General features: G+C 39.7%; 1 protein-coding gene across 8 annotated transcripts in view; it reads left to right on the forward strand.

The window, feature by feature from the left end:
* APP (amyloid beta (A4) precursor protein) overlaps positions 1-1,831 on the forward strand; it is a 361,031-nt gene extending 359,200 nt beyond the window's left edge. For all 8 annotated transcript variants that reach the window (XM_006896028.1, XM_006896029.1, XM_006896030.1 and 5 more), the window contains one exon: positions 587-1,831. In XM_006896028.1, coding sequence (XP_006896090.1) covers positions 587-688 — 102 coding nt within the window. In that variant the 3' untranslated portion in view covers positions 689-1,831. The remainder of the gene's footprint in view (positions 1-586) is intronic.
* Positions 1,832-72,089: the final 70,258 nt, after the last annotated feature.

The raw sequence follows: 72,089 nt of genomic DNA on the forward strand, positions 1-72,089 counted from the left end.
CTTTAACATATGAAACTAATTACAGTAAGCTATGGGAAATGTTGAGCAGTCCAGGAAACTGAATGTTTTTCCACACAGAGTATGGAGTATCACCCAGAATTTTAATCCCTTTTTGTGACACGTTACAAGATCCGCCCCCCAAAATTTACTGCTATACTTTCAAATAATACAGTCGCCCATTAACATAAAACTGCCTTCCTTTGTGGCTTCTGGTCCACTGCTCCCTTATTCTGCCAGTTGAGAAGGAAAAAGTAGATGTGATAGTAGACTTAACTCGTGGCAGAAGCAACCAGCGATGTTGTTCCAACAAGCCTGAGCCCGCATGTGTGAGTGCCACCTGGTGGCAAAAATGAAATAGAACTGATGGGCGTAAGTATTCTTGTGCTGCTCAGAGATACCAAAGGTGGAAGGAAAGGAAAAAGAATATGGTAGGTTTCTGCAGTCTTGGTAAAAGAGAGAGAGAAACTGGGCTCTTTCTCTTTTTTGCCGCTCACTCATGTACACTTGTCACTACTTAGATGTGGTTTTTTAGTGGTTTTTTTTTTTCCTTTGTAAACACTCCGTTCTGATCACCCTTGCTTTGCAGGTTGACGCGGCTGTGACCCCAGAGGAGCGCCACCTCTCCAAGATGCAGCAGAATGGCTATGAAAATCCAACTTACAAGTTCTTTGAGCAGATGCAGAACTAGACCACCGCCACAGCAGCCTCTGATGTTGGACAGCAAAACCATTGCTTCACAACCCATCGGTGTTCATTCTTAGAATAATGTGGAAAGAAACAAACCTGTTTTCTTATTTACTCATTATCGCCTTTTGACAGCTGTGCTGTAACACAAGTAGATGCCTGAACTTGAATTAATATACAAATCAGTAATGTATTCTCTTCTCTTTACATTTTGGTCTCTACACTACATTATTAATGGGTTTTGTGTCCTGTAAAGAACTTAGCTGTATCAAACTAGTGCATGAATAGATCTCTCCTGATTATTTATCACGCGTGGCCCCTTAGCCAGTTGTATATTATTCTTGTGGTTTGTGACCCAAATAAGTCCTAATTGAAATATGCTTTAAGACTCGATGGGGGATGCTTCATGTGAACGTGGGAGTTTAGCTGCTTCTCTTGCCTAAGTATTCTTTTCCTGATCACTATGCATTTTAAAGTTAAGCATTTTTTTTAAGTATAAAAGATGATTTTTGAGACTTTCTTTTCCACAGTTGCATTTTACTGTACAGACTTTGCTGCTTCTGCTCTCAATGTGATACAGGAATTCCGAGGATACACGTTTATGTCTTTGTGCCTGTTTTATGTGCACACGTTAGGCATTGAGAATTGGAACTTTTTTGTCCATGTATCTTTGGATCTTTGATAAAAAAAAAGAAAAAGGAAAAAATGAAGAAGAATCCCTGTTCATTATAAGCACTTTTACTGGTGGAGGGAGGGGGGAGGGAGGCTCTGCTGGTCTCAAATTACCAATTCTAAAAAAAAAAATTCTGCAGGATAACTGTACAGAAGCATTGCTTATGACATGATAGCTTTCTACACTGTATTACGTAAATAAATTAAATAAAATTACCCTGGGCTAGACTTTTCTTTGAAAGATGACTTACAGACGTTAAACATTCCAAGTAATTTTTGGTGGTGGAAAAGGGGTGGATTTTGTTTCTGTTAACCAATCTAAAGCCTTTTGATTATGATATCAGGGAAGATGGAAGAGAGAAAGAGTGAACCAAGGAATGAGGAAGACATGCATGGACAAACCTTTCTTAAAGATTTGTCTTCAATTTGTATAAACTGGTGTTTTCATGTAAATAAATACATTATTGGAGGAGCACTGTTGTGCTGGTGTGAATGATTCTATAGTGGCAGCTTTTGGATTATTTCGTGATTAGAGACTAGTGAGAAATCTCTTACCCACTATTGGAGATCCACCCCTCTTGCATCTATCTGAGTGGAAAGTTAAAACCTACACAGATATTCCATGCTAGCAAAATAAAACTAAATACTTAACAATAAAAGTAAAAATAAGCACTTTTTTACGTGGTCCAAAAAAATTATACTATAACTTGATCTTCTCATTTATTCTAAGTCAGAGATAAAGAGAAAAGGGGTTAGGAAAACAAAAGTTAAAACCAACAAGCACTTATTTGAGAATGCTGGTGTCATAATGCATAACGTAAAGGTCAGTAGTTTGAATCGAGTCCAAAGATGTGCAGTCTCCTCCCCTTAAGATTTACACCCTTAGAAACTCAATGAAGCCATGCTGTGAATTGGAATTCTGGTGGCCTAGAAGTAACAAACTACCCTGCAATCTCAGAGGCATGTGTTTCGAACCCACCAGATGTTCCACAGAAGAAGGATAGGCAGTGTCTTCCTGTGTGATTAACTGCCCTAGAAAACCCACTGGAGCGTCAGCTATGGATCAATTCTTACTCAACGATATGCAACACAATTCCTAATTAAGGAGCGCTGGTGAACAAATGGTGAGAAACCATGCTGCAGTCTGCTCTGCAGACGAAGGGCAGGCAGTCTCCTCGCATGCAGTCAAACTGCCTCTGAACACCTGCTGGATGATCAGCAATGGGTCGGTTCCAACTTGATGGTACACAGCAATGACAATTTCTAAATAGGGAGCATTGGTGGCCTAATGGTAAGGAGCTGTGCTGCCAACCCAAAGGCACATGGTTCAGATCCACCAGCTGTTCTGCAAGAGAAAGATGGGCACTTGCCTCTAGTATCATTTTCTGCCTTTAAAAATTCACTGCAGGATCAGTTATGGATCAGTCCTGACAGTGGTACATAACAATCTCTAATTGAGCTTGTAGTTGCTATGAGTTGTACTTCCAGCACCTAACAACAGTCTCTAGAGGAGCTTTTTTCCTCAGTACTATTAACATTTTGTTTCAGATTATTTTTTCTTAAGAGTGCATTGACCTGGTCACTTGTTCCGTCCTTTGTCTCATGGACATGAGAACCAGCCAACACGTATAGTTTGCATTGCAATCTTTTAAATTAAAAGCGCAGAAAATAAGTCAACTCTTTTATCAGACCATTATGCAATATAAAAAGACTGTTAAAACTCATCTGAATCTATTATCATAAGAATAAAATCATCAACCCATGCTCTGTTAAGGACAATGAGACTAAACAGTTCTATGAAGACATGAAATAACATGAACATGTAGGACCTATAGTTCAATTTTCTTGATTCAAGGAGAGGTAGTAAATAAGGGTAGGAAATGAATCCTGGTATATTTCTAATGGCATTAATGAGGGAAGTGCCACCCAACTTTACAGTGACACTAGGAGACAGTTCACAAAATAGGCTTGCTGTAACTGCAAGCTCAGTTACCAGTTCAGAGCCTGGAGATGAAATTTCAAAGCTAAAGAAAACTTGTGTACTCTTAGTTAATATTCTCAAATTGAGAATTTATTTTTGAAGTTCACCAGATGGTGTTGGGGTTAATCAGTAGCGCAATTTACACAAAACTAAGTGTCACCAAATACAGAATAATAGGAAGTAATTGCCCAAGCCAAAGATTAAAAAAATTTTGGAAGAGGTTGACTTGCTGAACTGGTGGGTAAGGAATAACTATGTTATTATGAGGAAGAAGTTGGTTGGACATACCTTCCTGTGTTGAAAGGGCATTTTATATCTGGATTCTGTTTGTTTTTGTCTTTAATTATACTTGCATTAGAACCAACCCATAGCTGACTCTCCAGAGGGTTTTCTGAGGCAGAAAATCGCATGGGGGGAGATTGCCTATCTTCCCATGGAGCAGCTGGTGGATTCAAACTGTGTGACTTTGAGATTGCAGTGCAGCTTCTTCCTACGAGGCCACGATTTTAGCAACTATACTGTTTCCATTGATCTAAAAAAAGTTTTTTCCGTTGCTTTGTTGTGGACTTGAATTGCTGTGTTTTGAGTGTTTCCTGTGTAAAGCCCAATTGCAACTTGAGCCAATTTGAAATCTTGTATATAGTAAATTCCATCCAGGTCTTTCATTGATATAACTGCTGTTTGCTTTCAGTCCTGTTGCATCTTTTGTTGTAATGACTATGTTAATATTTAATATTTACTACATCTTGTGAGTCATCTTACTGCCCCCTTCTGTCCTATATCATTATTGTTGTTAGGTGCCTTCAACTGTGACTCACAGCCCTATGAACAGGCCCCATCCTGTGTCACCTTTATCATCTCTGACATACAGGAGCCCATTGCTGCAGTCACAGTGACAATCCATTTTGTTGAGGTTCTTACTCTTTTTTTGCTGACTCTCCACCTTTCCAAGCATGATGTCCCTTTCCAAGGAATAGCCTCTCCTAGCAACATGCCCAAGGTATGTGAGACAAAGCTTTGCTATTGCTTCCTAGCAGCATTCTGGCTGCACTTTTCCCAAATCATGCACTCTTTTGGCAGTCCTTGGGATATTCCGTACTCTTAACCAGCACCGCGCCTCAAGAGCATCAATTCTGTCATCTTTTTTGCATTTATTGTCCAGCTCTCAGAGACATAGCAAGTGACTGAAAAGACCATTGCCTGGATCAGGTGTGCCTTAGTCTTTAAACTGACATCATTGAACCTCAGTGTTTTGGAGTGGTCCCTGACAGCAGACTTCCTGTTGCAACACATCTCCTGGTCTCCTAACTTCTGGTATCATGGGTGTTGATTGAGGATCCAAATAAGAGGAAATCTTTGACAATTTCATTCTTTTCTCCATCTATCAGGATGTTGCCTATTGGTCTAGTAGTGAGTTTTCTTCTTGATGTTGAGATGCATTATGTACTGACAGTTGTAGTCCTTGGTCTTCTGCAGCGGAGATTTCAAGTCCTCACTTTTCTGCAAGCAAGGTGTGTCAGCTGCATGGCTCAGATCGTTGATGAGCCTTTCTCTGATTCTGATACCACATTCTTCTTCATTGGGTCCAATTTCTCCAAAGATTTGCGCAGCATACAGATTAAATAGGTATGGAGAAAGAATACAACCCTATGAACACATTTTCTGATTTTAAATCATGTAGTGTTCCCTTGCTCTATTCACATAGAAGCTTCTTGACTTAGGTATAGGTTTTGTATGAGCACAATTAAGTAGTCTGCAATTCCCATTCTTCTCAATATTAGCCATCGTTTGTTAAAATATACACAGTCAAATGCATTTGCATAGACTCTTCTGGTATTCTCTACTTTCAGCCAGGATGCAGCGGACATCAGCAGTAATATTCCTGGTACCACAATGTTGTCTAAACTCTGCTTATATCTCTGACAGTTCTCTGTCTATATACTGTTCTAACTGGTTTTGGATGACCTTTAGCAAAATATTCCTTGTTATTGTTAAGAATCGTCAAGTCGCCTGCATAGTAACCTTATGTACTACAGCCTTGAAGCCTGCCCTATCCTGAACCAGTCTCACTGACTCTGACACACTTACGTCATTGCCCCAGTGATTGTTATCAATCCATCTCGTTCCGGGGCTTCCTCTCTTGCACGGTCCCTCCACCCTTCCGAGCCTGAGGTCCTTCCCCAAGGACAGCTTCCTGCTGGCCACATGCCTAAAGTATGTGAGACGGAGCTTCAAAATCCTAACCTCCAAGGAGAAACTAGGTTTCATCCTCTCTAAGACAGGCCTATTAGCAACCCATGTCTCAAGGCTCTTCTCTCACACCACAACTCAAAGACATTGATTGTTCTGTCATCCTTAGTCATTGTCCAGCTCTCTGATGAATAGCAAGTAATTGTAAAGACCATGGCGTGGATCAGGTTCACCTCAGTCTCTAACCTGAAATCATCACTTCTCATTACTCTGGAGAGGTACCTGACAGCACTTTTTCCCAGTGCAATTCATATTTTGATTTATTGACTGCTGGTGTTAAGCATATTGATTATGCATCCATCATCTTGTTGCCAATTGACCAGTGGTGAGAATCTGTCTTCTTGATACTGAGCTTCAATCCACACTGAAGACTACAGCCCTTGACCTTCTGCAGCAAGGACTTACGGTCTCCTCAGTTTCAGCAAACAAGGTTGTATCATGTGCTTAACATAGGTTATTGATGAGTCTTCCTCAAATCCTGATGCCACATTCTTCCTCATAGAGCGCAGCCTCTTGGATGATCTGTTCTGCATATAGAGTGGAAAGGTATGGAGATAGGATTCATCCCTGACACATGCTTTTCCTGATTTTGAACTATGTAATGTTTCCTTGTTCTGTTCTGAGAACAATACTTGCTTCCTAGTCCAAGTATGGGTTTCACATAAGCACTATCAAGTATTCTGGGATTCGCACTCTTTTCAAGGTTAACCATAGTTTTTTGTGATCCACACAATAAAATGCTTTTCCATAGTAAATGAAACACAGACATTCCTCAGGTACTCTTTGCTTTCTGCCAAGATCCATCTGACATTGGCGATAATGTCTCTAGAGCCATGACCTCTTCTAAACCCAGCTTGTCTTTCTGCAAGTTCTCTGTCGATATACTGTTCCAGCCATTCTTTTTTTATAATCTTTAGCAGGATTTTGCTTAAGTGTGATATTAGTGATGTTGTTCAATTATTTCCACACTCTGTCAAGTCACCCCTTTTTTTGGAATGGAAATAAATATGAATCTCTTCCAGTCAGTTGGCCAAGTCCTTGGCCTCCAGATTTCTTGGCACAGCCTGGTGAGCAAGTCCGGGCTAGCATCTGTTGAAATATGTCAATAGGTATTTCATCAGTTCCTGGGACTTATTTTTTGCCACATCCTTCAGAGAAGCCTGAACTTCCTCATTTATCACCTTTGCCTCTTGATTATATGTTGTTTCTTGAAATTCTTCTGTGTCATTCTTTTTTGGTATGTCACTACTTCGTATACTCCTTCCGTCTTCTTTGTATACTCCTTCCATCTTCTTTGTGTACTCCTTTCATCTTCTTTGTATACTCCTTCCATCTTCTTTTACTGCTTCCTAGATCATTCATTCTGCCCATAGCGTCCTTGAATTTGTTCTTTAGTTCCTTCAGCTTAAGAAATGCCAAGCCAGTTTGGCCCTTTTGATTTTCGGACTCCAGCTCCTTGGGCATTTCATTATAGTATTTTGCTTTGTCTTCCCGGCTGTCCTTTGAAATCTTCTATTCAGCTTCTTAACATCTTGATTTCTTCCCTTTGCTTTGGCTTCTCAGTGCTCTAAGTGCAATATTCTGAGTCTCTTCCAATGTCCATATTGTTCTTTTCTTCTTTCTTCTTTGTAACTACCTTTTGCATTCTTCATAGATGATATTCTTTATATCTTCCCATAGCTCATCTGGTCTTCGTCCATTAGTGTTGAAGACCTCAAACTTATTCCTAAGTTGGTTTTTAAATTCAAGGAGGATAAACTCAAGATCAAATTTTTATTCCTGTGGATATGATTTAACCTTCTTTAGCTTTAATTTGAATTTCCATATAAGTAGTTGATAGTCTATTCTACAGTCAGCACTTGACATAGTTTTCACTGCTGATATTCAACTTTTCCAAATATTCTTTCCACAGATGTAATTGATCTGACTGCTGTGCATACCATCAAGTGAAATCCATATGTGTAACGTGCATTTATGTTTCTTATAAAAGATATTTGCAATGAAGAAATCATTGATTGTGCAGAATTCTATCATTCTGTCTCCAGTCTCATTTCTGTCACCAAGTCCTTGTTTTCTGACTACTGATCCTTCTTTATGGTTCCCAGCTTTTGCATTCCAGTCACTCATTATTAATGCATCCTGTTTCCATTATCGATCAATTTCTGATGGCAAAAATCGGTAGAAATCATCTGTTTCCTCCTCTTTGGCTCTGGTTGTTGGTGCATAAATTTGAATCATATTGGTGTTAACAAGTCTTCCTTGTATGCATATGGATATGATCCTTTTGCTCACAATATTCTATTTCAAGATGGATCTAGAAATGGTCTTTTAAACTATGAAAGCAACCCTGTTTTTTCTCACCTTTTCATCTCCAGCATAGTAGGTCATATAATCATCTGATTAAAAATATCTCATGGCAATCCTTCGAATTTCTCCAATACCTAATTTGTTAATAATTGTGCTTTCCATTTCTTTCTTAACAGTGTCTACTTTGGCAGTATTTCCCTGGTCTGTCCCTCTGCCTGTTTCTCTCTCTGTAGACCAAGGAATCCCACCTGGGAGACCCCTTAATAAAGCTTCTTTAGCTTCCTTTAAAAAACAAAACAAACAAAAAAAAAACCCACCAAAACAAAACCAACAATGTCTAGTTTTCCTACATTCATGCTTCTCACATCCCATGTTCCAATCATTAGTTTCTGTTTATAAGTGTTCCTCCTCCTTTGTGTTGCCAAATTTGAGGGCTCAGCCTCAGTTGCCATATCTGCTAGTCTACTTTAAGTGTGCTCTAACGTACATAGGGTTTTCGAAGGCCTGTTATATTTTGGAAGTGGATGGCCAATCCTATTCCTAGTCTGTCTTAGTTTTAGAGTGCTGTCAGACAAGGATTATACCAAGATGAAACATTTCCCTTTTTTTGTCAACCAAAGGCATGTAGTGTAGTTCAGTTCCATGAGTTGCTCCATGGAAGAAAGATGGATGATTTTCTTCAAAGTGATTTATAGCCTCTGAGAACGTGCTGGAGGTGGCCATGTGCCAATTCCAAATGGACAGCACATGAGTGAGTGGGTGAGTGAGTGAGTGAGTGAGTTATATTTGATCAGAACATAGAGGTTTTCCGTATAACTCTTGGACGCATGATGCTGCCCTTGTTTTCATTTTAGCTCAAAACTGGCATTTTTGAAATGACCTCCATCTGTTTCTCTGTAACAGCTCCTAGACAACTTTCTGTGGGATAGAACTCACAATGCAGCTAATTCCCCAGGTCAGACACCTAGATACAGATGCAGCACATTCAAAGTAGATTTTCTCTGGCTTTGGAATTTGAAAGTTGTTGTTGTTATGTGCCATTGAGTCGCCTGCGACTCATAGCGACCCTATGTACAACAGCCCTAAACTCTGCTCTGTCCTGTGCCAATTGCACTGCCTCTGACACACCCATCCCGATTACCCCAGTCACTGAATCAATCCACCTCATAGAGGGTCTTCTCTTCCTGCGCTGTCCCTCCACCCTCCCAAGCATGATGTCCTTCTCTCTCCTTAAAACATGTCCAAAGTATGTCAGACGAAGCCTCAGAATCCTTGCCTCCAAGGAGCAGCTTGGTTGAACCCTCTCAAGGATGAATCTGTTTGTTTTCCTACCAGGCCATGGTACACTCAATACTCTTCTCCAGCACCAAAGCACAAAGGCATCAATTCTGCTTCTATCCTCCCTAGTCATTGTCCAACTCTGACGCATAACAAGTGATTGCAAAGACCGAGGCCTGTATTAAACTCACCTTAGTCTCCAGAGAGACTCTTCAGTACTTTGGGGTGGTCCCTAACAGCAGACTTTCCCATCATAATACATCTTTTAATTTCCTGGCTGCTGGTGCCAGTAGTATTGATTGTGAAGCCAAGCTGACTAAAGCTGTGAACAATCTCAATCTCTTCACCATCCATACTGATACTGCCAGTTGGTTCAGTGGTGAGAATCTTTGTCTTCTTGACATTGAGCCTCAATCCATATTGAAGGCTTCAGTCTTGACCCTCTGCAGCAAGTGCCTCAGGTTCTCCTCAGTTTCAGTAAGCAGGGTTGTGTCATCTGCGTAACACAGATTGCTGATAGACCTTCCACCAATCCTGATACCACATTTCTCCTCGTAGAGCCCAGCCTCCTGGATGATCTGTCCTGCATACAGGTTGAAAAGGTATGGAGACAGGACATATCCCTGGCATAAGCCCTTCCCCATTTTGAACCATGCATGCAGTGTTTCCTTGCTGTGTTCTGACGGCTGTCTCTTGGTCCAAGTATAGGTTTCACATAAGCACGATCAAGTGTTCTGGGATTCCCATTCTTCTCAGAGTCAGCCACAGTTTTTTATGATCCACACAGTCAAACACCTTTGTATATAATCAATGAAGCACAGATAGACATTCCTCTGGTACTCGTGCTTTCAGCCAAGATCCATCTGACATTAGCTACAATATCCCTAGTATTGAAAAAAATAAATTTTGGTTTTCCTTAAGTTGCTTTAAAAATCAACACATTCTCTGCTGGAGAAGAAGGAACAATCTCCTCCTGTATCAGATCTAATTTGACGGTACACACAAAAAATAATGAAATAAAATTTTAAAAAAAATTTTAAAGTATCAACACATTGGTATCTTGCCTTATATGTTGTATCTAAGAATCTGCTGGTGATCCAATTTCCTCACCTTTGTGAACTATTTCATCATTCTGCCCCAGAGGCTCAGAGGACCAACTCCCCCCCCCCCTTATTTGTAATAGTTTTACAAAGCAATGTCTTAGAACTGATGTTCTGGCTTAATTTTCCCAGATACGTTCAGAGTTATTTCAGTGTGGAGAATCAGGTCTTTTATTTCTGGAACTTGAATTAGAGTTTTAAATAGTCTGTTATTTTTAGTTTCTTCTTTGGGAACACCAATAATGCCAATAGTTGCCCTCCTTTATGTATCTTCCACTTCAACGTCTTCCTCTCTGAACTTTTTAAATTTTTTAATCTCATTTCCATTCTCTTGGCTGTTTTCCTTTCTTGGTTCCTTTCCTTTATTGCTCTTTATTACATTTTTACTTGAGCTGGTTAAACTTTGGGTATTTGATATAATTTTGTCATTTTCTTCAGAGACAGATAGTCTCTGACTTATGACAGGGCTCCATTGCAATGACTCTGTCATAAGTAGGTCCTGACAGAATTTAATTTTGTTTTGTTTTCATCACTGCTATCTTAAACAAGCAGTATGTGCTCTGGTAGCAGAGTCCTTTACTCCATTTTACTGCTAACCAGAAGCTCTTTCATCTCCACCAGTAATCTACTAGCAGCTACAAAGGAGAAATATGAGCAGTGACTTCCTTTTAATATTTACAGCCTAATCTTACCCTGTTGTTGTTGTTATTATTATTGTTGTTATGTGCTATCGAATTGCCTGTGACTAATAATGACCCTATGTCCAATAAATAGCTCTGAACCTTGCCCTATCCTGAGCTAGTCTCACTGTCTGAAAAACCTACCTCCACTACCCCAGTTACTGTGTCAATCCATCACACCTGGGGTCTTCCCCTCCTGCATTGTCCCTCCACCTTTCCAAGCGTGATATCCTTCTCCAGGGACTCGTCCCTCTGGCCCACATGTCCTTGCCTGCAAGAAGCAAACTGGTTTCACTCTCTCCAGGAAAAAACTTGTTTATTTTCCTGAGAGACTCCTGACAGTTTGTTCAACACTCTTCTCCAGCACCCCAGTTCAAAGGCATCAATTGTTCTTCTGTCATCTTTCGTCATTGTCAAGCTCTCTCTGATTCTTAGCAAGTAATTGCCTGTATCAGGCACACATTAGACTCTAGACTGACATCTTTGCTCTTTAGCACTTTGGAGAGGTCCCTGACAGCAGCTTTTCCAAGAACAATTTGTCTTTTGATTTCTTTGCTGCTGGTGCCTAAAGTGTTGATTGTGGATCCAAGCAAGCTGAAATTGTTAATGACCTCAGTCCCTTTTTCCATCTATCATGATGCTGCCAACTGGCTCAGTGGTGAGAATCTTGATGATAAGCTTTAACCCATATTGAAGACTATGGTCTTTGTCTGCAGTACACACTTCAGATCCTTCCCAGCTCCAGCGAGCAAGATTTTGTCATCTGCATAATGTAGGTTGTTGATGAGTCTTCATCCAATCCTGGTGCCATATTCTTTCACATGAAGTCAAGTCTCCTCAACTGTTCTGCATATATATATAGAGAGAGAGAGAATGTGTGGAGACAGGATGCATTCTTGATGGACTTCTTCTCTGATTTTGAGTCATGCAGTGTTTCCTTGCTCTGTTCTATTTCCTGGTCCAAGTATAGGTTTCACAGAGTCAAGTGTTCTAGGATTCCCACTCTTCTCAAGGTTAGCCGCAATTTGTTGTGATCCACACAGTCCAATGCCTTTGCATAGTCAATGAAACACAAGTAGACATTCCTCTGGTATTCTCTGTTTTCTACCAAGATCCATCTGGCATTGACAATAATGTCGCAGGTAACAGCCTCTTCTAAACCTGTTTGTATTTCTGATAGGTAGTTTGAAGTAGGTTTTTTATAATCTTGGTTTGTGTGCAATATCAATGATATTGTTCAGTACTTTCCACGCTCTGTCGGGTCACCCTTTTTTTGAATGGGAACAAATATCGATCTATTATTCCAGTCAGTTCTCCAGGTAGTCATCCTCCAGATTTCCTGGCACAACAGGGTGAGCACATCCAGGGCAGCACCTGTCTGTTGACTGTTGAAATATGTCAATTGGTATTCCATCAGCAACTCCTGAGGCCCTTTTTTTGTTTTTGGCAAGTCCTTCAGAGCACCTTGAACTTCCTCCTTCATCACCATTGCCTTTTAATCATAATTTGTTTTATTGCATTATTTTGTGTCAAAATTCTTTTTGGGGCAGTGACTCTGTATATTCCTTCCATCTTTTTTTAACGCCTCCTGGATCATCAAGATTCTGTCCATAGCATCCTTGAGTATTGCAACTCAAGACTTGAATTTGTTTTTCAGTTCTTTCAGCTTAAGGAATGCTGCGCGAGTTCAGCCCTTTTGGTTTTCTGACTCCATTTCTTTGCATGGTTCATTACAAAACCTTTCTTTGTCTTCCCAAGTTGCCCTTTGAAATCCTCCACTTAACTTCTTAACTTTCTGTTTACTTCCCTTTGTTTTGGTTTCTCAGTGCTCTGGTGCAATATTCAGAGTCTCTTCTGACATCCCTCTTGGTCTTTTCTTCTTCCTCTGTCTTTACAATGACTTTTACTTTTTTCACAAATTTATATTCTTGATACCCTTCCAAAGTTCATCTGTCCTTCATTTATTCATGTTTAAGGCCTCAAAGCTATTCCTGAGGTGATTTTTAAATTCAGATGGGATAGACTCAAGGTCAAATTTTGGTTTCTGTGGATTTGATGTCATTTTCTTTAGCTTTAGTTTGAACTTGCATATGAGTAGTCAATGCCTAGTTTTCACAGCTAATATTGAGCTTCTCTAGTGATTTCTCCCATGGATGTAGTCTATCTGATTCCTATATGTGCCATCAGGTGACATCCCTGTGTATAATTGCCATTTATGTTTCTTGTAAAAGGTGTTTGCTATGAAAAAATTATTGATTATATAAAATGCTATCATCCTATCTCAACCTCGTTTATGTCATCATGCCCATGCTTTCCAATGACTGATCTTTCTTCCTTGTTCCCAACAATTGCATTACAGTCATTCATTATTACTAATGTGTCTTAGTTGGATCAAATTCCAACTGCAAAATTTGGTAGAAATCATCCATTTCTTCACCCTCAGTATCTGACCTTCCACTGGGTTTCTGAGACTGTAAATCCATGGGAGGAGATGACCCATCTTTCTCCTGAGGGGCCACTGGTAGATTCAAGCCACCAGAAAAGTGCAGTTAGGAACACAGCTCTCTCCAGACTGTGGTACCAGAGCTCACTCAGAAACCCAGTGGAAGGTTGCTGCAAGTTGGAAATGACTATGACAGTGGATTTGATTTTGGTTTGGGCTTTATTACTGACAAATATGGCAGTGAACAGAAATAATAAAACTGAACGTCAGTGAATATCTGAGAATCATGGCATTATTACATTAGCCACTCTAATACTACTATGGTAATTTAATGGCAAGGAGTGGCACTGCCAACCCAAAGGTACACGGTTTGAATCCACCAGCTGCTCTGCAAAAGAAACATGAACAACCAACTCACATGCAATTTGCTGCCTATGAAAACCCACTGAAGGGTCTACATTTCAAACTCAGTGGTACTTAACAACAATACTGTATGTAGTACATGTTTCTAACAATAAGGATAGTCATTAACTGTGGTTCAACCTAAGCCAGAGACAATTTCTATTTGTTTCTTTAATTCAATCAATAGTAGTTTTATTACTGCTTTTCATATCCTTTTTTTCATGACTTTCATATCCCCAATTGGGTAGGAAGTTGCGCTAACAACTCAAAGGCAGGCAGTTCAAATCCACCAGGTCCTCCACTGGTGGACAGCTCTGACTCGACAGCACATCACAACAGCAATTCTCTAAAGTATTTCATCCCTTTTGGAATAGTGTTCTGGCTTTTTATCAGGTCTGTGATTACTCCATGGGAAATTTACCCATTTCTACCTATAGTGCATTCATTTTCCAAGTGGCTGCAGGCCTCTATGAAGGTGATTTGCTTACTGTTGTTCTCATTTATTTTATGTCTATTGTCCACAGCATTTTCTGTGACTTCTGGTTAACTCTGACATTTTGCAGTTGCAATAATAACCTAACTTTTTAAAAGTTCTGAATTATCTCTGGGAATGAGATAGTACTTTTAGTCAGAAAAGTATGAAATTGTGGGTCTTTTGTAGTTGTAGAGGGGCAACATGTACCAGTGTATTCCTCATTTTAGAAGGAATTCTTGACGAGCTCCACACCATTAGAAATTTCACTGAGGTGGAAGGTCCTGGATTTTTGTCAGATTCATTTCCTAGCCTCAAATATGCAACTGTTTTTTCCAATAAGTTGGTGGTGGTGGTGGTTGTCCAACTCTCCAATGCATAGCATGTAAAGTTCCTGCCAACTTAATTATGACAGGGTTGGAGAAATTATATACACCTTTGATGTAGAAAAGGGTGGCCTGGTGACATACCCTAGGGAGGTGCTGTGGTACTTTGAATCCACAAGGAGCTTCTTGAGAGAAAGATGAGCAATCTCCTTCCATGCAGTTTCTACCACCTAAGAACCTACTGGAGGGTCAGCGATGAGTCAGTTCCAACATGGCAGCAATGAGAGTTGAGTAGTCGTAAGAGAATGTTGGTGGCATTGCCAGGTAAAGGCAGACTGCTTCTGATGTTCCTTCGAAATAGTATATTTGGAGTGCCAGGAGATGTAAATTACATGCAGAACAGCAGCATTAACTGGAATCACAGCCTAATTGTTGTTTTGTACTATCGAGCCTGCAACTCAAAGCGACTATGTACAACAGCTCTGAAGCCTGCTCTGTCCTGAGCCAGTCTCACAGACTCAACACACCCACCCCATTGCCCTAGTTACTTTATCAATCCCTCTCATCTAGGTCCCTCCACCCTTCCATGCATGATGTTCTTCTCCAAGGACTGGTCCCGCCCGGCCACATACTCAAAGTATGTGAGACAGAGCATCAAAAATCTTAGCCTCCAAGGAGAAAATTGGTTTCACACACTCTCCAAGACAGATCTATTTGTTTTCCTGGCAGTCCATATGTTCAAGACTCTTCTCCAGCACCAAAATTCAAAGGCATCAATTCTTCTTCTGTTATCTTTAGTCATTGTCCAGCATGGCAAGTAATTGTGAAGATGATGGGCTGAATCAGGTGCATCTTAGCCTGTAGACTGACATTGTTGCTTTTCAGCTCTCTGGAGAGGTCCTTGATAGCAGATTTTGCCAATGCAATTCATCTTTTGATTTCCTGACTGCCGGTGTTGAGTGTTGATTGTGGAGCCAAGCAAGCTGTAACTGTTATCAATCTCAATCTCTTCTCCATCCATCATGGTGCTGCTAATTGGCCCAGTGATAAAAATCTTTGTCTTCTTGATGTTATTGTTGTTGTTATGTGCCATCGAGTCACTTGCGACTCATAGCGACCCTACGTACAACAGCCCTAAACCCTGCTCTATTCTGTGCCAATCGCACCGCCTCCAGTACACCCATTCCGATTACCCCAGTCACTGAATCAATCCACCTCATAGAGGGTCTTCCCCTCTTGTGCCGTCCCTCCACCTTAAATCCATATTGAAGACTACAGTCCTTGATCTTCTGCAGCAAGCACTTCAGGTCTTACTCAGTTTCAGCAAGCAAGGCTGGTTGTGTCATTTGCAAAACGTAGGCTGTTGATGAGCCTTCCTCCAATCCTGATGCCACATTCCTCTTCATAAAGCCCAGCCTCCCGAATGATCTCTTCTGCATATAGATTGAAAAGGTATGGAGACAGGACACATCCGTGTCGCACTCCCTGATTTTGAATCCTGCAATGTTTCCCTGCTCTGTTTTGAGGATTGCTTCCTGCACCAAGTATAGGTTTCACATAAGCACAATCAAATGTTCAGGAATTGTTGGAATACATTTCAACAAACATATACTGTACTGGATGTCCTCACTAGTTTGTGCCAAGAAATCTGGAGGACAACTACTTGGCCAACTGACTGGAAGAGATCCATATTTATTTATTCCCATTAAAAAAAAAAAGGTTGCCCAACAGAATGTCTAAATTATCAAACAATTTCACTAATATCACACACAAGCAAAAGCCTTCTGAAGATTATCCAGAAGTGACGAACAGCACTTTGACAGAAAAATACCAGAAATACAAGCTGGGTTTAGAAGAGGTTGTTGCACTAGAGATGTTATCACCAACGTTAGATGGATCTTGGCAGAAAGTAAAGAGTACCAGAGGGATATCTATCTGTGTTTCATTGACTATGCAAAGGCATTTGACGGTGTGGATCACAACAAATTGTGGTCAAATTTGAGGAGAATGGGAATCCCAGAACACTTGATTGTGCTTATTCAAAACCTATACTTGGACCTAGGAGCAACGGTGTCTCTTTGGAGACAAAGGTGCGCCTGATACAGGCCATGGTCTTTGCAATCACTTGTTATGCATCAGAGAGCTGGACAATGACTAGGGAGGACAGAAGGAGAATTGACACCTTTGAACTGTGGTGCTGGAGAAGAGTATTGAATGTACCATGGACTGCCAAGAAAACAAACAGATTCATCCTAGGGAGGGTTAAACCAGGCTTCTCCTTGGAGGCAAAGATTCTGGGGCTTCGTCTGACATACTTTGAACATGTTGCAAGGAGAGACAGGTCTTTGGAGAGGGACATCATGCTGGGTAGAGTAGAGGGATGGCGCTGGAAGGGAAGATCCTCTATGAGGTGTATTGATTCAGTGACTGGGGTAATCGGGATGGGTGTGTCAGAGGCAATGAGATTGGCACAGGATAGAGCAGGGTTTAGGGCTGTTGTACATAGGGTCACTATGAGTTGCAAACAACTCGACAGCACATAACAAAAACAACAATACTTGGACCAGTAAGCAGTGCTCAGAACAGCCTAATTAGGTTTAATAGATTATATTATTCTCCAAGACACATCCAATTTTTGGGTTTTTCATTGGTCTAAAAAGTGAAATGAATGGGGATGTGGTAGGAGTCATAACTCATTCTTGCATCCATTAATCTGTACAAGCTCCCCAGAAATGCAGTATTGCTTTTCACCTACTGTATCCTGGGTAGAGGCCATTCTACTGATGTTCATTTGACTTTTTCTACCATGCTGTTGTTATATGCCGCCAAGTTGCTTGCAACTCATAGAGACTCTATATACAAGAGCCCTAAATCCTGCTCTATCCTGTGCCAACCTCATTGTCTCTGATACACCTACTACTCCTAATACCTCAATCTCTGAATCAATCCATCTCATAGAGGGTCTTCCTTTCTTGCGCTGTCCCTCCACCCTGCCAAACATGATGTCCCTCTCCAAGGACTGGTCCCTCCTTGCAACATGTCCAAACTATGTTAGACGAAGCTTCAGAATCCTTGCTGCCAAGAAAAAGCCCAGTTTCACCCTCTCCAGGATGAACCTGTTTGTTCTCCTAGCAGTCCAGCCCCACAGCTCAAAGGCATCAATTCTTTTTCTATCATCCCTAGTCACTGTCTAGCTCTCTAACTCATAGCAAGCAATTGTGAAGACAATGGCCTGGATCAGGCGCACCTTAGTCTCCGGACTGATGTCATTGCTCTTCAGTATTCTGAAGAGGTCCCTGTTAGCTGACTTTCCTAATGCATTTCGTCTACCCTAAAAGCCCTTAATCCGTTAGTCAGAGATTTAATGTGGGGATATTACCAGTTGCTGAGTATGACTGTTTCAATTATACATTCTGGTACTAAAGAAATCCACAGGATGGGCTCGGGAATTTCACTGTATATTGAGGTTTGTGAGGATGATACAAGATAGGGCAAGGTTTCAATCTGTTGCTTATAGGGTTGCTATGAGTGGTATTTGAAATGAAGACATCTAACAAAACATAATCATCATGATGGTCCAGTTATGAGAATACACTATTCTGGTTAAGTGTCTTAATTCAATTAGGACAGGTCCCACTGTCAAAGCTTATATAAAATGGCAATCACAACAGTCTTCTGGAGTGCCAGAGTCCCTTCACAAATCTATTACTGCTGTGGTACAACATGTATCCTCTGGGCATTCCATGTGTGAAGCTATACGCACAACCTGAGAAATCCACTCTAATATGCCAATATCCCTAAGCCTTAGGTACCTTTGAGATCAGATCTGGCATTTCCATTAAGGCTACCAGTTAATCCCATTTTAGTGAGCCAACCAAATATCTTCATGTCCTAATCCCTGGAACACTAACATGGTTATGTTAGGTTACATAGTAAAGGGGAATTAAAGTTGCATGTGGAATTAAGATTGTTAATCAATTGACCGCAAAAATAAGATTATTTTGTTTTATCTAATAGGCCCAAAGCAATCACAAAACCTTTAAATGAAGAAAGGGAGGTAAAAAAAAAATCTGTCTCTGAGTGATAAAAATTGGGAAAAGATAAAACCAATCATAACAGGGTTTGAAAATAGAGGAATGAAACTATGGAGCAAAGACTGCATTTAGACGTTAAAAAGACACAAAATCAAATTTTCCACAGCCTCTGGCAAGAAAATGCAGCTCTATATTTTATCCCAGTGACAACATGTTTGAACTTTATATACTTGGCGCTATAAGAGAAGAAATTTTTGTGTTTTAAACCAGTAAATTTGTGGTGATTTGTTATAGTAAGAGTAGGAAGTTAATACAGTGCCCAACATAAAAATTTCTATTTCCTTCAGTCAATCTTTCCTTTCTCAGATAATGACAGTCCTTCCAGTTGGTCAGACTGACAACAGTCCAACATTTTCTCTCTCCTCATTATTCCTTTGTCTCCTTCAGGTCTTTGCTTAAGTACCATCTTTTTAATGATTTTTTTTTTCCCTCTGCACTCAAGTAAAAATTTAACTCCTTCCTTTTCCTCAGAATTCTATTACTCACCCCTTCACATTCCTCAGAAGTCTATTACTCATCCCTTCACGTTTTTCCTTCTTGGAACCATTGAACTTAAAAGCTTTAGTAATTCCTTTGCTTTCTATTTGTTCTCCTTCCTCTCATTACAATTAGAATCTCTGAAGGCAGGATTTTCTTTTCTTCTTTGTTTTCTACTGATTAATCTTTAGTATTTAAAACAGTGTTTTCTACATGATGGTTGCTCAATGATTATTTCGTGAATAAACAGACAAATTCAAGTTGGCACACACTGGCAAGTAACATGGAGAAAGAAGTAAGGATCTGTAGAAAGCAGAAGAAGGGACTTAACTCAGATGTTATATAGAAATTGTGGGTGTTTTTTGAGGTTGAGTTCACTATGACTCTTCAAACATTTCTGAACCTTGCTCTATCCTGAGCCAACCTCACCATCACTGACACACCTGACCCCACTGCCACAGACACTGTGTCCATCCGTCTCATCCAGGGTCTTCCTCTCTTGCTCTGACTCTACACTTCCAGGCATCATGTCCTTTTCCAAGAAACAGTCCCTCCTGGCAGCATTCCCAAACTATGTGACACACATCATTAAAATTAGGAAGCAACAATATACATATTTTGTTTTGCTTCTCAGAACCAATCATGGACCAAATGGCTTGAAATAGTCTCTAAAGTATCTTGAGAATGAATAAAGTATCAATTTCCTGTGGTCTTTTTGTCCAGTGTTGCTGTTCATGTTGTTGTTAGGTGCTTTTGAGTCAGGTGTGACACATAAGAACCTTACATATAGCAAAACAAAACTCTCCCTAGTCCTGCACCGTTCTCATAATCACTGTTTTTTTGAGCTCATTGTTGCTGTCACTGTGTCAATTAATTTCATCCTCTTTTTTTAGACTAGAAACTCTACCAAGCAAAATGTTCTTCTTCAGGAAATGACCTTTCCTGAAAAAATGACCAAAGTGTATGAGACGAAGTCTCACCATCTTTGCTACTAGTGGACATTCTAGCTTCACTTTTTACAAGATAAATTTGTTCGTTCTTTTTGACACTCCATAGTATATTCAATAGCCATCTCCAACATCATACTTCAAAGGCATCAGTTCTTCTTGTGTCTTTTTTATTCATTGTGCAGCTTTCATAAGCATATAAAGTGATTAAAAATAATGTGACTTCAGTCTCCAAATGAAAGTGGAGGGAATGGAGTGAGTAGCACAGGAAACAAGCTTTCAGTGAGCTCAAAGTAAACGCCTAAATCACCTTCATAAATTTTTTTTTATCCTCACAAACAAGAGTGTTTTATCTATGACCAGCTTCCCTTCCAGCAAAAAGGAAAGAAAAAGTTTGATGAAAATTATACCTATTTTCCTTCACCTGGGAAATTAAGATAAAATCCTTGCTGAATTCAGAATTCTGGAATATAGATACTTAATAGGAAAAGGGAAAAGTGACAAACTCAGAGAAATAGAAATGCATCAGGGGTATTCAGCCCAAGGCATATACTGTGTAAAACTTTAATAAGCTGTAGGAATTGAGAAAACAAAATTGTCTGAAAGGAAATGAACCTGAGAGAAGTGGTCCTTGCCAGTTTCAGTACACATTTACAATCACACAAATATATTTATTTACTCATGATTCACTTTAAACTTTGCTAATAAAAAGTTCAATATAAATATAAGGCATATTCTTTTTCACATGAAAACAAAACCATAGAGCAAACCCATTATCATTTAACCAATTCTGACTCATAGAACCTTCCCACTGATTTCCAAGGTAGCAAACATTAATGGAAGGGGACTGACCATGTAAAAAGAGAAGGGGCCATGTAAGCATGGCCATATCTGACCTCTGCTAACTCCACAAGGGGGAACTGTCCCCATCATCATCATCCACCACACAAAACCAATTTCCATGAGGTCAAGCATGTCCCCTACACATCCTCACTTCTTTCTAACCGTTCCAACATTAATCTTACTACTCTACTGAGTTTAAAATCTGTTGTAATAGCTCACAGAGTACATGGAACCATTTTTATGTTGATAAGCTTTATTAGGGAAATTAACAGAGTACCATTTCAGTTGACAACAGGATACACTTTTTCAGTCAGAACAGCTTCCAAAGCGTTTCACAGGCCCTTCAGCTTTCATCCTCATGGCTTGAGGACAAAGCTCTTAGTCCTTCCAGTTATGGTTCTTTCTCCCTCCCTCCCCCCAGGCCCCAACAGGCTCCTAGTTCTAGTTCCAAGGAGTATCAGTCCCAAAGTTAGCTGTGTCTCATGGCAGATCTCTGGTCCTCTGCTGCAAATCCTATTGATCTCCTGTAAGTCTGACTGGCACAGGAATCTTTGGCCTGGAAGGGTGCCCTGCAGTCTCTGCTTCTACTTTGCTGGTGATGAGAATCTCAAACTCTGGCCCTGGATCTGGTGAGACTAACCAGTCTCCTTGTAGATAAGCCAACACACCCTATTCGCATTTTCCCACCCATCCACAGGGCAAAGTGAAAATCAGTAACTAGGAAAGTCTTTTTTAACAATAAACCCTTGACATCACAGCCTACTGTTCTCCCAAGGGGTTGCAGGTAAGTTTTTTTGTTGTTTTTTTTTTTTTCCGCAGGTAAGTTTTAACCACTATCCTATTGGCAGTATAACATAAAACCCACTGTAGCACCAAAACTCACTTGATTTCTTCTGTGCTTTCCTGTGTGGCAGAGTTCAGTATTACTTGAAGGTCCTGATCTAGAGAATGCTTCTGATGAGTTCTGAAATTTTCCATGGTAAACTTTTTATAGAAATATATGTATCACCCTATTTGCTATAGATAATAGGTTTTGTACAAGTACAATTTTGAGTTCTGGAATTTCCATTTCCCTTGATGCTAGTGATAGTTTTGTTATGATCTGTATAGTCAAATGCTTTTACAAAGTCAGTAAAGCACAAATAGGCATTCTTCTGATATCCTCTGCTTTCTGGTATTTTGTGCGTATATGAAACTTATACCTAGACCAAGAAGCTGTTGTTTGAACAGAACTAGGGAACGGCATGGTATAAAATCAAGAAAGTTAAGTGTCAGGGTTGTAGTCTCCCTCCATACCTTTTATCTCACTTATTTGGGGCATTTGTTAAGAAGGGCTATTACCTAGAAAGGGGCATCATGCTTGACGAAGTGAGAGGAAGATCCTAAATGAAATGAATTGACATAGCAATGCAACCAAGCATTTCAGAGATGATAAGGATGACACAGGATCAAACAGGGTTCAGGTCTGCTAATAGGGTCACTATGGCTCCTGCTTGACTTGACAATACTTAACAACAACAACAATGTTGCAGGGTAGCTGACCCTCCAGTGGGTTTTCAGAGGCTATAACTTTCACAGGAGGAGATTGTCTTTCTCTCTAAGAGCAATGGCACGGTCGGTGGATCCAAACTGCCTGCCTTTGGGTTGGCAGTGTAACTCATTACCCACTAGGGGACACCCCCCCCCCAATGAGTTCTGATGAATAGTGTGTAGGGAATTGCATTGCCAACTCAAAGGTGGCACCTTCTATGATGGTTCAAATCCATCACTGGCTCCCCAAGAGAAAACTGGATAATCTCCTCCCATGATATTTACAGCCTTGGAGGGAAGGTCAGCTCTGAGTTGGTTTCTACTTGTGGACATTGAGTTTGAAATATATTTCTCGTATTTATCATTGCCATGATGATATCCTATTGCTGATTTGAACAGGACTTGATGAGAATGAACATGGTTTAGTTTTTTTATTTTACTCAGTAGAAGACTACAAATGTGATATGATTCACCTAGGATCACTTATCATGATGGGTATAAAAAGAACTGTGCTTCAGTGTTTTCCACTCTCATAGCCAGCCTGACACTCACCCCACTTTTTTTAAGACTTTAGAGCTTAAAATATCTTCCATTAAAGCAAAGTCTTGGCTCCATCAAAACTTCACCCTTTCTCCTCTATGTATTTCTCCATGGCTGGATTCCCTTGTCCAATGAAACAGGGAGAACATCTCCTGTTAGAGATTGGATTGCTTACCTTTAAAAATGGCTTGCCTCTGTAAACTCTATCACAGTGCTCAGATCTGTCATTCATAGGGTCCCTATGACGGTACTGAACAACAACAACAACCCTTGAAATATGGAAAAGTTTTAATTCCTAAAAATATGAACTTGTTTGGAGTCTTTGAAGATGTTATCCGTTAACATGAGGACACACTGGAACCGGATGGATCCTGACCCAATCTGAGTGGTATGTATGTAAAAGTGAAGAGACACAGATAAATGACATTTCCATTAGATATATAAAATGACTAACTACTGAAAGGGGAAAAAAAATAATTTATCAAGAAAGGGTTAGGAGAGCTCTGGTGGCCTAGTGGCAAGAAGCTGCACTGCAATCCTAGAGGCTCACGGTTCAAATCCACCAGATGCTCTGCCGGGTAAGGAGGGACAATCTCTTCCTGTACCAGTAAGATCTGATTTGATGGTACACGCACACATACACACACACACACACACAAATAATAAAATAAAAATTAAAAAAAATAAAAGAAAGGGTTAAATATCCACTATATATGTATATATGTGTGTGTATACATTCTGTATGTTTTATTCCCTATCTTGAATCCCATAAGGTACAAGTCACTATTATACTTTCAATATGCATATACATGTTGGTTTTTTTAGATGTCATCAAGTCAAGTCCAACCCATAGTGACCCTGTAAACAACAGATCTGACTTGTGGGATCTGACTTGCCCTATCCTGTGCTTTCACTGTGGTCTCTGATATACTCGAGCCCACTGAGTCACTGTGTCAGTCTGTCTCACTGAAGGCTCTCTTTTACTGATCTTTCTTCTTTGCAAACATAATATCCTTTTCCAATGACTAGCCCCTCCCAGCAACATGATCAAAATACGTGAGATGAAGTTCATATATGTGAGACAGAGTACCCTGATTGCACTTTCTCCAAGACTTGTTTGTTCTTTAGACAATCAAAGGAATATTCAGTACTCTTCTCATAATGTAACTATAAACACTCATGACTGTGTTGTTGGGGTATTTCTAAGTAAATTTCAACTGACCATGTGACCAAATATAACAAAGTAGAATTCTCTGTAAGATTTGTCTTGTCTGAATGTAATCTATAAGGAAACAAATTGCTAGATTTCTTAGAGTAGCCAGGTCGGTTCAAACTGTGGTTACCAGTCATGTACTTAACCACTGCACCATGAGGGCTCCTTTCAACATTCATACTTGTAAATAGAAATATGTCTACCTTTGTGGAAACTTGTAAGTCTTGAGAAATTTATTTAGAAAACCTCTGAACTTAAACATAGAAGCATGTAAAGAATGTGCTAAACAACCTTTATGTTGACTTTGGCTTGACATGCTGTGATAGACATAACAAGACAGTTAATTTTTGTAAACTAACTTTGGAGCATAGTCTAAACAATCTGTCTAATCTCTAATCATGAAGAAAATATATAAAACACTAGTCTTTAGTGTCCAATTGGCTCTTATTCTGTGGAGCCAAGGTGATAATTTTACATATCAATTCATTATTTCTATTCACTCATTGATAAAAGTCAAACACTGAAAACCTGCCTAGACTCTGTCTACCATCCCTAGTTTCAGACTTCAGCTACAAGAGAATGTCCAAGGAGTTCAAGTCACGTTTAAGTTTTTCTTTCAAAGGCTCTCAATAAAAGCAAAAGTCTGAAGACTGGTTCAATAGGCTTATAAATGAAGGTCTTGATGTGTCCTTTGGGTGACTTGCCATGGCTGCCTTGCAATAAACTAAGGAGGTTAAGCTCATATTACCTGTGTGACTCTCTATTAATTTTCAAAGATATAAAACTCAATACTACAATGTATATTGTCACATTTTTAAAAATGCATCTATTTCTGAGACTGGTAGAAACTGGAGGAAACAAGAAAGCTCTTCCTTGGGGGATTTGAACAGCATTTAGTTGTAGCAAACACGTTTCTTCAAATCTTAGTCAGCAAAATTGCAACACAATAACTTTCTATTCCTATATGTCACCCATTAGTGTGGGATTTTGTTACAGTGGCCTCAGAAAGCTCATTTACTATTCATTCCAAGGAGTCTGGGAACTTTCCAGTAGCATTTGAGGTAATATGACCAGAAAAATGTCCCAAAGCATCATTTGGTTTTCAAGATGGGAAAGGATTGGGATACTAAAGCTAAAGTCATTATCATTGTCGCAAGTAAGTTGTACAAATACATTAGGTATTGATTTCAAATTTTTCAGATAAAGACTAAGTTCAAGGAGCTCATAAGTTAGGAAGTTACAGCTCAATAAACCACAAAGATAACAGGATATAACAAATTATTCTACATCACAAATACATTTGTTTTAGTTTCTTTTTTTATTATTATTCATGGTATGAAGACTCCTACTCACTCTGAAGAATTAATTGCATAAATATGAGTTAATGGATTGAGGTGTTGGGCTTTTTCTTTCCTTCAGTGTGCAGTGTAATGTATAGCAGAGTGCAAGATGGTTAAAGCCTTAGCTGCATTAGAAAGAAAATTGCTATTATGATGTACTGTTTTTGTTGTCATGTACCATCAGATGTCAGAAGAGACTCTGAAAACTGTGCTAGAACCTCTAGAAGCCAAAGCAGAGAAGAGCTTGACTAAGAGAGATAAACATGAAATTTCAAAGGACAGTGAGAGGAAAATAATACAAAGTATGATAGCAAAATGCACGAAGATCTGGAGTTGGAAAACAAGACAGGAAGAACTCGCTCCTTATTTCTCAAGCTGAAAGAAGTGAAAAGTCAATTCAAGCCTCAAGTTGTAGTACTACCATGGGCAAAATTCTGAATGAACCAGGAAGTCAAAAGAAGATGGGAGGAATACCCATCTGCTGTACGAAAAACCGTAGTACTAAAAAGAATTGGCAGATCCAGAACATTTCAAGAAGCATGTGGTAAAACACCAATGGGGGGGGGGAAGCCCAATAACAATGAAAGTGAAGGAAGAGGGTAAAACTGAATTGAAGGCATTAGCAAAACACTTGGGCCCCATGAATTGATGGAATACCAGTTGACGTTTCAACAAGCAGATGGCAGACCTAGAAGTACTCACCAGGTTGTGCCCAGAAACTTGGAGGATAGTTACTCAGTCAATTGACTGGAAGAAATCTATATGCATTCTCATTCCCAAAAAAGATGACCCAACGGAATGTGGAAATTATCACACAGTATCATTACTGTGCAAGCTGAAGATTATTTTAAAAGGCCTGTAACAGCACATTGACAGAGAACTAACAGAAATTCAAGCTGAATTTAGAAGAGGCCATAGCACTAGGGATATCATTGCTGATATCACATATGTTCTCTTGGTTGAAAGCAGAGAATACTAGAACGATGTTCATCTGTGTTTTATGGACCACACAAAAAGGCATTTGACTGTGTGAAGTCCAACAAATAATGGCTGATATTGAGAAGAATGAGAATCCTGGAACACTTAATTGTGTTCATGTAAAACCTATATCTCAGCCCAAGAAGTTGTTGTCTGAACAGAGTAATGGAATATTGCATGGTTTAAAATAAAGAGAGATGTTCATCAGGGCTGTATCCTTTCTCTATACCTATTAATTTTTACACCAAGCAAATCATTCAAGAAGTTGGACTTTATGAAGAAGAATGTGAAATTGTGATCAAAGGAAGACTCATCAATACGGATTACATCTCAATGTCAAGAAAACAAAAATTCTCACCACCAGGCCAATGAAAACATCATGATAGATGGAGAAGAGAAAGAAATTGTCAATGATTTCATCGTACTTTCAGCCACAATAAGCACCTTTAGTACCAAAAGTCAGGATATTAAAAAAATATATTGCAGTGGGGAAATTTGCTGTAAGGGCTCTTTCCAAAGTGCTGAAGAGCAACAGTGTTAGTTTAAAGACTAACATGTGCCTCATCCAAACCATGATGTTCTCAATTATTTTTTATGTATCTGAATTTTGGACAATTAATAAAGATAAGAGAAGAATAGAAATCTTTGAGTATTGAAGAAGATTATTGAATGTCCCAAAGTCTGCCAAAAGAACAAATAATGTCTTTGAGAAAGAGAAACCAGAGTGCTTCTTAGAAGCAAGAATGTTGTTGTTGATTGCCATCGAGTCAAGCACGACTCATAGTGACTCTATGAACAAAAGACCTAATGCCTTTCCACAGCTTCTTTGTTTCTCCAAGTTCATAGAGTTATGGTTTAAGAAGTGGATGCCCCTCCTAGGAGATCCACCAAACACTGTCCACAATGGGAAACCATTCTGATATTTGATATCGCCATGGCACAAGGTTCAGCATCATAGCAAACCCAGGTTACCTCTTACAGCACATTGACAAAGAGTGATATGCAAAGTGGAAAGATGTTCCTCCAAGATATAACATAACTAGTTATGTTGATAGATGAAACCGCCACTGAAATATAACTATTCTCATTTAGCACTGGATAAGTGTTGTCAACATATTTTGTACATGTTAGCAGGGGTCAGTCTTTGTGAAAGGACGTCATACTTAGAAAGGGGGAGGAAGGAAAAGAACCCTCAATTACTTTGATTGACACAGTAATTGTAACAATGGCTCAAATGTAGCAGAGATGGAGAAGGTTGGCATAGGTTAGCACAGGATTCAGATCCATTGTTTATAGAGTTGCTGTGAGTCCTAGTCGACTCAAAGGCACCCAACGACAACTCCAGTGCGAGGGAACTTTGGTGGCTGAGTGGGTTAAGGAGTTGGCCACTGTCATACCAAAGGTTCAGACCTACCATTGGCTCTGATGTGAAAGATGAGCAATCTTCTGTGTGATTTACAGTCTCTGAAAACCCTTTGGAAGCTGTCAGTCAGTTCTGATTAGATGGCAATGAATGAATGAGTGACTCTAGCATGCCCTCATTAACAAAACAAAAGGAAAATCTATTTCCAAACAGAGTCACATCCAAGAGTGCAGGGGCCAGGACTTCAATATATATTTTGAGAGCATAAAATTAAATTTGTAAGGAAGCTAAGGGAGAATTTTTCCACTTTAAAGTTAAAAATTAATTGCTTCAGGAGCTCTGGTGGCCTGTGGCAGAAAGCTGCCTTGGAATACTGAAGGTGCGCAGTTCAAATCCACCAGATGCTCCACTGGAGAAGGAGGGATAATCTCCTTCTGTGCCAATTGGATCCAATTCAATGGTACGCAACAAGAAAAAAAAAAAAAACAAAAACAAAAAACACCAACTTGATGACTTCATTGTCTGATGATCATTTTCACGACAACACCAGATTTTATGGAGGAAAACCATCAGAATTCTGTCCCTAACTCGAAAGAGAGGTACAGGGAATATATATTTCTTTTTCTTATCTTAGACAATGGACAAAATTCTAACATCGGAAGAACTTTGGCAAAAGAAAGAAAAGTACCAGAAAACAGATGTTTTCTTATTTTTTTTTTTAAAAGGACAATAGCCACATGTAAAAGAACCAGGAATTAAAGTCTAAGACTGTTCTTTCCATTATGATGCAAACCGCTCTGCAACTGGCATTCTCATTATAGCTGCATTTTACTAAAGTAATTTTGATGTGATCATTGTGCGGTCTGACCACTCATCTTTTATTGTTTATGCTAATGGGCTTGTGGGTGGTGGATTAGTTGCATTTTAAATGCCCAGAGGCAAAAAGATGAAAATATTCTAAGGACAATAATGGAGGGGGGAAGTGCCCTGCTGCTTGCAGTTTCAGGAGCAGAATTGCGTTATTTTGATTTTTTTTTTCCAAAAAAATGTACATTGCACCTGCTGGTTTAACCATTTTAACAGTAACAGTCAATTCCATAGAGTCTCTCTCAGAACAATCCAATATGTTCTGTTCTTTTCTCTATAAAATCAGTTGCCATGGTGTTGAGTCAAGATCTTATGTATGTCAGAGTACAGAGTAAAATTGTTCCAGTAGATTTTCAGTGACAGACTTTTCAGAAGTAAATCATCACTAGGCTTTTCTTCCAAGGTATCTTTGGGTGGACTTGAGCCTCTAAACTTTGGTTAACAATCATGCAGCTACCTATTTGCACCACTATGGAGTTAAGGGTTTATTCAAAGTGGCCTTCCTTTCCTTTTCTTGACTTTGCCATGATGACGGTCTGGAATATGAGAAGAGAGCATGTTAGCCTATACACAAGGGAATTGGCTAGTCCTACCAATTCACAAAGTATTGGCTCATCTTGCCATTAAAACTGAGCAAACTCAGCAGCAGAAAAAGAAATCTCACTACCAGGAAAATAGCAAGTAAGAAAGCCCACCAGACCAGCAGCCGTAGCACCAAAGCAGAAAGCCAGAGATCTGACATGATCAGGGACTTGGGACTGCTTCACCATTGTAACTGCAGCTAAGAGGCTTAGCTTAGTTTGTTGAACAACTGGGAGTAGAAAGCCATAATTCTCAGGACTGAGAACTTTGCAGCACTTGGTCTAAGACCACAAGGCTCAGGCTGAGGTGCCTGCAAGCACATTTCAGAATATACCATGGACTGCTAAAAAGAGAACGAATAAGTTCATCCCAGAGAGGGTGAAACCAGGCTACTCCTTGGAGGCAAGGATTCTGAGGCTTCATCTGACATACTTTGGGCATATTGCAAATTGGGACAAGTCCTTGGAGAAGGCTGTCATACTTGCAGGGTGGAGGGACAGCACAGGAGAGGAAGATCCTTGATGAGATGGACCGATTCAGTGACGGGGGTAATTGGGGTAGGTGTGTTTGAGACAGTGAGATTGGTACAGGATAGAGCAGAGTTTAGGGGTTATACATAGGGTTGCTATGAGTTGCAAGCGACTTGACGGCACATAACAACAACATTCTGATTAACCTGGATTATAACCTTTTGACTTCCCCAGTATGATTCTGTGTAGTATGTGAGTTATCACATGAGATTTTGGATACAGGACTGACATGCACTTCCTAAACAACATGCCTCTGGAAAATCTATGAACTTGGATAAATGACAGTAATTATAGAAAGGCTTTAGGCCTTTTGTTCATGAAGTCGCTAATGAGTCGTGCTCAACTTGACAGCAATCATCAACAACAAAGGATTAAGACTGGGATTGAGATGAGTGGAAAGAAGTAGGGGGGGGGGGGATATGTCTGACCTCATGGGAATTGGTTTTATGTTGTCAATGCTGTTGACGGGAACCATTCCCCTCAATGAAGTTAATAAAGGTCAGACATGGCTGTCTTCATGTGACACTTGCTCTTTTTTTGAAAAAAAAAATAAAATTCTAATTTATTTACAAAGTTTGAATACATTGATTTTCACAAAAAATCCTCCCTATTTCCTTCACCTCCACCCACCCATTGATTTGAAACAATGAAAGTTAAACAAATGTTCAGGTCTTTTGTTCATGGGCTGCTATGAGCTGTCTATGACTCAATGATACTTAACAACAACATAATTAATACCCTACCCCACCGACCCATACTCACTCCTTTATTTCAACCTCCCCCCCCCCCACACACACCTTGGATCCTCATACTCATTCTACAATAATGGTTTTATACAGTATTTGTCCTTATGAGACTGAGTTAGTTCACTCAGCATAATGCTCTCCAGTCCCTCCCAAATTATGTAGCAATTTACAAAATGATTGCTCCTGCTTGTTGCATAGTATTGATGAATGAACCACAGCTTCTCAATCCATTCATTTGAGATTCAACATCTGGGCTGTTTCCATGTGCTTGTGATGGTGAATAATGCTGCTATGAACATTGGCGTAAAAATCTCCATTTGTGCCTAGTTCTCATTTTCTTGGGGTATATTCCAAGCAATGGAATAGCTTGGTCTTATGGGACACTTGCTCTTTTTGCAACGAATAAGAAACTCCCTAGTTTCTGTATCTTGCCATTGTTAGTTATAATGGAGTCAGCTCCATCTCATGGTGATCCCCTGCAGAAAGGAGGGAAATTCTTTTGATCTCATGACTTTCCCGTCACAGTGCTAATCGGATCGTTTTGTCATAGAGTTTTTAATACTGATTTTTGAAAGTAGATCACCAGATCTTTCTTCTCAGTCTCTCTTGATCTGGAAGCTCCAGTGAAACCTGGTCAGCTTCATAATAAAACATAAGCATCCACCAACAAACAGGCCATTGCAGAGACTGATGCTCATTCACTGGGAATTGAATCTTAGTCTCCCTTGTAGCAGGAAAGAAGAATTCTATTACTGAATTATCAATGTCTTCTTTTTCTCTAGAAAAATCACCAAACTATTATTGAACTGATTTAAATTCATAGAGAATGAGACAGACTTGAACAGTCCTATGGAATTTCCAAGATTGTAAATCTTGATGGAAATTGTCTTTTTCTCCAGCCTGGTTTGAATCACTGGACGTTTGGTCTCATCTGAGCTCTTAACCACTAGGCCACCAGAAATCTTTTCATCTGTAAAAACCAAACACTCTACCATCAAGTTGATTCTGACTCATAGCTGACCCTCTATTGGATTTCCAAAACTGTAAATCTTAATGAGAAGAGATTACCTGTCCTTCTCCTGTTGAACCCTTGGTGGATCTGAACTTCCACAGAACCTTTTGGTTAGGAGTGAAATACATTATGGACATTGCCACTAGAGTTCCTTTTAAAATTTCTTTCCTCTATACCACTCACTGCCAACCCGAAGGCAAGCAGTTCGAACCCTCCCCCTGCTCTGTGGGAGAAAGATGGGCAATCTCTTTCGACGTGATTTTCAGCCTTAGAGGGCCAGTTATGAATCAGTTCCTACTCAAGAATACATAACAACAACAATGCTCAATCAGATCATTTGGGAGGCTGGTCTTTATGAGAAGGAATGTGGCATAAGGATTGGAGTTATGCAGATGACACAACCCTGCTTGCTGTAACTGAGGAGGTCATGAAGCATCTGCTGCAGAAGGTCAAGGACTGCAGTCATCAATATGGATTGAGGTGCAATATCATGAAGACAAAGATTCTCACCAATGGGCTGATTTGGCCGCACCATGATAGATGGAGAAGACACTGACGTTGTCAACAATTTCAGCTTGCTCAGTGGCACAATCAACACTCTTGGAACCAGCAGCCAGGAAATTAAAAAATTAATTGGATTAGGAAAGTCTGCTGTCAGGGACTTCTCCAGAATGCTGAAGAGTAATGATGTTGGTCTAGAGACTTAGGTGTACCTGAGCCAGGTCATGGTCTTTCTCAATTACTTGCTTTGCATCAGAGAGCTGGACAATGACTAGAGATGACAAAAGAAGAATAGGTGTTTTTGAATTGTGGTGCTGGAGAAGAGTACTGAACATATTATGGACTGCCAAGAGAACAAACACATCTGTCCTGGAAAAGGTAAAAGAAGTTGTTCTTTGGAGGCAAGGATTTAGATGCTCCATCAGACATACTTTGGGCACATGGCCAGGAGGGACTAATCCTTAAAGAAAATCATCATGTTTGGCAGAGTGGAAGGAGAGGGCAGAAGAGGAAGATCCTAGATGAGATGTATTGGCACTAGGGGAGAAGGGGCAGGTGTGACAGAGACAGTGAAACTGGCTCAGCATAGGGCAGAGTTCAGAGCTATTGTGCATAGGGTCACTATGAATTGCAGGCAACTTGACGAAACATAACAACAACAAATCTTTTCTAAAATTGAGCGGATAAATCTGGCAAATTTAAATGGCTCACTCCATGCAAATATTCACATATGAGTTGTGTTTATTTAAAGAAAGGAAAATAACATGGCACTAATAAAAAAAGAAATCTTAGTTAAAGGTGGCAAAAGTTTTGAGCAGATGAAAGGCCTTGAGTTTGCAAGCCAGACGATAATCAGAGCATGTTTACTGTGGGCTGCCCGGCGGGTGGGTGTTTATCTTAGTGTGATAAAATACTGGCTCTTATTCACAATCAGTGTAGTGTTGCACTGTCAGGGAAAGAAAAGAAAATCTTGGCAGGCACAAAGAGCCTCATTAGATCTTGCCTTCTCTTCTCCTGCAGCAGAGAGGAGTCCTTAAAAACAAGGCAAATCATGCAGACATTGCAAAAGTTAATAAAGTAATTATCTGCTCTTAACCACCAGTGTGAAGCCCTTCTTGAATTAATTAAAATAATCTAGAGCCAGACAGTAAGTCTGTGATAAACAACGCAGTGGTTTCTGATCATTCTGTGTGCAATGAAGTTTTGATGGATATTTAAACAATCTTGGCAATGCACTGAAAAGGGTTTTTCTCTCCTCGTTTTGAGATAGGGAAGGAAGGTAAGGTTCGGCAGGAAGAAAAAGCTTTTAGTAAGAAACATGGACATTCCTTGCTTATCTGAGCAGCAACTTGATCCTTGAAAATGTCTGCAGTGTTTGAGGTTCTACATTTTTTCAGTCAAGGAGGTAGAGGGGGTGAGGGTTAGGGAAATGTCACTTTCTGCCAGCAAAACCCTGTAAAGCTAAAAAGATCTTCAGTAAACTTGGAGTGCATTTTTCTTGTGTTCTCCAATGAAGGACATCCCAGGATAGATTTATCTACTGTTGTTGAGAACACGAAGTCACACTCTTAGGCTGTCACTGATTGGCAAGACAGTGACGACGACGGCACTAACCTCAAACTAGCAGCTCGTGATAAGATGCCACACACATTCCCAAAACAACACAGAGGAGAAGCAAAACAAGGACGAAAAGGCCACACTGACTGCATTCTCAAAACTAGAAATGTTATCCAGAAGTATTTTTCTGGAGCTGTTTATAGTTCTTTTTGCTTTTAATTTCTCTCCATGTGTAAAGATTTATAGCCTCATAACCCTAATGGAGGGGTGTTGTCAGTTGGAATTGAATCAAGGTCAGTGGCTTTGCCAATATTTTTAAGAAGCCGCCATCTAAGTATCATTTAAAAATTGCAAACGAGAGTCTAAGGTTTGAACCATCCTGAATAGATGTTCTGACAGTGTCATGGTAGCATAATCGTTATGTGTTGGGCTGCTTATAAATCTATTTATGCCGGTAGCACAGCAGTTAAGTGTTGGGTCACTAATGGAAATGAGGTTGATGGTGATTAGAAACTGCCAGCAGTTCTTCAAGAGAAAGATGGACAATCTCAAAGATCTGCAGCCTCAAATACACAAGGAAGAGTCACCTGGAGTCAGAATCAACTTCATAACAATGAGTTTAGGAGACTGCGAATGGCAATGGGAGATCCCAAGGAGTAGCTGGTGGATTTGAACCACTGGAGATGCTCAGCCTCTAGGTTAACAGTACAACACGCTACAGACTACAGCCCCCAATGACTGCTGTGTATTGTTGTTGTTGCTATGTGTAGTAGAGTGACCCTATGAACAATGGATCTGAACCTCACCCTGTCCTACACCATCCTGATGATCTCTGACATCCTCAAGCCCATTGTTAAAGTCATTGTGTCAATCTCTCTTGTTAAAGGTCTTCATCTCTTCTTTGGACCCTATCAGACAGAACAGAATTGTCCTATTTGAGTTTCCAAAGTTACAAATTTTTACAGACATAGATTGCCACATCCTTATTCCTTCTTCCTTTGGAAAGGTTGTATTCAAACCATAACCACAGACTTTCTGGTTAATAGTGGAATGCTTTAACCATAATTTCACCAGAGAATTTCTATTTCTTTTACTTTGAAGGAAAAACATTAGCTGGAAAGGAATAAGCCTCTTATTAGGCAAATAGTACGTACCAGCATGAAAGGCAGATATTTATTATTAATATGATCCAGTGGCAAAAAGATTCTTAGGATTATTAATACTGAAAACAACAAAGTAACATTCAGAGGACCTGAGTAATAAGATGGCATTTGACATTATAGACTAGAAAGGAAATGAAACTCAATGCCAGGGTTAGGAGAGAACACAGGCTTAAGAAAATGAGTTTCCATCCACGGTCAGCCAATTATGAGTGGGTTCTCTCTACACTTCAGTTTTTCCTTTCTTAAGAAACTAAATGCAACAATGAATGACTGGAAATCCAAAGTCTCTGTCAATTTTCATTAAAACTAATTTTAATAAAAAGAAACTAACTGAGATCTAATGATATGAAGAAAAAAATACAGCAACAGCATGATCAGTTAAGACCCATCGTTTTAAAGGCTTGCTAGAATTACAGAGTTTTTGCCCCAAGGAGGCACTCTGAAGATGATTAAAAGGGCTGACTGAGCTCCTGCTCTTCCAGGCCTACAGAAAAGGAACAAACAAGCAGGAAATTACATGATTCACCATCAGTCTATCAGCATGTTCTGCTATGTGGCTTGTATGGTCTTATGATGCTAGAAGTTATGCCACCAGTATTTCAAATACCAACAGGGTCATCCAAGGTTTAAAGCTGCTTTCACATACACAAAAAGACTGGAAAGAAAGGCTTAATGACCTATTTCTGAATATCGTTGTTATTAAATGACAACAAGTTGAGGAAGACCCATCATTGCCCTATGGACAACAGACTTCAACCCTGTCCTATTCTGTGCCAATCTCACTCTTCCTGACACACTGGGCCCATTGCAGCAGTCACTGTGACAGTTAACCGGGTCGAGGGTCTTCTTCTCCTTCACCAATCACTTTTCCAAACCCTTTCCAAGAATAGCCCCTCCTAGCAAATGCCCAAAGTATGTGAGGTGAAGCTTTTCATCTTTGCCTCCAAGGAGCACTCCGGCTGCCCTTTCTCCAAGGCATATTTGTTTGTTCTTTTGACAGTCAATCACAATTCAATACACTCCTCTAACACTACAACTCAAAGGCATCAATTTTTTTTCTGTCATCCAGTAGGTTCTATATATTTGCTAATGAAAATACTATGGATTACAACAAGCATATTGTTTCATATAGTGCTGCACAACGAGACATTTAGGTTGTTATTGTTTGTTAGGTGCTATCAAGTTGACTATAAGCCATAGTGACCCTATGAACAACAGATCTGAGTCTTACCATATCCTGTGTCATTCTCATGATCTCTGTACTGTTCAAACCCTTTGTAGTAATCACTATGTCAATTCATCTTATTGAGAGTCTTCCTCTGTGACCTTTCCAAGAATGATTTTTTTTCTCTCTAATGATTAGTTCCTCCTGAAAAATATCGCCAAAGTAAGCAAGATGAAATGTCAACATTCTTGTTTTAAAAAAATGTCATGGTTACCACTCTTCCTCTTGGACAGATTTGTTTGTTGTTTTGTCAGTTCATAGTATATTCAATACTCTTCTCCAATTCCACAACTCAAAGGCATTGATTCTTCTTGTGTTATCTTTAGTCATTGTCTTACTTTCAGATGGATAGGAAGCAACTGAAAATATCATAGGTTGCATTAGATTCACCTTGGTCATTATACTGACATTCTTACTCTTTAGCACTTTGGAGAGGTCCTTGATGAAAGATTTTTCTAATGCAACATACTTTGTAATTTCTTAACTGCTATAACCATGGGTATTGATTGTGGATCCAGATAAAATGAAACTGTTGACAATTTCAATCTTTTCTCCACCTATCATGATATTGCCTATTGGCCTGCTGTTAAGGATTTATTTTTTCTTAGTGTCAAGTTGAAACCTTGATCTTCTGAAGTAAATGTTTCAAGTCTTCTGCACTTTCTGCAAGCAAGTTTGTGTTATCTGCATAATGCAGCTTGTTGATGAGTCTTCATCCAATTCTGATGCCACATTCTTCTGTATATAGTCCAGCTTCTCATGTGACTTGCACAGCATGTAGATTGAATAGGTATGGGGAGTGGGGAGAAGTACACCTTTTCTGATTTTTTAGCCATCCAGTGTTCCCTTTTTCAGTTCAGATAACTGCTCCTGAGTCTGTGTAGAGGTTTCTCATGGGCACAATAAAGTATTTGAGGATTCTCATTTTTCTCAATGTTAGCCATAATTTGCTATAATCCACACAGTCAAATGCCATTGCACCATCAGTAAAACACAAGTAAACATCTTTCTGGTCCATCTGACATCAGCAACAATATCCCGTTTCCCTTGGCCTCTTCAGAATTTAGATTGAATTTCTGGCTGTTCTCTATCAATGTTGCAGACATTTAAAAATAATCTTCGGCAAGATTTTACTTGAATGTGATGTTAATGACATTGTTTGACACTTTCTACATTTTGTTGGAGCATCTTTTTTGGGATTGGGATGAACTATGGATCTCATCCTGTCAGTTGGACGTGTAGCTGTCTGTATTTGTTGGCAGAGACTGATGCGCATGTCCAGGGTTGGAAGGCACTAATTACACAATAACCACAATAGACTCAAATATACCAAGAATTGTGAAAACGGAGTAGGACCAAACATTTTTTGGTTCTGTTACACATGAACTCACCACAAGTTGGAATTGACTCAATGGCCACTAACAACAGGCAACAATTTCAAGATGTAACACAAAACATGGGTACTGTTATACAACAAAGGAATCTTGGCTATAAATTTGAAATGGTTAACATGAACCATAAGTCAAATATAAAATAGAAATGTTACCAATCATATGAAATACTAAGTTTTCTTATTTGAACATTCTGTTTCATTTAACCTTAATCATAATGGGATTATCTGTATATGTGTGTATGTCTATATATACGTATATATCTCAATCAACAGTATTTATTTCCCCTTCCCTCAACTTCTTCCTTGTGTTTACTGTTTCCATCCATTCTTTGTTTCTGTCCCTTCCTGCCTTCTGAGCATTCTCTTTCATTTAGAGAGGGTTGGAACCAACTCACAGCTAAACCTCCATTGGTATTATCGTTGGGCAAATGTTGCATTTTTTTAATCTTTTGTGGTTGTTCTGAGGAATACTTCATTTTGTTAAGTAAAATTGGTTCTTTTTCTTCCTCCAGTTATTTAATAGAAGCACTTAGAAGATTACAATGATTTTTTGCTTTTTTTTTTCTTTTATATGGCACATTTTTTTGACACCTAGTATGTTCCATTCAGATGCTGAGGACATAGAGGTGAGAAAACTCGATCAAACATCACAAAGTCAACATTCTCATGAAGTTTTGTTGTTTGTCTTGTTTGGTGTTTCCCCTCCACTTTCTTAATGTCCCCCCCCATTTTATTGTTTTTGAGTGAAAGTTTTCTTGCTTTAGAAACAATAAAATTGGGAGAGAGTGTCATTCCAGTGTTAATGTATCTACTACCTGATAGCATAGTCCATAGGAAGCTGTGTGATTAATCCAAGGGCCACATCTCCCTGATGGTTCAAATTCACCAGGAATTCTGATGAGGAAAGATGGGTAATCTCCTCCTGTGTAATGGACAGTCTCTTAGAAACACAGTGGGGGTTCAGCTGGGCAGCCGTTCTGAGTTAATTGCAATGATCAGTATTATTGTGCTAAATATTGGCTTCTATAGAAATTTGTATAGTTGTAATTAAGTTCCTTTTGATTATGGAACACTTTAGAATTTTATGAGAATGATAACCCTTCTCACTTGAAAAATTAAATTAAAACCATTTTTAACATTTCAATTCCAGCTGTGATCAATGCCATCTTTCTCTGAAATTTCAAAACATTTCTGCTCTGTATTTTAAGCCTGAACTCCCTGAAAAGAACAGATGAAAATCGGTCTATTGTTGTTAGGTGCTCTTAAGTCAAGTACTACTCACAGGGACCCTAGGAAAAACTGACCTGAACCCTGTCCTATCCTGTGCCGTCCTCATCATGCCTGACACACTTGAGATCATTACTGCACTCACGGTGTCAATCCAATTCCCTGGGGATCTTCTTCTCTTACACTGACCCTCCCTCCACCTTTCCAACCTTGATATTATTTTTCCAAGAAATAGCTTCTCCTAGTGACATACCCAAAGTATGAGAGACAAACCTTCGTTACCTTTGCCTCCAAAGAGCATTCTGGTTGTACTTTTTTTGGAAATTGTATCTGTTACTTTTTTCCTCTTTTCTTTTAAATTGTGATTTTAATGAAAGTTTACAAGAGAAGTTGGATTTCTCATTCATTCATTGTTGTACATTTTCCTCTATTCCCCTCCCTTCCCTTCCCCTTCCCCTAGCTCACTTCGTTTTCTAAAAAATATTCATTCGTTGTTGCACAAACTCCTTCCTCCCACCCCTCTCCTGCTCTTCCCCCAGCCCCACTTTGTCACGCACCTCTTATTATGGACTGTTGTCATTCACATAATGTCTAATCATACATTCCTTTTAAACAGTTCTTCCCTTCATCTGTCCCAAAGCAGTGTTCATTATCTATCTCTTCCTTTCCTAGTTTCCCTCCAACCTCCCATGTCAGTCCTGTTTTATAATAGTGGTGTCATGAAGTCCTTTGTTTTTTACTTAAATAAAGTTTTTCTTTTACATTGGTTTACTTACAAAGTTCGTATACCTTGTTTTTCACACTGGATCTTTCCCAATCTCTTTACGCACCCCTCCATCCATCCAACAAATGTGTGACCCTATGATTACCCTTCCCAACCACTGCCCATCCTCACCTCTCTGCTCCCCCTTCTCCCTCTTGGATTCTCATACAAGTTCTGCAATAATGTTCTTATATAGTATTTGTCCTTATGGGATTGAGTTGGTTCACTTAGCATAATGCTCTCCCCAAGTTAGGTAGTGATTTACAAAATCATTGCTCCTACTGTTGCATAGTATTCCATCCCGTGAATGTACCATAATTTCACAATCCATTCAATTGTGCTTGGACAGTTGGGCTGTTTCCATGTTCTTGTGATGGTGAATAATACTGCTATGAACACTGGTGTAAAAGTCTCAGTTCTAATTTTCTTGGGGTATATTCCAAGCAGTGAAATTGCTGAGTCATATGGAATTTTTATGTTTAGCTTTTTGACAAAAACGTCAAGCTGCCTTTCAGAGTGGTTGCACTGTTTTACAACCCCACAAACAATGTATAAGAGTTCCTATCTTGCTACATCTTCTCAAACATTTATTATTTGCTGTCCTGTTAAATTTTGCCACTGTTACTGGAGTTAAATGGTATCTCTTTGTAGTTTTGATTTACATCTCTCTTATTGCCAGTGATTTGGAGCATTTCTTCATGTGTCTGTTGGCCATTTGAATATCTTTCTCTGTGATGATTCTTTTCATGTCTTTTCCCAATTTTGTTATTGGGTCATCAGTCTTTTTCCTGTGGACGCCCAAGAGTATTCTGTAAACCTTTGGATATGAGACCCCAGCCTGAGATGGTATTGCCAAATGTTTGTTCTCAGTCAGTGGGTTTTCTTTTCACCTTGTTGGAAAAAGTTTGTGATGTGCGCAGGAATGTAATTTTTAGAAGGTTCAGCAAGCAAAGCTGTATAATCAGCATAAAGCAGGTCGTTGATAAGTCTTCCTCTAATCCTGGTGCCACACTCCTCTTCACAGAGTCTGACTTCTGATTAAACAGATTGGAGAAAGGATACAATCTGACACACACATTTTCTGATCTTAAACCAGGCAGCATTCCCTTGCTTAGTTCACAGTTAGGAAATCAGGAGACACATTGGGCAAGTCTGCTGTCAGGGACCTCTCCAAAAAACTAAAGAGTGATGATGCCAAATTGAAGACAAAGGTGCTTTGATTCAGGTCATGGTCTTCTCAATCACCTCCTAAACATCTGAGAGCTGGACCGTGAATAGGATGACAGAAGAAGAATTGATGCCTTTGAGTTGTGGTACTGGAACGGAAGAGTACTGAATAGTCCATGGACTGCCAAAAGAACAAAAAGAGATGTCATGGGAAAGGTGCAGCCAGAGAGCTCCTTGGAGGCATGGAGGACGAAACTTCATATACAAGACTTTTTATACTTTGATAATGTAGCTAGGCTAGGCGAGGCTATTCCTTGGAAAGGGACCTCATGCTTGGAATCATTAAGGGTCAGTGAAGGAAAGGAAGACTCTCAAAGAGATAGACTGGCACTGAGACTTCAGCAATGGGCTCTCGTGACTCAGAGATGACGAGATGGCACAGGACAGGGCAGGGTTTAGGTTGGCTGTTCATAGGGTTGCTATGATACCTACTCAACTAAATAGCACCTAACATCAACAAGCCAGCAGAGCTTCAGCGAAATGATAGACAGGCCTACAAAGGCATCATTCACACCTGGGAGGAATATACTTCTGATAACAATCAACTATGCAAGACTGAGTGGATAGTATTTGTCCAAAACCAAAGCTCAGAAATAAATAGAAAGTAAAGAAGGATAAACAAGAGCAGTAAATACAAAAAGTAAGTGGGAAAGGTGCTGTTAGAATGAGGGAATTGCACCTAATGGTACAAAACAGAATGTGTATGAATTGTTAAAAGGGAAATGAAGATTCTCTGCAAACTCACCCAAACCAAAATTTTAAAAAGTAAAATTTTCTAAGATGCCAATTTCACTACTGTTATTAAAAATTGTCATTTTACTATTGCTATAATCAAAACTAAGAAAGCTGTAATGGGCTCATGGATCATAAGCTGTGTTGCCAACCCAAAGTCAGGCAATTCAGATCTACCAGCTGCTCTACAGGAGAAAGATGGGATTATGTGATTTTTTAGCCTGAGAAATCCCTAGAAAGTCAGCTATATATCTATTAAACGCTTGATGTTACATCACAACAACATACCAAAAGCAAATATTTTTACTTCTTTTTTTTTATTTTTTAATAAACTTACCTAAGAGTTAATCTTTTACATTTTATACTAAACTTCTTGACCTTTGATTTTGGCTGCTTCTTTGACTTAGATGTTGTGTGCCGTCGAGTTAGAACTAACCCATGGCTGACACTCCAGCGGGTTTTCAGAGGTAGTAAGTTGCATGAGACAGTATCACCAATCCTCCTGCAGAGCGGCTGGTGGCTTCAAATTGTGTGCCTTTGGAATTGCAGTGCTGTTTCTTACCATTAGGCCACCAGAGCGCCCTTTGACTCAAAAAGATCGTCTAATTCATACCAGATTCCTAATAGAAGTAATACCAAGTTGTGTTGAGTTGGTAATGAAACAAAGATATGCTCTAGGCCGTCACACACACACACACACACACACACACACACACACACACACACTTTGTAAAGTAATAAAGTTTTTGTAGTCAAAGAGCAATGACAACAATGGGGCTTTTAAAGACATTAGATCTTAAGGGATTTTGGTGGCCTAGTGAGTCACAAACGACTCGATGGCACATAACAACAACAACAACAAGTGGCAAGAAGCTGCACTGCAATCCCAGACGTACGTGGCTCAAATTCACCAGATGCCCTGCTGGAGAAGGAGGGAAATCTCCTCCTGTACCAGTCAGAAACAATTTGACAGTAAACACACACACAAAATAATAATAAAATATATAAATTAGATCTTTTTCCTGCCATGCTAGCTAAATATTCTCTTAATATTTTATATAGATTTTAAAGGAAATACCCAAGTACAAACCACCTGCCTGGCTATACTCAACCTTCCTAAAGTTAGTAGACTATGGAGATGATTGTTTTACCTAATTTTTTCATTTCTCCTGAAGGGACTGGTGAACAATGAACAGGAGCCAAGAGACAGGAAAACCTGAGGGCAAACCCTATTGAGTGACCTTGCCTAAGCCTTCACCTTTCAGATTAAGAGCTTCAGTCTCTCGAATAAGAATAGCAGACTCCTAGGACTGTACTGAGCTAGAAGAGAAGTGACAGGGACACCACAGGATGTCTGCTGAGGCTATTAGAGGCAGGCATCAGAAGATCAAAAAAGATTGCCTGCTGTGTTAGAACTTAAAATCTGAAGCACTCAGTTTCTGGAAGACTGAGATCTATAGCAAAGCCCCTAACTCCATTCTGATCTAGATACAACCTCAGATGCCGTTTGAGTTTCTTTCTAACCATCCAATCAGTCATGTGGCTTTGCCCTCTGGAATAATGAAAAGAAACTGCCTGGATGTGTCCTGAATGATCCCCGTAAATTACAGTCTCAAAGACCACAGAGAAAGCCCAGAATGAATCCTTGACGCTTTTTAATAAGAAATTATGCATGGGTTCAATCAAAGTCTTTTGCCTGCTAAGGTGGCCCTGCCTACAACAGTGTTCAGAATCTCGAAAATGAAAGTTGTAGCCATCATTCACCAGAATACCTTCAGTACCAGCCTCATGGCTATTCCTTATTACAGAATGATGTGTCCTTTACTTGTTAATGTCTTAATAAAAGAGTCTCCACAAAATTGCTTGAATCTACACCCAAGCAGGTACATTCACACCCATGTTTATTGCGGCTTTGTTCACAATAGCAAGGAGTTGGAAACAACCTAAGTGCCCATCAACAAACGAATGGATAGAGAAGCTGTGGTAATTCACACAATGGAATACTACACTACATTGAAAAACAAGGAACTCATGCAATATTATTCAAAATGGGTGAGCCTGGAGGACATTATGCTGAGTGAAATATCTCAGTCACAAAAGGACAAATACTCTATGGTGCCACTGTTGTAGAATGAGGCTGACATCAGAGTGGGGTAAGACTGAGAAAAACTGGATAAATTATGTTTACTGCATTGAAGCCGATAAGGGAGAGAATAGTTTAAAAGTAATATATTTTAGGGCATTATGATTATCATAAGAGTCCGGAATGAGGGTTGCAGAGTGGAGTATACTCAGGGTGGGGGTGGGAATTGGGGTGGGCGGGGGACTGTGTACCAATGAAGGAGTTTTTCTTTTGCTCAAGGAGAAGAGCGAACTGGGAGTGGGGTGGGCGGGGAGAAAACTGCAACAATGAATGAATGGAAATCCAAAATCTTTGTAGATGTTCATCGAAATTAATAAAAAAAAAAAACTGCTTGAATTTAGCCAATCTTTTAGCCATTGCAACATTGCTCATAAGCTAGAGTCAGGAAGGAACTCAAAATATAATAACACTGTTGCAACATCTGATACCATAACATGAACCAATACTGGGGAAATCATCCTAGAAGTAAGGTAATTGAAAATACCAATTATTCTTTATCATTGATAATATTAAATGTAAATTAAGAATTCTGCAAATAAAGCATTCTTTTATAAAGATTGTTATGTTGTTGTTACATAAAAATTAGAAAAAATAGTTATGGTTGTATTAACTAAATTTCTGTCTCAGCAGTGCTAAAGGTTTGGGGCAGGCTAGTTTTGTTGTGGGGGAATGTCCTGTGCATTGCAGGATGTTTGGCAGCATCCTTGGCTTCTACCAACTACAGATCAATAGTACTAAGGGGCAAAATCATTCTCAATTTAAACCACTTGTTAAAAAATAATGAAATCAGGGGTCGAAGGGTAGAGGCAGCCACCACGATGGACATGTTTCTGATGATTCTGCTCCACAAGACCACCATCTAATGGACGCCAAGGAGTCGAGCACTGTAATCGAGCTGAAGCTCAACACAGAAGGGATCCTTAAGTGGCCACCCGTGAGCAGTGTCTGTACAAGGATGACCAGCCCCGGGAAGACGCCAAGATGCTGGCCAAGTGTGACTTCACCAGTCAGACAGCGAGGCCCCAGGCCTTGGCCACAGTGGGACTGGCCTTCCAGGCAGATGACACATTTGAGGACACATCCAACCCTTTTCCAAACCACGGGAGCTGCCAGAAGCAGGGTCAATGAATAAGGGTGGTACTCCCCCACAACCTTCCCAATAAAGAGATTTGGGTGTAAAAAAATAGAATAAAGAAGAATCAACTAGCAAGTTGATTTCAAGTCACGTGTGCCAGAGTATAACTGTGTTCCACAGGATTTTTCTTCTTCTATTTAGTATACCTGTATCTACATATATCTATACTATCTATGTCTATGTCTATATCTATATCATCTTACAGTGTTTGTAGATTCAATATTTTCCAACATATTTACTGTTACCTTTTGCATTCATCATGTGTGATTATTACCTATCATTATTACAAGTTTTCCATTACCGTGAATGGAAACTTCTTGCTTCCTAAATAATTTTCACAGTATTTTCAATGGTTGATTTCTTTTTCATTGATTTCTAAGCCTTTCTTCCAAGATACCTGTGAGTAGACTTGAACCTCCAGCTCAAGTAGCTGAGTCTTTGCACTATTCGGGCACCCCAAGAGAAAGATCTCACTTTCTTTCTCTCTTGTTGTTATGACATCAGGTCCAACTCAGAGCTGACCTTTTAGCAGGTTTTGAAGACTGTAAATTTATTTGTGTTATCTTTACTTTTCAAAGATTTTAAAAACAAATTCATCTTAACATATACACTTTTCTGGTTCCAATAATCTTCATTTTGCAGAATTTAACAGAATTATCTATCAGAGTTTGTATACTCATTAAAGGCAAACCTCAGCTATTTATATGAGTTTGTGGATTTCCCTCCTCTCTTTAAAAGAGAAACAAATCTGCCTTCTGAACTATTTCAACAAAATAATTTCTTCAGAGATGGCCAGAATAAGAATTTCATAGAGAAATGTATTTTACTCATAAGCATATTCTTCTAAAGTAGACAACTCTCATGTTTCTCTAATTGAAGTTTTGTAGAAACTTAAGAGATGTCAGAACTAATGGCACTGGAGGACGCACCACAATCCAGGTTTCATTTACACCTCTCACTCACTTACTCATTACATGGAGCTGGAATGGACCAATTGCTGACACTCATAGTTCTTCAATCTCATGAGTAGACCTCTCTCCAATGGACCCACAGGTAGATTTGAATCGCCAGAGAATTGTCACCTTTTGATTATAGGTTCAAATCCGTATGAACTAGGCCACCAGAGTGGTCAAGGAGCATACATGTGACTGAACAGGAACCCAGTGTGACACTTGGATCTTCCATCTATTGTAATGGATGTTAGGCAAGTAATGCTACTAGGCTGAGCATGAAATCAATCATGCCCTACACTGAAAATAGAACATAGGCTAATAGACAGGTAAATATACACTAATGGAAGAGTCTCTTCTATGACTAGCGTTGTCTCTTCCCTCTGTGGTTTGGGAACAAAGAAGTTAAAGTGGGTCTGCGGCTGGGATTATAAGGATGTAAGTTTCTCAGAGAAAGCTTTCTTCTGCTCTGACCATACTCAAGTCTCTGGAGATGCCGAATTCTATAAATGCAAATTCCTTTGCCAGGGCAGTAATTTAAAACACCATCCTCTATTGTGGTTGGCTAAGTTTGTCCAAATTACCCCTTCTGTGATGCTGGAACTTGACATTGTAGATTTGTTTTTGGAAAATTCTTCTAGTATGAAGTCTGTGAGTTTCCAGTTTGAAAATACCGTCATTACACTACACAAAAATAAACAAACTTCTGACAAAATACCCCAATCTCAGTGGGCTCTGACTTTTCTGAAAGAACAAAGTGGGACCCTGTGGCTGGGGTTGGGTAGTTGCTAATGTTTCAATTTTGTGGGAAGGGATTTTATTGTTAGAGATGAGAGCAGAACATATCCACAACCCTCAATAACGAAGGTCCATTCATTATTGGGTCTTACTAGCACCTATCTCTTCTGTGAGAGAAGTGACTTGTTCTTACTTCACAAATCTGCTCACTGCGTGGCTGTTGAACACTCACTGGTGATGTCCTTTGGGCATCTTTGCTTCTTAGAAATAACTCTCTTTCTAATTCTGGGGAAAGATTGCTCTTAACTGTTTTAAATGGCACCCTGTGCTCAGCAGCGTAAGGAAAGAGGAGTTAATCATATCTTTCCAGGGCCAAAATTAAGCACCCAGCAGAGCTGGCAAATAAGAAAGAAAGCACTCAGGGCATTGGGAGTAGGAATTTTATTTTTTTTTAAATTCATTTAAGAAGCCCAGAGTTTCATGACCCAGCTGTGCCTCCAATTTCCTCTGGTACAGTTCCCCAACACGCCTGACTTCCCTGAACGAGAAATGCTCAAAAACATGAGCAAGACAGGGAAGAGAGCTGCCTGTGATCTTCAAACATTCAAAGTGCAGATATAAGGTAGGGAGGAAGAGAAAATATATATACATATATACGAATAACAACAAAACAAGGCAGAATGTGATGGCATGAATGCAAAACTGGCTCTGAGAATCTGTTGACGCTGGAAAGATTTATCTTGCGAGACCAGGAGAGGAAAGACTGCATAGCATATGAAATCAATCTTAAAGAATGGATTAGACAATTTGATTAACATAATTAATATGCAGATTATTGGAAGAGCAAGTGCTTTGTTACATATGTATTTACACAGTTTTTAAAATCCAGCTCATATAATCATTAAATAAATATTTTAAAAGAGAAAAACAGAATGGACTGGTTTCTACAGGAAAAGATGGGTGCATTTGCAGGGGAGAAAGGACTGTAGTTTATGGGATGATGGAAACGGAACACAGCACAAACTCGGGATGGTGCTTGGAAGTGAAAAAGAGAACAGGAAGAAGTCAAATTTTGTTTTGAGATCTGTAATATCCAGAGTTGAGAGATCTTCCACCAATCCTGACACCACATTTCTTCTCACAGCCCAGCCTCCTGGATAATCTGTTCTGCATACAGGTTGAAAAGGTATGGAGACAGGACACATGCCGGCGTACACACTTCCCAATTTTGAACCATGCAGTGTTTCCTTGCTCTGTTCTGATGACTGCCTCCTGGTCCAAGCATAGGTTTCTCATTAGCACAATCAAGTGTTCTGGTATTCCCATTCTTCTCAGAGTCAGCCACAGTTTGTTATGATCCACACAGTCAAATACCTTTGCATAGTCAATGAAACACAGATATACATTCCTCTAGTATTCCCTGCTTTCAACTAAGATCCATCTAACATTAGATACACTATCCCTAGTACCACGACCCCTTCTAAACCCAGCTTGGACTTCGGGCAGTTCTCTGCTGATGTGTCGTTTTTGGTTAATCTTCAGTAGACTCTTGCTTGCATGTGAAATTAATAATATTGTTCTTTAGTTTCCATACTCTGTTGGGTCACCCTTCTTTGGGATGGAAGGTCTATGAACAATCTGAGATATGAAGATGACACAACCCTGCTTGCTGAAACTGAGGAGGACCTGAAGCACTTGCTGCAGAGGGTCAAGGACTGCAGCCTCCAATATGGATTGAGGCTCAATGTTAAGAAGACAAAGATTCTCACCACTGGGCCAATTGGTAGCAGGAGGATGGATGGTGAAGAGATTGAGATTGTTCATAGCTTTAGTTTGCTTGGCTCCACAGCCAACACTCTTGGCACCAGTAGCCAGGAAATTAAAAGACGTATTGCCATGGGAAAGTATGCTGTTAGGGACCTTTCCAAAGTACTGAAGAGCAATGGTGTCTCTCTGGAGACTAAGGTGCATTTGATACAGGCTGTGGTCTTTGCTGTCATTTGTTATGCATCAGAGTGTTGAACAATGACTAAGGAGGATAGAAGGAGAATTGATGCCTTTGAGCTGTGGTGCTGGAGAAGAGTATTTAGTATGGACTGCTAGGAAAACAAACAGATTCATCCTGGAAAGGGTCAAACCAGACGGCTCCTTGGAGGCAAGGATTCTGAGGCTCTGTCTAACATACTTTGGACATGTTGTAAGGAAGGACCAAGGAGAGGTCCTTGGAGGGGGACATCACGCTTGGTAGGGTGGAGGGACAGCACAGGAGGGGAAGGCCCCCTATGAGGTGGATTGATTCAGTTACTGGGGTAATTGGGATGTGTGTGTTAGAGACTGCGATTGCCACAGGACAGAGCAAAGTTTAGGGCTATTGTACATAGGGTCGCTATGAGTTGCAAGTGTCTCGATAGTACATAACAACGACAACAATATCCAGAATCTCGTCAGGAGATAAAGGTGCTCTGGTGGCATAGTTGAGCTGCTAACCCAAAGATGACACCTCTCTGGAAGTTAGAAAACACTAGAATTTCTGAGGGAGAAAGACAGAAAATATCTCACGCAATTTACAAACTCAGAAACCCAATGGCAGGCCATATATGAGTCCATTCCCACTAGATTACAGTGGAGGGTGGATAGAGTCAATGGAGAAGCATCAGAGGGACAAATAACAGATTGTTAGTACTTATCAAACTAGGCATTTTTACAAGATGGATAAGATTGGATATAGATGAGAAAAAACAGGGAAGAAGAGTGCATTTTTAGGTTTTATTTGGATGATTGGTAGATTAACATTCCATCCACTAATAGAAATACCAGAAAAGAACTGCTACTAAAACATATTTTCAATATATTTCCACTCCCCCAATTTTATTGTTATTATATTATTGTGGCTAGTTAACCCCAGGTGAAAAATTTTAATTCTATTTCCTTGAAAATAAGAATCTCACGGATTTTTTTTTAAAATTTATGCTACAATCATAACTGCACTGAAAGAATCCAAAACTTGATCCTTCCTTGGCAGAAATGTCATATGTCAGGCTTCTAAAATCCCCAAAATATTCCTTAAAAGGAAAAAGACCCCTTTAAAATACATTCCAACCCACATATCTATCTGTTCCACTGGTAAGCATTAAGCTACCAAGAATCTAAGAAGAGTTGTGAAGCTTCTGAGATCATACCCATCCTTTAAGGCTCCAAGTGATCCTGGCACAATTTCATAAATGCTCAGGGAAGACAGAAGACTTCAGAGTCATTAAAAAAAAAATCTTATTACTCACAACAAGGGCAGTAGCCAGAGTATTAACACCTGTACTAGTTCTTTGAAGTCTAATTCTAACAGGGCAACAGGGAGAAAGAATAATGATAACCACATGTGTAGTGGAGATAAAAGAGAGGAACATCAAACTCAGGAAACCCATTTCTTTTATAAGCAGCAAGCAGGTTTATCCTTTGGTGTAGATAGTATCTTTACCTTCCCAGAGAAAATGTCTTTATTTTCTCAACCCACTACCACTGAGTGCTCCTCATCTTTATCCCTTTGGAGTAGCTGCTGGATTCAAACCACTGACTTTTCAGCACAACACCTTATGCACAATGCTACTGTAGATTGTTCTCAGGATGAAGAAGTTTGCTCTTTGCCTTGCGCTCACTCACCCACTCTCTGCTGTCAAGTTGGAACCTCATAGCTGATTCTCCAACATGTTGTGGAAGATAGTATATTGCATGGTAAGAGATTGTCCATCTTTCTCCCTAGGAACTCCTCATACATTGGAACCACCAGAAGGGCTCACCCTTTGGCCCCACCTTTCTACCAGCTAAGTTACCAAAAATCCCTTTTGTGCTGTAAAAAGAGACTATATAAACCTGCTGTTGTAGACAGTATCTTTGGCATTGAAAAAGATGTTGTTGTTGTTGTTGTTGTTGTTGTTGCTACATGCCATAGACTTGACTGTGATTCATAGTGACCTCATGAACAAACCCTCCCTATCTTATCATCAACTTTAGCTTATTGTTAGAGTCACTGTGTCAATCCACCTTGTTGGGGGTCTTCCTCTCTTGCAGGTACCCACTACCTTTCCAAACGTGATGTTCTCCTCCAAGGATTATATCTCCTTAAAACAGGCCTGCAGTATGTGAGAGGGAATTTCATCATCCTTGCCTCCAAGGAGCACCCTGACTTCACTTTCTACAGTCCATGAATTTTCAGACCTCTTTTAAAACACCACAGCTCAAAGGCATTGATTCTTCTGTCATCTGTAGTCATTGTACAACTTTCAGGTTCATAGCAAGCAATTGAGAAGGTCAGGATTTAGATCAGGTGCACCTGAGTCTTTAAACTGACATCATTGCTCTTTAGTGCTCTGGAGAGGTTCCTGACATAAGGAAGGCTTTCTCAATGGACCTTGTCTTTTTATTTCTTGGCTGCTGATACAAAGGGTACTGATTATGGATCCAAGTAAGATTAATTTGTGGACAATTTCAATCTTTTCTCCATCTACCACAATGTTGCCTACTGGCCTAGTGGTAAAGATCTGTTTTTTTTGATGTTGAAATGCAGTCCATATTGAAAGCTATAGTCTTTGATCTTTTGCAACTAGCTTCTCAAATCCTCCTTAATTTCAATGAGCAAGGTCCTGTCACCTGTAAAATCCAGATTGTTGGAGAATCTTTTTCCCATTCTGATGCAACATTCTTTTTCAAAAATTCCAGTTTGAATAAGTATGGATAAAAGAAGGGTGCACACCAGGGATATGTCCTATCTCCATATCTTTTCAATCTATATGCAGAACAGATCATGAGGAGGAATGCGGCATCAGGATCAGAGGTAGACTCAACATCCTGCATTACGCAGATGATACAACCTTGCTTGCTGTAACTGAGGAGGACCTAAAGTACTTGCTACAGAAGGTCAAAGACTGCAGCCTTAAATATGGATTGAACCTCAACATCAAGAAGACAAGGATTTGGCAGTATCATAATAGATGGTGAAGAGATTGAGATGGTTAATAGTTTTAGTTTGCTTGGCTCCAAAATCAACACTTGTGATACCAGCAGCCAGAAAATCAAAAGATGAATTGCATTGGCAAAGTCTGCTATCAAGGACTTCTCCAAAGTACTGAGGAGCAATGATACCAGTCTGGAAACAAAGTACACCTGATCCAGGCCATGGTCTTCACAGTTACTTGTTGTGTGTCAGAAAGCTAAACAATGACAAGGGATGATTGAAGGAAAATTGATGCCTTTGAACTGTGGTGCTGGAGAAGAGCATTGGATAGACTATGGATTGACAGGAGAACAAACAGGTTCATCCTAGAGAGGGTGAAATCGGGATCCTCCTTGGAGGCAAAGATTCTGAAGCTTCATCTAACATACTTTGGGCATGTTGCAAGGAGGGACCAGTCCTTGGAGAGGGGCATCATGCTTGGGAGGATAGAGGGACAACCCAAGAGAAAAAGACCCTTGATGAGATGAACTGACTCAGTAACTAGGGTAATAGGGGTAGGTGTGTCAGAGACAATAAGGTTGGATCAGGATAGAGCAGGGTTCAGAACTGTTGTACATACAGTCACTATGAGTTGCATACCACTCAACAGCGTGTAACGACAACATACTTTTCTTGTTTTCCTTATTCTGTTCAGACAATAACTTCTTGGTTTATGTATAGGTTTCACAAGTATAGGTTATGTATAGGTTTCCCATTCTCCTCATTGATAGTCATAGTTTGTCATAGTTCACACATTCAAATGGCTTTGCATAGTTAATAAAACACAGATAGACATCCTTCTGTTGTTCTTGTTGTATATTATAGTCTCAGAATTGACTCATAGCTAACCCCACCCCCTGGCTGGTTTTCAGAAGCAGTTAAGCACACAAAAGGAGATTGCCATTCCTTCTTCCATGGAGCAGCTGGTGGCCTTGAACCTCATACCTTCGGGATTGCAGTGCAGCTTCTTGCCACTAGGCCACAAGAGTTCAACGTAAAGATAGTGTTTGATAATTTCCAAATTCTGCTGGATTGTCTTTTTTTGGAATGGGAATGGATATGAATCTCTTCCATATGGGTCAGGTTGAAAACAGGAGCAAGGGCAGCCCTGCCTAATTAAACATGCAGAAGTGTAAGAAATTAACAAGATTTGTTAATTAACAACTCAATAAATTTACAAGTTTTAACTGATTTTACAGAACTTGGCTTTACTCTAGCAAATACATGACAGAAGTTTTAAAAGCATAAAATCTAAGAAGAAAGAAGCAATATGACTTCACATGTCAATACAGTGCACAGTAGTACTTAACTAAGCAAAGTAGACCAAATTCCTAGGAAATGAGGGACAATCAAAAACATAGACACTAACTTTGTAGCACTTGGGAAAGTGAGAAAAGATTATGAAACAGATGCCATTTACCTCCAGAAAAAAGGACAAAAAAACTTTGGGAGGTGATTCGTTAGCTTGTTGGGGCTGACATTTGCAGTTCTGTCTGCAACAGAGGAAGAAATCAGAAATTGGAGACCAGTGATTCATATCCTGGCTTCAAACCAACTGCTCTGAAGAGATGAAGATGAGAATGTGTTTAAATGAGAGGTAATCATTCCATCTTGTATCATACTTAACTGCCTGGAAAAGATTTTATATATATCATCTTATATGCTTTCAATCAGCTAGAGATCAACATAATGAGAAAATTCCAAAGGCACACAGCGACTTGAGAGAGAAAAAGTTCTCCCCTCCACTCCACTGAGAAAGCCACCAGCTCATGCTGGGAATGATGTTGCTAGGTAACGGCTAACTTCTGCAGTAGGGTTTAGGACTAGATGTTCTTGCTCATTACTAGACATAAATGTTGCAGTAAGAGCAAGGACAGAAGATTAACTGGTTGACAGTGGTAAGCTTACTGATACCATCAGCTAAGAGTTTGCTTCAAGGATAGATATGGATTAGCTACAAATCAGCCCTGACATGGACCAAATTCTGGTTTGTTGTTGATTTTAAACCTTGTGTAGACAACTGTGAGATATATTTTGTCTTTCAAAAATCAACAACTCATCCAATACAACAAGATGAATTGACATAGATAACAATGGGCTGTAGTATAGCAGAGACGATGAGGATGGCCCACGATAGAGCAGGGTTCGCATCTTATGTTCATAGGGTTGCTATTTATTGTACTTTTCTTGAAGACAATTAACAACAATTGTTTTTGGATTTAACTGATTACTAGCTGACCACCCACTGGTTTTTCCTAGCTGTTAACTGAACAGAGAAAATTGCTCATTTTTCATCCTTGCAGCCACTGCTGGACTCGAGCCGACAGAGAGGCAAGTTCTTGGGGTTTACAATAATACTAGGCACTGCATTAATTGCTGGAGAGATAGTGGAATAGTGATCAGACACTGTCGCTATCTATAATAGTAGAATTTAGCAAGAGAGAAACGTAGAACATTAAAAGACACAAATCTGTCCAGTTATGATTTTTCTTCTCAGTAACATTCAATAGTATATACACAAAGGAGCAAAACAAAGTTTCCTAGTGCTATCAATCGGCTAAATTAACTGCAATAGATGGACGAAGAGACAAGTCATTTGGGTATCATCTCAAAGGAGTGATTTAATGATAAACTCAAAATAGCTAACTGTAGTTTCTCTGCTGTTTGAGGCAAAATCCCATGTGACAGCCATGGCTGGTTCACATGGCCTGGAGCATTGGAACAAGGCCTGTGGACTTCAAGACTATCCCACCTGGTGAGGATGTGAGACCCAGTGGAGTGCAGATGGTACCAGAGGAAGATAGCTGTTGTGTTTTGTACATGGGTTTCATGGTCCAATTGAGAATCTAGTGTAGAAGTCAACTTTTGGACAACGATACCAAATACTCTGGAAGATCATCCAGGAGGCTGGGCTTTATGAGGGGTAATGTGGCATCAAGATTGGAATGGAAGAAGACTCATCAACAATCTACGTTATGAAGATGACACAACCTTGCCTGCTGAAACTGAGGAGGACCTGAAGCACTTGCTGCAGAGGGTCAAGGACTGTAGTCTGCAATATGGATTAAAGCTCAACATCAAGAAAGATTCTCACCACTGGGCCAATTGGCAGCACCATGATAGATGGAGAAGAGATTGAGTTGGTGACAATTACAGCTTGCTTGGATCCGCAATCAACACTCTTAACACCAGCAGTCAGAAAATCAAAAGACTCATTGCACTGGGAAAATCTGCTGTCAGGGACCTCTCCAGAGTACTGAGAAAAAATAATATCAATCTAGAGTCTAAGGTGAACCTGATCCAGACCATGCTTTTGGCAATTACTTGCTATGCATCAGAGAGCTGGAGAATGACTTAGGACGACAGAAGAATTATTGATGCCTTCAAGTTGTGGTGCTGGAGAAGAGTCGTGAACATACCATGGACAGCCAAGAAAACAAATAGGTCTGTCTTGGAGAGGGTGAAATCAAGTTTCTCCTTGGAGGCTAGGATTTTTAAATACTTTGGGCATGTGGCCAGGAGGGTGCAATCCTTGGAGAAAAGTATCATGTTCAGAAAGGCAGAGGGACAGTACAGGAGAGAAAGTTCCTGAATGAAATGGATTGATACAGTAACTGGGGCAATGGGGGTAGGTGTGTCAGAGTTAATGTGACTGGCTTAGGACAGGGCAAGCTCTAGAAATGTTGTACATAGGGTCACTAAGTCACAGGCAACTTGATGGCACATAACAACAACAATTCCTGTGGAAGTACTGTTTTAAAGACTTCTATAATAAAAGCAGGTCACATAAATTATATTTCCAACCAGAGTAATAGTGAAAAGTGAGCCAAAAAGCATATGCTGAGGGTTCTCATTTATATTGTTGTTAATGGATGTTGAAATAAAACATTGTCAGGTCTTGTGCCATTTTTATGATTATCTATAAGGGACACTAGTGTCTTACATGATAGAAACTGAAGTGGCGAAAGGATTACTGCCAGTACTCATCCAGAATATACTTCATGAGGTGGGGATGCATCCTTTGGAGAAGTGCTATTGAATAGTTGAAGATAAAATATCCTTTTAAGGAGGATGGATGTGGTAGTCACATACTTCTTGGCTACATGCTTATGCAAATTTGGGGCCTGGGTTTAAGGTAAAATGTTTGGCGCAAGAGTAAAGAAGCATACGCTCCCTGTGCTTTCTACTTGCCCTTCGCGGGTACAAAACCTAGCCTTTCTTCTGTCTGTAGGCTGGAAAATATTTTAAAAATTTTTGTTTGAAAAAGTGCCAGAATTCTTAATCTGTTTGTGTCATTCACACCTCTGTCTTGGTCTGATGGAAGGTGACTCATTTTCACAGTCAAATAGCATTTTGTAACTCCATCAAGAGCTCAGCCAACTAAGCTCTGGACAGTCTCCCACTTCTAGCTCTTTAAAGAAATCACCAGTATTCATGTGGTGGTGGTGGTGGTGGTGCCATCAAGCTGGCTCCAACTCACAGTAACCCTGTATACAACACATCAAAATCCTGCCTGATCCCATGCCATCCTCACAATCTGTCCTGTGCTTAACCCCATTGTTGCAGTCACAAGTCAGTCCATCCCGCTGGGTCTTCCTCTCCTTTGCTAACTCTCCACTTTCCCAAGCACAATATCCCTGTCCAGGTACTAGTCTCACCATATAACATTCCCAAATTATGTGAGATGAAGTCTTACCATCCTGGAATCTAAGAAGCACTCTGGGTACACTTCTCCTTAAACACATTGGTCGGTTCTTTAGGCTGATCAGCATTCTTTACCAATACCACAAATCAAAGATGTAAATTATTCTTTTAGCTTCCTTATTTATTGTCCAACTTCAACATGCATATGAAGCAATTGAAAATGCCCTGGTTTGGATCAGAGGGACCTTAGTCTTTAAAAAGACATCCTTGCTCTACAACATCTAAAGGAGATAAAAAATTATTCTTGAGGAAATGTTGTCTAATAAATTACAGAAGGAAACACCACTGTAGCACAAGTTCCTGAGAACCTTTTACATTATATCTGCTTCACCTGAGAATAGGATTTGCCAATAAAGAGTTGAGTGCTCTGTCAAACCGAAGAACATAGAAAGCAAGTAAATAATCACAGTCCACTAACTGAGTGATATTTAGCTAATTGGTGAAGTCTTAGCTCTGTTATTTCTAATCTCACCAGAACTATCTTACACTGAACGTAGGAAAAGAGAGAAAAGTATAGCCCTGAAAACTAAATGTCTGGAGAACCAAGAATGATCAACTTATTAGTGTAGGGAAGATTTCATTGCCTATCATCCACTATATCTAAATAAAGATTCTTGTGCTCCGAGCAAGACTTTTTAGATAGTAGCCAATTATGAGCATGGCTTTTAAGCCACTAACCAGCCATAATCAAGTTACATGTACAGATAGATGTAAACAAACTTGATCTATACCATTGTCAGCCAAGAGAACCAAAAGTTGCAGCTGCCCATCTACAGCATTCCAACACCAACTGACATAACAAATGTTAATAAATAAAACAGGTAGAAAGGTTCACAAATCATTTTCGCCCAAGTGTGGGAATTTGTAAACATACATATATATTTTCAAGTCTTCTATTGGTGTTATTCTTTGTCACTAGCTTAAAATAGACCAGTGCTGTATATTCTGAATTCCAAGGCCCATTGACACACATCAGTAAAAGATGACCCTCGCACTCAATGAACACACAGAAAAGAGACAGATAAGTAAATAAGTGTAATTTTTTACACTTGTTCTGGTAGGTCCATGAGACATTCCATGTCTCATGCTTTCAATGTCTCTTGCGGAGTTTCAGCTGCTTATCTAAAAATCCAAACAACAGGTGACAAAACAAATGTTAGAAAGAAAATACATGAGATGATTCAACTGCAATGTTCCCAGAGTGTGAAAATTTGTAAACAGAGGAACAAAACCAGTGAAACATATATATGTGTGTGTATAGATGCATTTCAAGGAGAAAGGATCCCTCATGGTGCACTGGGTTAAATGTACATGACCAATAGAATGGGCAGGAAAATGAGACCATCTACTCCTGTCTTCACAGGATTTATAATCTTAGAAATCTTATAGAGCTAGTTTTAATCTATTTTACAAGATTATTGAGTCGGAATCAACTGAACAGCAGTGCTTTTGTTTTGAAGAGAAAGTTTTATTTCAAGAGAATGACTCATGAAACTGTAGACGCTAACAAGTCCCAAATCTAGGCGTCAGCCTGAAGACTTAGACTAATTTCGTTGCAGATATGGACAAACTTAGAATCTACATGTTAGGTGGCAGGTTACTGGCTCACATCACAAGAACCAGACATCAGAAGATGATGAGACAAATATAGGATTGAGGAGAGCAAGACATGACAGAATACCCAAATATGTCACACCTCCAAAGAAATGTCCTTTGCGACTGATTGAGTGCTCTTTTCAGTCCACTGCCAGACCACTAAGAATCGTGGCCTAGCCAAGGTCACACACAGTATTAATTATCACACACAATGGACATAAGAAGTTCTTGTTGTGAGTTGCTGTCAAATCTAGTACAATCCTTAGTGTTCCTGTGAACCACAGATCTGAACGTTGCCCTATCTTGTGTCAACCTCACGGTCTCTGACAGACTCAAGCCCATTGCTGAAGTCGCTGTGTCAATCCGTCTAGTTGAGGGTATTAATCTCTTTCATTGACCCTCCACATTTCCAAAACTATGTTTCTCTTCAAAGAATAGCTTCTCTAAGCAACATGCCCAAAATATGTGCTATGAAGCTTTGTCATCCTTGCTTCCAAGAAACACTCTGGCTGCACCTTCTCTAGGTCATACCTGTTTGTTTTTTTGTTGGTCCACACGACATTCAGTACTCTTCTCCAGCACCACTGTTCAAAAGCATCAAGCCTGCTATTGATATAGATATTGATATAGAACACACATAAAACTGGTTTGGATATACGGGGTGAATTTTTGAAGCTTGAATGCAAGGAAATCTTTTGTGAAGAGGTGAAGTGAGAACCTTAAACGACAGCTCTGAGTAAAGCCATCTACCCACATACTAACAAATGTGGTAACTAGTTAAAGGGGGAAAAAACCAATAAATACTCCAGGACAAAGCCCCAAACCATAAAGTTCATCAGAGACAAACTGGAATCAAGCTTAGATGGCCTCATCTATGGTATAAAGAGATTGCCAAACAGCCATAAATGCACAATCTGGAGAGGATACAACTGATGAACAGGGCCTTCTAAAGATCAAATCCCTGTGTGCATCAAAAACATTTTCCAACAGAGTGAAAAGAAAACCTACTGGTTGGGAAAAACATTTGGCAATACCATCTCAGACAAGGGTTTCATATAAAAAATTTATAGAATCCTACAGAGCCTCCACAAGACAAAGATTGATAACACAATTACAAAATGGGCAAAAGTATGGAAAGAATTTTCACAGCGGAAGATATTCAAATGGCCAACAGACACATGAAGAAATGTTCAAAATCACTGGCAATGAAAGATGTGCAAATCAAAACGACAATGAGATACCATCTCACTCCAGTAGAAATGGCAAAGTTTAACAGGACAGCAAATAATAAATGTTGAAGAGGATGTAGAGAGAGAAAAACTCTTTTACATTGTTGGTGGGATTGTAAAATGATACAACCATTCAGGAAGGCAGTTTGGCACGTCCTCAAAAAGCTTCAGCTTAATGGAAATTCCTTATAACCCACCCATTTCACTGCTTGAAATATACCCTAAAAGAATGAGAACTGAGGCACAAATGGAGACTTTTACACCAAAGTTCATAGCAGTGTTATTCACCATCACAAGAACATGGAACCAGACCAGATGTCCAACCACAATGGAATGGATTAAGAAACTATGGTACATTTACATGATAGAATACTATGCAACATGCAAAAGCAATGATTTTTTAAAATTGCTACTTGGAAGGGACTGAAGGGCATTGCGCTGAGTGAACTAAGTCAGTCCCATAAGGACAAATACTGTATATTACCATTATTGTAGAATGAGTTTGAGTATTCAAGGGGGAGAAGGAGAAGAGCAGAAGGCTGAATATGGGCGGTGCGGGGGTCGTTAAACATAGGGTTACACAATTTGATTGATGGTGAGGTGTTGGTGAAGGAAATGGGAAGAATCCAATGTGAAAAGCAATGTATTAGAACTTTGTAAATAAACCAACATAAAATAAAACATTTTAAAAAATACTCCAGGAAGACAAATAATCATCTTGGCACAATGGCACTAGATAGGCAGTGGTTTCATAAGCAGTGCCCCAAAACCCCAAAACATTAAAATTTTATTGCCTTGGTGACTTACTTATTTCTACTTACTTCTGGTCCTCCATCAAAGCTGAAATGCAAGTTATGTTTTTTTCATTTTTGTATAATAGAATGTGTACTTATTATCTCTTGCTGTACAATAAATTATCTCAACATAGTAGTTTATAACAAAAAAACAGTTTTAATTTTACAGTTTATATGTCATGGAAATTCAAAAGTAATTTAACTAGCCCATCCTGTTCAGAGTCTCTGCCCAGTAGGGATGGGCGTAGGCTTGGCTGGAGCTTTAGAAGCTTCCACCAAATTGGCCACTCACGTAACTGACAAGAGTGAAAGTTGGCAGTTGGTGCTGGCTATTTGGCAGGAGGGCTTCTTTCTTTGTCATGTAGAGTTTCCCACAGAACTACTTCAGTACCCTCATGGCAGAATCAGCGGTGCCAGAAAATAAGATGGGAATGAGATATCTTTATGAGATAGTCTTCCAAGGATTATAAATTTCATCATACTTTTTTGATCACATAGACTAACCTGATTTGAAGGGGGAAAGAATTATATATAGGATAGAAATAATTTAAGGCAATAAAAAAATTAAGACATGTTGCATTGGGGAAATCTCATGCCAAGGACCTCTCCAAAGTGCTAAAAAAGCAGCAATGTCAGTTTAAAGACTAAGGTATGTTTGGTCCAAGCCATTGTATTTTCAATTACTTCTTATGCATCTGAGAGTTCGATAATGAATAAGGACTACAAAAGAAGTAATGGCTTTGAATTGTAGTGTTGGAGAAGAGTACTGAATTTCCTATGGACTAACAAAAGAACAAACAAGTTTGTCTTGGAGGAAGGGCAACCACCATGTTCCTTAAAGACAAGGATAGTGAAACATCATCTTACACACACCAGATGTATTATCAGAAAGAGCCAGTCCTTGGAAAAAGACATAATTTTGGAATGGTAGCATGTCAGAGAAGAAGACTTTCAGAGATCATGAGAATGGCACAGGATAGATCAATAGAATCTATTGATCAAAGCGTTTCTATGAGTAGTAGTTTATTCAATGGTGCCTAACAGCATCTTGGGATCTGATTTCTAAGTACATAATTTTTTTTCTACCCATATAAATAATATCTCAAAGGTCTACCTCTTCTTCCTTTCCATCTGTCATACAGAAATACTCCTCTAATAGTTTTTCATAAAAGGAGCTCTGGTGACCTAGTGGCAAGAAGCTGCACTGTGATCCCTAAGGCATGCAGTTCAAGGCCAGTAGCTGGTCCATGGGAGAAAAATGGGCAATCTCCTCTGGTACCATTAACTGTTTCCGAAAACCCACCAGAGGGTCATCTATGGGTCTGTTCCAAATCAATAGTACACAATAACAACAACAGCAACATAGTTTTTAATAACATCATTTGTTATAAATTGATTATTGAAGTACTGTTGTTGTTATTGTTGTTGTTACATGCTATCGAGTTTCTTGTGACTCATAGTGACCCTATGTGCAATTGCCCTAAACCCTACTATATTCTGTTTGTCTCTGACACACCTATCATTATTACACCAGTCAATGAATCAATCCATCTCATTGAGTGTCTTCCTCTCTTTCTCTGTCTCTCCAACCTTCCAAGAAAACACTATTAGATTTACTTATTATTCAGCTGTCCATAGCTTAGTTTTAATATTATTATCATAGAATTGTGTCCTCTGAAAATGCACTGTATGTCATGATACAATGTGGAAACTATGTAATGATCTGTATGCTCTCTTCTATAAATGTTCCCCAAATGGCTACATTTATACCAAACTGGCTCAATCTTATTAGACTTGTTTTTCTGGTTTCTTCCCAGAATGATGGCAAGCTGACTGTTTTCCCTTATCAAGCAGGTGGCTTTCCCTCCCTCGCCCTTAATGAAGGCTATGTATTGCTAACATTTTCCCACCAGTCTATGTAACTCTCGATCTTGCTATGTATTGGAGGTTGTTAGTGTAGGAGTATGAAATAGCTCCTTCCTCTCGTCTTCAGCTGCAGTCTTCCGGCCGGCCACCACTGAAGCTGTACAGCTGCACCCATCCCTAGTCAGTAAGTTTCCTCTCTCAATAAGCAAATGTCTTTTTAATTTGTCATCTGTCTTTTTTCCCTGTCTCTCTGGAAACATGAACTTTTAGGGAATTTCTTTTTGTAAAACACATCCCAACATGATCCTCCACGATCTGACAAACCAAGCAGTTGTGAAAGGATTAAGAGTGGAATGCAGACTCTCTTTTTTAATTATTAATAGTTTTATAATTCCTATGCATTGTGTTTCATGCATGTAATTGTGTTCCATGCAGCATCTCTTAAGGCCATTACAGTCTTTAGTTTGATGTAAGAGAAGTTTCCCTAGGGTATGTCTTGCAATACCTTTTATCTCACAAGGAAGTAAATGAAAGAAAAGTGATGTAAAGGAGGGAATCTCAATACCACCAAGAAGGAATTGCCAGGAAGGCTGAGAGCGTGTCCTGTTGGACTCAAGTCTCCGACCTGGGATCTCCTTAACCCTGAGAACATGGAGATCTCCAAGGAATGTGAGGCCTATTGAGCCTGTTGTTGTTATGTGCCATTGAGTCACATAGTGACAGCACTACGACAATACAATAGTACAACAGCCTTGAAACCTGCTCTATCCTGTTCCAATATTATTGTCTCTGACACATCGAACCTCGTTACCTCAGTCCCTGTTTCAATCCATCTCATCAGTGGTCTCCCTCTCTTTCTCTGTCCCTCTACCCTTCCAAGCATGATGTCCATTCCCAAGGACTGGTCCTTCCTTGCAACATGCCCAAAGCACAACAAACAAAGCCTCAGAATCCTTGCCTCCAAGGAGTAGCCAGGTTTCACCCTCTCTAAGACAAATCTGTTTGTTCTCCTGGCCAGTTTTTACCCTCTCTAGGATGAACCTCTTTGTTCTCCTGGCAGTCCATGGTATATTCAAAACTTCTCCAGTACCACAGCTCAAAGGCATCAATTCTCTTTCTATCAGCTCTTTGAAATACAGCAAGCTATTGTGAATACTACGGCTTGGATCATGCACACCTTAGTCTCCATATTGACTCTGGAGAGGTCCCTGACAGCTGAATTTCCCAATGCAATTCATCTCTTGATTTCCTGGCTGTTGGTACCAAGAGTATTGATTGTGGAGCCAAGCAAACTAAAGCTGTTAACAATCTCAATCTCTTCACCATGCGTCATGATGCTGCCAATCAGCCCAGTGGCGAGAATCTTTGTTTTCTTGATACTGAGCTTCATTGAAGAAAATAAGGGCCTTTCTCCAGAACCAACAAACAGCAGACCGTCCGTTAGAGTTGGCATCCTAAATGTGGACATCTAGCTTCCTTTCTTAGTTATCTAATGCTGCTATAATGGAGATACCACAGTAGATGGCTTTAACAAACAGAAATTATCCTCTTTCAGTTTAGAAGACTGCTAATGTTGTTGTTGTTAGGTGCCACCAAGTTGAGTACCATTCATAGAGACTCTATAAACAGCAGATCTGAACCCTATTTTATCTTGAGCCATCTTTACAATCTCTGACATACTTAAGCCAAGGGCTGGAGTCATTGCGTCAATTCACTTAGTTGACAGTGAAGGCACTGTCTCTCCACCTTCTCAAGCATGATGTCCCTCTCCAAGAAATAACCTAAATAACCTCTCCTAGCAACATGCCCAAAGTACGTGAGATAAAGTTTTGTCATATTTTCCTCAAGGCACTTTCTAGCTGTACCTTCTCCAAGACCTGTTTGTTCTTTTGGCAGTCCACGAGATATTCAGTATTCTTCTCCAGCACCACAGTTCAAAAGACCATGAAAAGTCTATAGTATGAATTAGGCACACCTTAGTCCTCAAACTGGCATCATTGCTTCTCATAATTTGGAAAGTTCTCTGACTACTGACATTCCCAGTGTGTCAGCTCTAGGGAAAGGACCCCTCTCTCTGTTGGTTATGAAAAGATGATGTTTCTATTAGCATGTGTAGGACCAGAGTTCCCTGGAGATTTCCACGTATTCTGGGCTCCCCAAGTATCAAAGGGTTTCAGTGAGCTGGGATCTATATCCAAAAAAGATTATGCCATTTCTAGTGGTTATTTCTTGGTGACAATAATCTCTATCCCCACCCCATTTGGCTCTTTTCCCTGTACTTTTATCTTTAGTGAGATAAAAGATATTACTGGCCACACTTTAGGGAACTCTTCTTACGTCTAAAAAGAGCTATCATGGGATTAGGGAGTATTTCATTCCATACTAAATTTCCCTATAGCTTTCTTGTTTTTCATGTTGTTGTTGTTATGTGCCATCAACTCATAGTGACCCTATGTACAGCAACTCTGAAGCCAGCGCTGTCCTGAGTCTGTCTCACTGACCCCAACACACTTACCCCCTTTGCCTCAGTTCTGTATCAATCCATCTCATCTGGCATCTGCTTCCCCTGTGCCACCCCTCCACCCTTCTGAGCGTGCCCAAAGTATGTGAGACGGAACTTCAAAATCCTAGCCTCCAAGTAGAAACTTGATTTCAACCTCTCCAAGACAGACCTGTTTATTTTCTTTGGGGTCCATGGTATATTCAAGACTCTTCTCCAGATCATAACTTGAAGGCATCTATTCCTCTGTCACCCTTAATCATTGTCCAGCTCTCTGATGCATAGCAAGTAATTGTGAAGACGATAGCTTGGATTAGGAACACCTTAATCACTAGCCTGACACTGTTGCTTTTCAGTACTCTGAAGAGGTCTCTGACAGCCAATTTTTCCCAAAGCAATCAAATCACAGTAGATCATTCTAAGGGAGCTTTGGTGACCTCATGGTAAGAAGTGTCACCAAAATCCCACAAAAAAGAGGTTTTAATCCACCAACTGCTTTGAGGGAGAGGAATAGACAATCTCTTCCCATTCAATTTGTTATTGTTGTTTGCCATCAAGTCAGAATGGACCCATAACTGACCCAGCAGATGTTCAGAGGCAATTAATCTCACTGCTTGAGCAATGGGCTTGGGTAAGTCAGAGATTGTGAGGATGACACAGGATAGGACATTGCAGTAGTCACTGTGTCAGTCCTTCTACAAGGAATAGCTTCTCCTAACAACACACCTAATGTATATGAGACACACTTCACCATCCTTGCCTCCACTGAGCACCCTGGATTCACTTGCTCCAAAATACATTTGTTTATTCCTTTGATGGTTTATGAGATATTCAGTACGCTTCTCCAGCACCATGGTTCAAAGGCATCAGTTCTTTTGTCATCCTTATTCATTGTCCACAGCAGCATAGCAAGCGATTGAAAAGACTGTGGCCTGAATCAGGCACACTTTAGACTTCAAACTAACATCAATTCTTACTGAAGAGTCAACTATGGGTTGATTCCAATTTGATGGCACATAATGACAACAACAATCATTATATGCATAAAATTTAGAGAGGACAGAATTTGATCCATAATGTCCTCTAAAGTACATGAGTTTGTGGTATCTTTTTTACAGCAGCACTAGATAACTAAGACAAACATTTTAGCTCCACAATGTACATTTTCAGACTTCTGACACTCTAAACTATACAAGAATAATTTTGTGTTGTTTCAAGTTTCTAAACTTGAGATTGAGATTGTTAACAGCTTTAGTTTGTTTGGTTCCACAATAAATAGACACTAAATATATCTATTTATTGTCTATTTTCTCCACCAAAATATAAGTATTGTGAGAGCAGAGGTCATATCTGTGTTCTCAAAATAAGGTGAATTCCTGGCATATAAAAAGTGGTATGTGTTGAGTAAACACATAAATATGATAATAAAGGAATTTTAAAGTGTCTCTCTGTAAGACAAAGAAGTTTGGTGAATAGGTGGAAATAATTCATGTGAAATTCCTATGCTATCTTTCACTACAGCTGTTGAATAGAAATCATCAAATATTAGTTATTATTTTCATAGACAACATAGTCATCAATAATCCATTCTATAAACCAGGCACTAGATAAACTGCTATCCTATCCTCTCCCTAATCATTTCAGGTAACTTTAGTGGCTTAGTGGTAAGGAATTACATTGCCAACACAAAGATACATGGTTCAAATCCACCAGCTGCTTCTCTAGAGAAAGATGGACTCTACCTGTGTGATTTATTGCCTCTGAAAACCCACTGGAAGGTCAGCGATGGGTCAGTGCTGACTAGATGGTACATAACAACAACAATCCTTTCAACATTCCCTGGAGAAAGCAAGTACACAGTATTATTTCTACTTTGTTGTGGTTGTTGTTGTGCGTCATTGAGTCTGTGCCAATTCTTGGTGACCGTATGAGTAGACATCTCTACCGGGTTTGTAGGCTGTAATCTTTATAGAAATAGACTGTTCAGTCTTTTCTTTTTGGACAGCTGCCAAAACCATATGGATTTGAGTTGATAACATTTTGTTGGCAACCAAACAGTTAAGTCCTGTCCAACCAAATTATCTTATTTCCATTTGATAGATCAGACATTGAGGCTTACAGATGTTCAGTAATAAGGTCAGAGAAAGGATTTTCAAATCAGGATGATGACCAGAGCTCTCCAATGCCCACCACATTATCCACAATTACAAGCTACCTCTCAGGATTTACTTATTTGCCAGCAATGCAAACATCAACACTGTTTTACAGTTTTATTATGCATAAAACATTTTCCTCACTCAAAGGAAAGGATCTGATCCTGTGAACCATACACTCCCCTGCTTTGAGACCAGAAGAACTAGATGGTGCTTGCTCTGGTCAAGATCAGAAAAGTTCCTCAATAGAATGGGAGAAAAAGGTAGAATAAAATACAAAATCAAGAAAAAGACGAAACTTATAGAAACTAGTAGAATACTTTAGACTATGGACTTTAGACATTCTTCACAATTGAAACTAGACCCACCATCAGGAATCACCTTGCATCCAAATACCACAAAAACCTACAAAGTGAACAGTAACACCCACGAGAAATACATTGCTCAGAATAATCATATATCCAAAGCTAAAAGAATAGTATTTTCCCAAAAGCAAAGCTCCGAAGGCAGAAGAAGGAAGGAAGGAAGGAAGGAAGGAAGGAAACCAGGAAATCCGGTAAGAAATGGGAAAAGTGCTATTACATTGAGGGAATTTGCAAAGAATATAAAATGAAATGTGTATTAGGTTGCTAAATGGAAAATTCATTTGCTCTGTAAACTTCATCTAAACCATAATAAAAATAAATACATAAGTAAAGTGAATAAAAGGAAGGGACTGTAGTCTATTAATCTCTGTGGCACCGGGTAGTTTCTCCAGCTGAAATCTGCAAGCCCAAGGGGATTTCTGAATGTTCCTGAGGGATTCCACACAGGGAAGGAGAGAGAAGTGGCAGCTCTGGGCCCTTTCTTCCCAACTCACGTGTCCTTTTTTTCTATTTCCAAATTATTATTTTTTTAAATAACAAGTCATGTGTTAAAAAATTAAAGCCCCAGTATCTTCCAGAAACTCACTTCTGTTAAAAGCACTTCTAGGTAGAAGTACAAGGACAATCTCTATATGTAAAACGTGTGGAAAGAACTAGTAATCACCACATGTGTTGTTTGCATGAATAAATCTAAGATTTTAGAGTGCTCTTTTTATACAAAAGGCACCCAAATAAATGTGTTGTGAGGGATAAGAGAAGTTCACAGTCCACTACTTCCACCACTGAAGTGAATCTACCTGCCCCTTCAGCAGAGAAAGACAATCACAAAAATATTTTTTAAAAAAGTAGTAATACAGACAAAGCATATGTAAGCTTGCAAAATAGAGAGAAAATAGATTTAAAAAGGGGTGCAAATACAGTGTCACCTCAGATTTTAGATTAAGAACATTCCTGAATTTAATAGGGCAATGAGGAAATACACGTCCTTCATAACAACATCGTGACAACTCAGCTCCATTCTCATTACCCGAGAACGTTCGACAGCTTTCCCCAGTGAGGCAGCTTTCCCCAGAGATTTATCAGGCAGCAGAAAAGGACCAAGGAGGAGAAAAAAAGAATGAGTGCCAGCAGAAGGAGTTGCCAAGGTTTAGGAGGTATTAAACTGGAAAGCAGAGAAAAATCCAGAAAAATTATTTTAAAATAAAAATTATTTTTGATAATTCAAAATTATTTGAAAATTTAAAAAAATGTTGTTATTGGGTAGAATTATTGATTAAACAAGCATTGAAGTACTCACCCACAAATCCAAATCCCTCTGCATAGAGCTAGGCAAGCTGAGACGAATTATTTACTCTTGACAAGAAAGCCACACAATAGGTCAAATATTGATTTGCTCAGATGAACCTATGCCAAAGAAGATGCATCCTGCGGAGCTACTTCAGAAATAATACCATCACTTTCAGAGACAGTTTCCAGCACCAGAAGAACTTTTCTAAAAAAAAAAAGACACTTCTACATCATGGTACTAGTTAAGTGCTGTCGATTTGAGTACAACCCATAGAAACCTTATGAACAACAGATCTGAATCCTGTCCTATCCTGTGCCATCCTCACACTTCCTAACACACTAGAGCCCATTGCAGCAGTCATGTGTGAGTCTACTTGGTCGAGGATCTTCATCTCTTTGCCAACCTTCTGCCTTTCTAAGTATGGTGTCCCTCTCCAAGATAGCCCCTCCTAGCAATATGCTTGAATTATGTGAGGCAAAGCTTTATCTATCATCTTTGCCTGCAAGGAGCATTCTGGGTGAACTTTCTCAAGACATATTTACTTGTTCTTTTGGCAGTCCATAGAATGTTCAGTACTCTTCTCTAACACTACAACTCAAAGCCATCAATTCTTTTTCTGTCATCCTTAGTCATTGTCCAGCTTTGAGATGTACATCAAGTGATCAGAAAGATCATGGTCTGAATCAGATGCTCCTCAGTCCTCAAACTGACATCATCACTCTTCAATAATTTGGAGAGGCCCCTGACTGTATACTTTCCCAGTGCAATATGTATCCTTTTTTCCTGGTTGCTGGTACCAAGGGTGTTGACTGCAGATCCAAGTAAAATGAAGTTGTTGACAGTTTCAATCTTTTCTCCATCTATCATGATGTTGCCTATAAGTCTAGTGGTAAGAATTTTTGTTTTCTTGACTTTGAATGCAATTCATATCGAAGGCTGTATTCTTTGATCTTCTGCAACAAGTGCTTCAAGTTCTCTTCACTTTCAGCAAGTAAGATTGTGTCATCTGCACAACGCAGGTTATTGATGAGTCTTCCTCTGATCTTGATAACACATTCTTCTCCATAGAGTCCAACTTCTCAAATAATTTGCTCAGCATACAGATTGAATAAGTATGGGGAAAGAATACAATCCTGATGCAACCTGTTCTTAATTTTGAACCATGTAGTGTTCCCTGCTCTGTTTTCGTGACAGGCTCCTGAAGTAGGTAGAAGTTTCACTTTGACAAGAGCAGAGTTAAGCTCAATTGTCAGAAGTGGCTTGTGTGTTACCATGACACTGAATAGGTTTCAATAGAACTCACATGGTAAAATCATTGTTGCTGTTAGGTACCATCAAGTTGATTACAGCTCACAGACACCCTATGAACAACAGATTTGAGCCGTGACCTATCCTGTGCTGTACTCACAATTTCTGCCACACTGGAGCCCATTGTTACAATCACCATGTCAATCTATCTCCTTGGAGTCTTTCTCTCTTTCCCCACATGATGTTTTCTTCCAAGAACTGGGTCCTCCTGACAATATGCTCGAAGTATGTGAGATGAGGTTTCACCATCTTTATCTATTACGGAGCACCCTGGTTTCACTTCCTCCAAGACAGACTTATTCTTTTATCAATCCAGAATGAAACAAACTAGGAAGGGAAAAAACAAAACAAAACAAAACAAAACACCAAAACCCTAGTGATTAATTTGCCAGCATCAGCCAAAGGAAATTCTCTATGGGTCAGCATGGTCTGATCTACACCTGCTCATGGTGATGGTTTAGGAGTAAGCAGTGTTTTCCTTCATTATATTTGATGTCATCTTTGGTCTGAGGCTAACTCCTTGGTAACTAACAACATGATAGATGCAGAGCTGGGTCGGGGACAGGCCCTGGATCCCAACATCCAGGGATAACTGGCTTTACAACGGCAATATGTTGCTTTCATTCCCACACACGTTAGTGCAGCAAACAACCATTTCTCCTTCACAAGACTATTTTCAGGCACAGGCCTTTTGTGCTAAAATAGGGGAGGTGCTCAGTAATTATCAGGACATGCTAACATTGCTTTAAAAGAAAAATAACAGTGGAGATTAAGAGGGTGGGCTTTTAAAATTTATTTTAATTTTTGTGCAGAAAATGGACAACTGATTTACTTCTTTCTCTCTTTCTCTTGGAAGATTTTCTATTCCATCTATAATTACCAGCTGCCATGAGACACAGAGTAAAGAATCATTACACTACCTGCACAGATTTGAGCAGCAAATGTGCAGTGACTAGCACTATGGCACTAGTGTAAAACAACACTCCACCCTGAGTAAAGCCAGAATAATGGACAACTATTCCCCATGTGCATTTTTTTAACAATCCCCTCATGTGTACCAATGCATCTTATGCCTCATTGTCCAATTGTATCCTAACTCTAGGGCCTGAAGAAACCTGCAATTGAATTCAGCTTAAATTAAGGCTGTTCACTTCCTTTGTCACATCAAAGTGTGAAGGAAATTTCCCAGAGGGAACGTCTCAAAAATACCCTTATTGCAAATCACTCCGGTATAAGGCAATCGAGGGTCTCAATAAGCAACTATAATGAACAGCAGCCTCTGGACAAACTGTCAGAAATGTCATCTTCTGATGATGCCTACCCCTGCTCACTCTCAGTTCATTATTTCTCTGTGTCCAATTGTTACAGAATTAAATTTCAAGGGAGCTCTGACAGAGTAATTTGGGCAGAGAATAAGTAATGAGATCTCAAGGTGCTGGCTTTTGCAGAAAGAGCTAGTCCTGCTCAGCAGAGAGTGAAGAGCACTGGACAAAGAGTGAGCAGAAGCAGGGCAGGTACGAGCCAGCCAGCTCAGCAGGTACCCTGGCAAAGTCTCCATGTGGCTATCTGCCTTAATTCAAACACTTACAATATGGAACCACTTCCAAGTCCCTTCACCTCTCCTAATGCTGTGTCTTTTGGTTGTTTGGTTGCAACAATTTAGCATAAGCCACAGAGGATAGTAACCATGGATTGAAAATCTGGGCTCCACCAGAAAATAAAACTTCAAACTGCAAAGTAAAGACCTTAAATTCTTTTCTTCTCCTCTCTGAGACCACATAGTCTCTTGTATTTGCCTTTGTTGTATTTATTCCATTTTCTCTACCTACTGGAAGAGATCTATATTTGTTCCCATTCCCAAGAAAGGTGATCCAACAAAGTGCAGAAATTATTGAACCATATAATTAATATCACACGAAAGCAAGATTCTGCTAAAAGTTATTCAAAAACGACTGGAATAGCACATCAGCAGAGAACTGCCAGATGTGCAGGCTGGGTTTAGAAGAGGCCGTGGTACTAGGGATACTATAGCTAATGTGACATGGATCTTAGATGGAAGCAGAGAGTACCAGAGGAATGTCTATCTGTGTTTCATTGACTATGCAAAGGTGTGTGTGGATCGCAACAAACTGTTGCTGACTATGAGAATAATGGGAATCCCAGAACACTTGATTATGCTAATGCGAAACCTATACTTAGACCAAGAGGCAGTCTTCAGAACAGAGCAATGAAGCACTGCATGGTTCAAAATCAGAAAGGGTGTACACCAGGGATGTGTCCTATTTTCATATTTTTTCAGTCTACATGCAGAACAGATCATCTGGGTGGCTGGGCTCTATGTGGAGGAGTGTGGCATCAGGATTAGAGGAAGATTCAACAACATCCTGCGTTATGCAGATGACACAACCCTGCTTGCTGAAAGTGAGGAGGACCTGAAGCATTTGCTGCAGAAGGTCAAGGATTGCAGTCTTAAATATGTACTGAAGCTCGACATCAAGAACACAAAGATTCTCACCACTGGGCCAATTGGCAGCGTCATGACGGACGGTGAAGAGATTGAGATTGTTAACAGCTTTAGTTTGCTTGGCTCCACCATCAACACGCTACCAGCAGCCAAGAAATCAAAAGATTAATTGCATTGGGAAAGTGTGCTGTCAGAGACCTTTCCAGAGTACTGAAGAGCAATGATGTCAGTCTGTATACTAAGGTGCACCTGATCCAGGCCATAGTCTTCACAATTACTTGCTATGTGTCAGAAAGCTAGACAATGACTAGGAATGATTGAAGGAGAATTGATGCCTTTGACCTGTGATGCTGGAGAAGAGTGTTGACTATAACCATGGACTGCCAGGAGAACATAAAGTTTCATCCTAGAGAGGATGAAACCTGGC

This window comes from Elephantulus edwardii, unplaced genomic scaffold, assembly GCF_000299155.1.
Source record: "Elephantulus edwardii isolate Elephantulus edwardi_28Jun2011 unplaced genomic scaffold, EleEdw1.0 scaffold00180, whole genome shotgun sequence".
In the NCBI taxonomy this organism is placed as follows: domain Eukaryota; kingdom Metazoa; phylum Chordata; class Mammalia; order Macroscelidea; family Macroscelididae; genus Elephantulus; species Elephantulus edwardii.